The following is a 72,089-nucleotide window of genomic DNA, read 5'->3' as shown; positions in this document are numbered from 1 at the left end:
TAAGCCAATTTTAATTAGAATAAGCATGGACCTCTTTGGACAGTTAGCCTTTCTTTCCAAAATCCATTTCAATATGGTGTCATTTTGTTGTCATAATCAAAATGGCAAAGTGATGGAATAACCTACTTAAAATGTCTGTGGCGCTAAAGCAGATATGGCAAACATCCTCTAATGACACATGTAATAAGGGTATTACCTGGAGGACGTTGACAGTATGCTCCATGTTGTCATTGGGGCAGAATAATGATAGAGGTGACAACAGAGGTCTTCAAAGAGCCAGTTTCACCTCTCTATCCCACCAATGGACTGTAAAAGTATCATTTATTGGGGAAAAAAATTAAAAGAAAAAAAACAGCTCTATCAAAAATAGAAAATGTAGATATATCACATTGATTTTTTTTTTATTTCACAAGGCATGCTATCTCTGCACTTTCTGGCTGGTATTAGACATCTCCCGTTATCCTAAGAGAAGCCCTTGTCAGACTATATGAACATAAAAGAGAGAAAAACAATGAATACATAGTATAGGTGCATTTTCCTTAAAAATACACATTAACATTTTCCTAACAAATCCAGTCTAGGTTTATCTCTATAAATGAGATAATTATTCAAGTCAAAGAATGGAAGGAGAACTTAAAATAAAAAACTTAATTTCATACTCCAGGCATGATTATATAAAGATGAACATAAAGAAGTGATAATCCGTTTTTGTTTTTCTGGTGGCAAGTGACACATTGCAGAATTATATAGGACAATTAATGTATAATGATGTCACAAATTTGAACAAGTACCCTGTGTCGTACTTATCAGCCAATATTAACTGAATATATGCTGAAAAATTTTTATCAATAAATATCATTATCATAAGTTTTCTCTTTCTTTTTGTCTCTTACATTTCATACTCGAATAAATACATACATTTTTAAATGCATAAAATTGCATTGCTTTTAAAAAAAGGAAAGGTGTGCTTATATCAGTCAGTATTTCTATAAAGGCTTTTTTCTTTTTAATTTAATTTTGTAACAAAAAAGAAAGTGACTGTAAAAAGCAGAAAATTTATAACAGTTTTTTATATTTGTGTCATTGGTTTTAAACCAAACTAACTTTGATCAAAAGTTATTTCTTAGATCATGTACATTTTAATAACAATTCAGTTGTATAGCATTAAATGCCTGGGAAAAAGTTTACTTAGGAGTGTCATTCTCTCTGCTAGCATCAAAAACCATTCATAGGGAAGGAGCCCAACCAATTAGAAGGCAATAATATCCAATGAGAGTTACATACAAACTCAAGAGGCCTCATACATAAATATCTAAATAGTGAAAGGGTGGTCAGTGGCTAGGATATGTACCTAGCAAGAGACTCAAAGCCCTAAGACAACTCTGATAGAAGCTACTAAGGGGCAAAGAAGATAGGAAGGATTTAAATGCATTCAACAGAGTGCACTTGAATGGAAAGAAAAAAAAAGGCAAAAAGCAAGAGAGGAAAGGAAATGTAGTGGTGTAAGGGTCAGACATCATATAATTTATAAATTGTTAATACAGGTAAAAGTAATACTGTTTATAATTCTAGTCTAGTTAAATGTTTTTCTTTCATTATAATCTTCATGGAAAAGATAAGCAACCAGTAGTAGTAAAGTAATCCATTTTACATTTAAATTTCTTAATCTCAGGCTGAGTCAAAAAACTTTACTATCTATTATTAATTACCTATATCCACTTGGGACCCACTAAATAGGTGCACCTGGTACTAAAGAATTTCCTGAGTAGCCATTAACCATGTGGAAAGGAAAAAAAAAAAAAAGTATATGTCTATACTTATACGTATAGACATACATGTATATACAGGAGTGTGTAAATGTGTGTGTGTGTGTATATATATATATACATATATATATATATATATATGTGTATATATACATATATACATATATATATATATGTATATATATACACACACATATTTCTGTGCTTAGAACTTTAAAGCTAGAGACTGATGAATAACCCATCTCTACCCACTTTCACCATCTAGCAACAAAAGTAGACCTGTGTCATTTGTTAATTTGAAGAAGATGCTAAGTGTCTGTGAGAGGAAGCATACAAATATGTTGCTACCACATGAAGAAAGACCTATTTAATTGTCAATCAGGCACATTTGTGTTAGTACTAAATTCCTATTTAAATAATTAGTTAAAATGCATAGTCAAGTAGAGAGCAAATTACAAGTTTTTATGAGATTTAGAGAGATAGCTTCATACTTAATAGCTAGACTTGTAATTTTCATGAGAAGAGACTGGATAAATCAGTTTGTGTACTTTGGGCCCTACTGTGCTCAAGTAACGCAGTTTCTGAACCCAATTCACAATGCAGTCTCTGCAATACTTCTTTAGACAGGCAGTCATTTTAACTCTCTGTAATGAGTTTTGTTACTAATACAAATAGAACCATCATAAAACAAATAACCATATAACTGATTATTATGTATATATATTTGTGATATAAGTGAAAAATATCTATTTGATTCCATGACTAATCAATTCCATTCACCCTGGGGGAGTAGTTGTTTTAAGGTCACTCAAGAAATGCTTGAGGAAAGATAAAGTCACATTAAGCAAAAGAGAGACATTACCCCATCACTCAACACTAACAAATCATTTTTGGCTAAGGGATGCAGCAATCATGGGCAAAGCTTGTGGCCATGCAGGAAACGCATCCTGTTGGGCCACTGCTACAAAAAATGATACTTCTATTATGTAGTATTCCAGGCTGCTGGATAGGTCTCCAAAATCTTTCCCACCACAAAAGTGACAGTTCCTGAGAAAGCCATGCATTTCTGTTCTATAGCAGCTTTAGTCCTGGACAGGCAGGAAAATGATATTCTCTCTCCCTAAGGAGTCTGCTTAGCAGGAAGAAGCCAGAAGAAGAGAGCTGATTATTTCCATCCGTCTCCTTTCTCTTTTTCATCCTGTTTGTCTCTTTAGTAAATGCACTTGAGGAGACATTGATTTTTTTTTTTTTTTTTGTGAGTGTGGAATACAGTACAATAGCATTGTATCACCTGATACTATAATACCAAATTCACTTACATTGTATTTCTCGCCAAATAGACTCTTCCTTCCTCTGTTATCCCAATGCTGGATGTGTACATCTTTATAAGGATCTGTAATCTAAAGACAACAGGCCAGATTAGAATAATCTGAGGGTGATATTGAAGTGGATGCTGACAATATAAAATGGTTGATTCATAATAACAGGAATACTTGTTGAGTAATTCTTAGATCACTTGTTGATTGTAACCCATGGTCACAATTATATGTACAAGTAAAAGGAAGCTAACAGTCATACTTTTATCTTTCAAAAACTATTATGTGGCAAGAAATGACTGGTTATCAGTAGCAAAGAAATAGAAATCATTCAGAAGTTGAAAAGCTAATCCACATAAAAATAAAGATATAAGAGATGTATTTTATTAATTTATTATCTCTTATGTGAGGCCATAATATAAAAGAGGAGAAACCATGGAATTATATTATTTAAGAACAACAATGAAGTTGATTAAACGTCAATTTTTGTTCCATTTTAGGGACAAGAAAATGTAAATAACTTCTAAATATCAACAATATTTAACTAAAGAGATGATTTTCTAACCATAAAATTGATGATTTAAATGAATCAGTGCATCTCTCAAATATATCTTAATCATTAGAAGCCAGAAAATTTCACCACAATATTTTAAGTCTTCCAAAAGCAATCCCAACATCGGCCTGTATCATGTTTTTCTGAGTTTTCTTATTGGCAATACCTTCCCGGTGCTGTCATGTCATAAGGGAATGGTTGTTAACACTGATTCTAAAAATGAATGCAATATTCTTCGCTCCATATAGAATTTAGAATTTTTATATCAATCCTTACTTAATTCAAATAGAAAATACATTAACATTCATAAGCATTATGATATAGATATATTAACATAGACTCAGGTGTACATAGGTTTTCGAATCAAAGAGGCTGAGTTTGGAATGAAGAGCCAGCCTCCTCTTTACCAGCTCCATGTCTCTGAACTCACTATTTCACCAGCTCTAAGGCTCGCTTTCTAGTCTGTGTAGTGGGGATGATGCCTCTCAGGATAGTGGTAAGGGTCAATGAGATGCATGTCAGGAAAATTCATGGCACAGAAAGTGCTGAGTAAAAGGTAGAATAGGTTTGCATGAATGTAGCAAAATTATTGTGAAAAGTCATCTATTGATGTTAGAGCCTTGAAGAAGTAGATTTTGTTGAATAATTACTTTTCAGTAATTAGATAATGAACATTTATACAATTGGAAGATCCCTTCTAAGTTCTTGCTTATAGAACCTATTTACCCAATAAACAGGAAAATACTTTTTATAGATCAACCCAAATTTCTAAATTACAAGAAATCCTGAATTATCAAGAATCACAATGCATTTTAAAACTAATTTTTCTCATTCAGCTTCTTAAAAGGATAGTAAATTAAAATAATTGTGGAGAGGAAAGGAAAGATTAAAATGTATTTTCAAATCACTATTGGGTGCAGAATGGTGCCTGGGTTCATCAGCTATCTTTGGTGAAGATAAAGAATAATACAAGTAAAATATACAATACTCTTGTTTCTATAAAATTCCTGCAATGTATTGACAGGCTTTTAAAAAATCAAAACACTTTCTATCATAAAAGATTAAAAAATGAAACAGACTGAATACACTTAAAGAAGAGAAAGATTTTTGAGATTCAGATTCAGTATTATGTTTAACTATTCTAAATCTATTTGCTTCGGTATTCAGAAGCTTTTGTGATAGGATCAGAAACTGTGAAATGGAAATTGTAGTGATTTAATATTTGGAAAAATTATAATAAATGTAAAAAATAGTCAGGATATGTTTTCACAGTGCTTTCTGCAAAGAAAGAGAATTAAGAAGAAAAGCCAAGAAAGCTTCAGGGATTAGAGAAGATATTTTCTAAGTTTGAAAGCAGATGTTGTACCATATGTGCTTACCTGTTCTCTTTTTATTCACTTTGGCTGGATCATTACCAACCTGTCTTGTTTTTAATCCAGTAGAATCACTGACTGAATAACCAATTATTTCACCTCTTTATAATGCAGCTAACTATGACACAATGTTCCTGGAACAGATTATAGGCAAGAGAAGGAAAGGAATGAATTAGAAACTAACATAAACACAATAATGAGTTTTCAATTTCCTCATACTGTAAAACAATTTTGAAAACAAAAACACTTTGTGTTTTTTTGCACTTTTTCTATTTTATCTTGTATATATTAAGAGTGATATTTAATGCTTCACATGAAAGAGCACATATAAAATTGTCTTCTCATGTACATGTGTGATGCATTTTATAAGATTCATATAGATAAAAATGTTAAAAAATCCAATAAATTCTTGTTGAAAGTTTTAGAAATCAATAGATTTTTTCACTTTTTAGAAACTACTTGTGCTAAAGAATCATCTCAGGAAATAGTTATGTTACAGAATCTACCTGAAATAGACCTGAATCACTTTGCCAAGGGACAAATTGTTTCAAGGAAATATACATAAAAAAGACCGAATTGCAAGCAAAACATGCTGTAGCAAACACATGTGAAACAATTCGTTCAGATTTTTTAAATAAGCATTTTTGTTAAAATATTAAACATGTGTATTAACATATACAAGTAAGAAGCATACAGTTTAAAAAATGCACATGCAACCAAATCAACCAATAAAACATTACCTTCAGCCCATAGTCACCCTTGAGCTACTACTTTCCAGTTTCTACCTGCCCATACCCCAAAGAAAACCATCTTCTGCCACAGCAATTAATTTCATCTGCTTTTTGAATGTGACAGAAATGGAATCACAGATTGTATACTCTTGGTATCTAAGTTTTTTCACTGAACATTTTTTTTTAAGTTAAAGTTTTTCCATGATTCCTCCAAATGTCTCTGTTCATCTATATTTAAAGAAATTAGATTGAATACTTTTGGATCTTTAGTAGAGTTCTTTTTTTTAGACAATCTTTTTTTTTTTTTTTTTTTTTTTTACATTTATTTATTTTTGAGAGACAGAGCATGAGCAGGGGAGGGGCAGAGAGAGAGAGGGAGACACAGAATCCAAAGCAGGCTCTGAGCAGGTTCCAGGCTCGGAGCCATCAGCACAGAGCCAGACGTGGGGCTCAATCCCACGAACCATGAGATCATGACCTGAGTCGAAGTCGGACGCTCCACCGACTGAGCCACCCAGGCGCCCCCCCCCCCTTTTTTTTTTTTTTTTGAGAGTGAGAGAGATAGAGAGAGAAAGAGACAGAGCATGAGCAGGGGAGAGGCGCAGGGGAAGAGAGAGAGAGAATCTTAAGCAGGCTCCACACTCAGCACAGAGACCAACTTGGGGCTTAATTCCACAACATTAGGATCATGACCTGAGCCAAAATCAAGAGTTGGCCTCTCAACCAAATGAGCCACCCTGGTGCCCTTGGATCTTTAGTAGAATTTGTATATTCAGAAAGTATCTCTTTTAAAAAACCATTACCTCATGAAATGTAATAGCAATTTCAACTATTTTTTAACTTAAAATGAGTATAAATCTTTTACATATAAAATGAAGGCTAACGAAGTTAAAGATGCAAATATTTTTGAAATATTTTGAAAATGAGTACAATGTAAAAGCCACATAGGAGATGTTTGAAAACATGAAATGGACAAGCTGTTAAAATTAGTTGATGATAAAATCAAGGAGAGTAAAAAATGACAGATATTTCTCTAACCCAGTGCAAAGTTTCAAGTCCCACCCCAGAGCTATGGAATCTGGAAACTGAAAGTGGGCATCCAGTCTTTTAGGTGTTTCTAGTACATACTACACTTTAGGAAGCAATGCTTCTATTCTACAACTTTCAATTCACCAGATATTTTTGTTTCCATCTGTTTCTTCTTAGAATTATTTTTTAAAATTTATTTTTGAGAGAGAGAGAGAGGCAGAGAGAGAAAGAGAGAGAATCCCAAGCAGGTTCCACACTGCCAGCACAGAGACTGATGATGCAGGGCTAGATCTCACACACATTGAGATCATGACCTGACCAGAAATCAAGAGTCAGATGTTTAACCAACTGAGCCACCCAGGCACCCCTCTTAAAATTATTTCTAACCAACATTTCCAAAAATTGCAGTAGCAATATGTGACTATGGGCTCCTTACACTGACTCTGGGTTTCACTGCTTCTTTAGTTACACCTTCAGGCATCTTTGCCTTTAGTCTTTTCCTTCACTCATATAATAAATTATTATATCATATAATTATTATATCATATAATAAATAGGTATTTTTTCTGTGGTTACTGTAAGAATGTACCACAAATTTCATGGCTCAAAACAACCCAAATTCACTCTCTTAAATTTCTCGAAGTCATAAGTCCAAAATCAATGGGCTGAAGTCAAGGTATCAGCAGGGGCTGGTTTCTTCTGGGGGCTGTGAGGGAAGAATCCATTTCCTGACTGTTTCAGGTTCTAAAGGTAGCCTACATTCCTTGGCTCAAGGATTCTTTCTCTGATCATCTTAACTGGTTGCCTCCATCATTTCACATCTCCTATTATTGCTTTTGATAGTGCCGTGTCCCTTCTATAAGAACCTTTGTGATTTCAGTGAGCCATTGGATAATCCAGGATAATCTGTCTGCCTCAAACTCCTTAACTTAATCACATTGGTAAAGCCTCTTTTGCCATGCAACTATTTTGCCATGTAAGTATTCACAGGTCCTGGGAATTAGGACATGGACATCTTTGTGGGGGTCACTGTTTTATCACATTATGCAAGTGAGCTTATGTTCTAGAGAATAAGATGGACTTTGAGGGGGTAATGGAAAACTCTCTTTTCTCTTCAATCCATTATAAATTCTTGCAAAGCAAGGTTAATTTTCATGTAGCTAAATTTTAACTAATTAAATTACAATCTTGAGGAGAGGTAGAAAAGTTAATGCATTTGCTAATTCATTTTACTAATAGGTCTTTTGCAGTTACTAGGTACCAGACATTGTTCTTGAGGTGCTTAAAGTTGGGTGAGGAATACAGAGGGTGATTACAATGGGTGTGAAAAGTGCCATTAGAGAAAATATGGTGAAGGTACATAAAGCAGTATGTGGATTTCTATAACGCTCAGTTAGTGTGAGGCTGGGGGAGGTGAATGCTCGGCTGAAATCTGAAACATTCGTTCGTATGTGTTGTGGGATCATTCCAAGAATCTGGAACAATTTGTTGTAGGAGTCTTAATACCAGGAGTCAGGTGTGTTCTAAGAATATCAAGTACTTCTCTGAATGGAGGTTAGCAGATAGGGGAGGAAGTAGGGAAATGACACTAGAGAAATAAACAGCTGCCATCAAAAATGGCCCAGTAAAATAAATGAAGAAGTTTGAACTTTAAACTGAGGACTAAGATGAGAATTTAAGCATGGGGATGACAGAGTGACATCTGCATTATGAAATGTAACCTGGACTACTTTGTGAAGGGAAGATTGAAATGTGGCAGATCCAGATGTGGACAGAGACTGGGGATAATCTACATGAGAGATAAAGGAAGTTGGGAACTATCATGAGAATGAGGTAAAGAGGGTAAAACTGGTGGAAAAGAAATGCACATTACCAGCTAGGATCGCCAGCATTCTGTGTTGGATAAACTGTATGATGAAGAAGAAATGCCAAAGGGAAATTGTTGATTTCTTGAGTAAGTGGCTAACTGAATATATGATGATGTAATTAATCAATATACGAAGCAGAGTGGAGCACAACATTGGGGAGAGATGACAGCATAATATATGTTATTGCACAATTGTACTTGGACTCTTGTCCAACTAACAAACCTTCCAAATATTAGTCTTCCTTGGTCTCTCTGTTGGAAGTTTTTCATCTTCTGTACTTTCAGTACTTTTTCCTTTGTTCTTTCATTTTATTAATTCCTGCACTTTGAAATTTATATACAAATATACTAAAATATAAGTTTCTTCGGCATAGTATCTATATTTAGCTCATATTTGTAATTCCACAATCCCTAGCTTAGAATTTTATATCTAATAGGCAATGAATATTTGAAGATATAAGCTTATTGTCATGACCAAATGCTATATAAAGTCAAATAAATATATGTGAGAGAGGAATTAGACTTTGGCCCTGACCTTGTGTTGATTAACATCCAGTTCAAGAGGTTTGCTTCTACAATAGTCACAGACACTATTTTTGAACATTGGAAATGTCTGAAATTATTTTGAAACTTTGAGATAGTTTCATTTGCTACTGTAACATCATCTTCATTAGTGCTTTATGTTTCATATTTGAGGTATAATCTTAGCCTATATACATTTGCATTACTGTCAAACTACTTTACAATTTCAATTTGAATGAAGCATAATCAACACATTCCTTGTCTTTACACTTCATAGACTGCTTCATGTAGGGGAAGAATCATACACTCTGGAGAAAGACAGAGCTAGGTTTAAAGACTACTTTCCTACTTATTAACAGTATGACCTTGAATGAACTGTCTAATATCTCTGCAACTGCTTCTTCACATGCAAGATGGATATAATACTACATATTTCATAGGGTTCTTATAAGGATTGAAAATAAAATATATGAAATTCTATAACTGTATATCACAGATATCAATAAAATAATTTATTATAATAGGCTTATATTTTTTCAGTACTTGATTCCCTCCTTGAAAACAAACACACACACACACACACACACACACACACACACACACAAACTTCTCCCAGCTTTATCTGTGGAACACAGAAAAATTTTGTTATAAAAATACATTTAAGTCCATAAAACCTGAACTGGATTCTAATTTCTAATTTTCAGGCTATTCTTCCTTGAATATATAATCTAATAAAAATTGTTGCACTGATGCCTGTGCCATCTGATGGATAAAATCTTGGAAAAAGGAACAGTGTGTTGTTTAAATAAAACATCAGACTTAGGAGAAAAATAACAATACAGGAAGTCATTTTAAAAACCTATCAGGGTATAATTCTTGAAATTTTAGCTAACTTTGCTTCTTTCACTCAAACAGGTTATAATGTTCAAGGCTATAGTGTGATCTATTGCTGAGTTAGTAATGACAGTCAAGTTTGCCAACACAATCACTGCACTACATTATCTAAGTCATTGCTCTGTAAAGTGCTTTGGGATACCTTGAGTATGAAGGGCCATATATCAAGTATATTATATTTTATTCTATATGGTACCTGAGTTTTAGCAATGCATATTCAACAAGCTGAATAAAAAGACTTCTAGATGTACTTTATTAGTGTTTGTATGCATTCACCATAAGTATAGGCTCAACTCTCAACTTGAGCTAAAGAAAAGCAATTATGTTTGAGAGAGAAAGACAGACAGAGAGAAAAGAATCTATCCTAAAGGTAGAAACTCCAACTAAATATGCATCTCCCTAGCATCCCTGACCTCCAAATTTACCTTCCTCTCACCTGTCACTCAGAAACCTAAATTGGTTTCCTTTCCATGCAGGAGTGATATATCAGAGCAGCAAACACATCAGAATCATTTATCATTGTTTCACTCTCAGATCCTAACACTGTACTTCAGTGAAGGAATGAATGAATGAAGGAAGGAATGATTTCTGCTGCATTATATCCTTACTATATTTTTTTTCACTGATACTTTTTTAACTAGTATTATAAATTTTGGTAGATAGCTTTGCCACACATTAGGGATGTTTTCAGACCTTATCATGGTAAGACTTTTGCAAGGAGGAAATATCCCAGAAGATGCTATGTAGCATTTAGAATTCTCAACTTTTGCTGTATAGGGTTGTCTTTCAGGAAAAGTGACATTCATTGTACTATACATACACATTAAAATATATCCCTAACATGTAGAAATGTTAACTGTTTTGGGTAAGTTATTATCAATCAACACATATGAAGGGATTGTATAGCAGAATATATACAAACATACATACTTATATACACAGAAACATATAAACTTGCACTAAAATAAATTAGCACATGTGTCTTAGAAATTAAATAATATTCCTTTTATTCCATATTTTGATTTTGACACATTAGCTTTCTTTTACTTATGAGTGCAGGATCTGAAAAATTAGATTTTCCATTTATTTATGCATTCCAAAGATATCTCTTTAGTATCTACTGTGTGCTAGGCCCTATGAATATACAAGTATCATCAATGCTTAACCAATTGAATAGATGCCCAGAAACAAAGAAAAAACAAAAATGATAATAAACTCAGTTAAAGGATGAAATTTTTTTTCAGGTATTGGGTTATATGAATTATTCTAAGTATCAGCTTACGTAGGTGAAATAATAACATGTGGTTTCAGAGTAGAAATGGATTTTTTATTCTGAAAAAAATAAGTTTAAAATTGGTACTAATGTACTAAATAGTATGTACTAAAATGTCACTTATCTTCTGACCACTTTTGCCCATTGATCAGTGTCGATGATGTACTCAGAAGAAAGAACTTATACAACATTGTCATGGTCTTATTAAGTTTACTATTTAATTGCAGAAATGAGTTGTCTTGATCTTATCTAAATTGGCACTGCACTGAAGATTTAAAAGAATGGTATTTTCAATAACAGGTGCATTTTCATCCATTAAAGTAATGAATCTTGACCCTTACCTCTAATCATGCAGGAAAAGAATTCCAAATAATTTGTGTATCTAAATATGTATTATAAAGCATTAAATATTCTCTAGTAAAACATAAAGGAAAAATATTTAAGAACTTGGGACATGTAAAAAATATCAAAACAATGCACAGAGTGCTTATTCCAAAAGAAAAAATATATAAATTATGTTGTACTAAAATGAAGAATTTTTTGTTCATTAAAAGACGCCACTAAGAGAGTAAATACTCAAAGCACAGTCTGGGAGAGAATGTTTGCAACATTCATATCTTTTAATATTTTATTGGTAGATTTTAACTCCAACATCCCTCCTATTCTACTTATTATCATACTGTAAGTTCTTTTTTAAGTGAAGTGTATTTTAATTTTTAAGGTAAAAGTAGAACCACTGAAAAGCTATATTATTTTTTAAGTTAACATTTTTGCAGTAATATGTCTCCTAAATATATCTTACATAAATATTAATTTTTATAGCAGTTGCACAAATTTTATTTTATATATATTTTACAAATGAGTTATAGGTGTTTATTTCTCAGTTATATGCTTTATGAACACAAATCCATAGTCCCAGGAACCAGATGTCTCATTCCAGGATTTTTCTTTTTTAAGATACTTTATACAGATTTCCTGAGAATAAGCAGACAAAAAAGTTTTTGCCCTCCTCATCATTACCATTAATAGCATAATTTGAATCTCTTAGGTTGAAATTAAGCCTGTACTATAAATTAGGAAACTGGGCCTTCAATAATCAACAATGATAAATCAAATCAGACTCACTATATCCTTGTCAGTAATAAGTACATATCCATTGAGTTGTGAGTCCATATTGATTGTTCTAAAACATCTTGTTAACCATGAATATTTTTCTTGGAAGGAAATCTGTCTTTCTGGAACCTGCCTGCTGTGAGTGGTGTCAGATATAGACCAGTTGGTAGTGTGGCAATGATCCCCAAACTGAAAAATAATTGGGTATGTCTTGAAAATATATGGATTATTACTAATTAAAAAGTTACATCTTATAAAATATTAATATATTTTGCACAAAAATGTAAGTTGAAGAAGTATAAGGTAAAATACGAATAGAAATCCTGCCCATTGGGGCACATTTATCTCTATTTGAAGACCACTGACCTATGGCTTTGCAAAACAGTAGGTTACCCTAGTTTCTAGAACGTTACTAGAACAGTCTATGTGATTTAGGCTTATATTTGTATTCTTTTAAAAAAAAATTTAACGTTTATTTATTTTTGAGACAGAGCATGAATGGGGGGAGGGTCAGAGAGAGAGGGAGACACAGAATCGGAAGCAGGCTCCAGGCTCCGAGCTGTCAGCACAGAGCCCAACGGGGGGGCTCGAACTCATGAACCACAAGATCATGACCTGAGCCGAAGTCAGACACTTAACCGACTGAGCCACCCAGGCGCCCCTCTTTGTATTCTTTTTTAATTTTTAACGTTTATTCATTTATGAGAGATGGGAGAGAGACAGAGCATGTGTGGGAGAGGGGCAGAGAGAGAGAGAGGGAGACACAGAATCAGAAGCAGGCTTCAGGCTCTGAGCTGTCAGCACAGAGCCTGATGCAGGGCTCGAACTCACAAACCGTGAGATAATGACCTGAGCCGAAGTCAGACGCTTAACCGACTGAGCCACCCAGGCACCCCATTTAGGCTTATCTTTAAAGATACACTTCCTTCTTCACCCTATTTTTACCTGTCTCTTTTCTCTTCTATTCATATACATATACAAACATGTGATCTAAAATTTCTAGTGTGAATAGCTAGTTCAGGACAAGTCTACCTAGTTGAAATGCCCCAGATGAGAAATGGTTATAGCCAAGAATAAGCACTTTGGGAGAAATACATTGTATTAGCTCAGATCTAAATCATAGATTCATCTCAGTGATGGTTTTGATGAACAAATGCTGTATATTCACGTATTTTCACTGAATTGAAGTTGAGCCACAGGGAAATACATATATATATATGTATATATATGATATATGCATCAATTATAATTAATAATAAAACCTATTTTGGTGAGCTTTTTTTCATGTCTCTGGTACATTCCCATTGGGTTCTGTTTTAGGTTCAGTTAGAAATTGCACCAGGAAAAGTCAGACATCGATCTTGTGCTGCATTAATTGTAAGTTGAGCGGATGGCTGCACATCTTCAGTATCCTTTTTTTAATGTTGTCATGGGTGTCATCTCTGTTTCCAGCTTTTTGGTTTTATTGCAGTTTTATTTTCTGTAATTTTCTTGAAATGCGAAAGATATAGTTCTGCTGTGATAAATGAGATGGGGAACCCATAGCTCAGTCACTAGTTTGTTCATAGATTGACCATTGAATGTAAAGTATGTGATGCTAAGAACAATTTTGATGAGATCCATTGTTGAATGTGCAATGATTCATTCCTCTTTGTGAAGTTGCTACCTTTATGTCTTAGTTCTGCATCATTTTTCATGTTTCTCTTTTAATAAGTATCTGGAAGGACAAAAATCTCCCCAAAATATCACCTAGACTAAACTGAATACAATGAGTGATATCCACTAAACATAGCAACAATACATATATTATTATATTGATTAAATTTCTCAGTTTTTATAAAAATTTACAATATAGTTTTTATACAGAAACAATTCTGTGTTTAACTTGTCATAGTTTGCTAAGTCTTTTATGCCTATACTTAGAGAACTTATCTTTGATAAACAATACGAAGTATAAAACTCAGATATAATCTTATTTAATATGATTCAGTGCAAAAGGCACTATTTCTCTGAAATGAAATATACAGTACTTTATTTGAAAAATTAACTTTCCTCCAAAGACCAAAGTCACTGTTTCTATCCTCTAATTAACATACTCCAATAAATTTGACTTACTGATAGTCAAACCATATTCCACTGTCAGAAAGAAAAAAAACAGGCCTCCTGTAATCAGTTCATAAAAAGAAAAATAAGATATGTAAATGTTCATTTTACACACACACACACACACACACACACACACACACACACACAAATATTTTTTCATTGCTAAGGCCTTGAGGCAATTAGTAATGCCAATGTAAGTCAGAGGTAAATGAGAAAAAGAAATAAAACAGGGAAAATGCAAAAGGTATGTGGAGATGCACTTTAAAAAGCTGCACCAGGGAAAGTCATCAGAAAATTCAAGAAGTCTTTCTCAGTGGATAGGCAAAGAAGACACTGTCTATGACTATGTGGAAGAAAGGATCAATGATGATAAATTGGGAAAGTGTAGGTGATTCTTTGTTGAATTGATAATTGGTATGTTGAATGTTAACGAACAAAGTTTGATTTACCCAAGAAGTGAAACAAATAATCAACACAGAGATTATTTTATTTGAAAACATACAGACTTGCATTATTAAAATTTCAAAATGATCTTTATGAAAATATAAATTATGTGAAAATTTTTACAAACTAATTTTGTGGAGAACCAGTTAGCCTCCAATAAGTAAAATAATCTCTATGATGAATAGAGAAGCAAGAATGCCTGGAATATTTCCCTTTATTTTCCTATTGTCTTCTCACTAACTGCTTAGCTTATTAGCATGCAAGGTGTTCCAAGAGTTCAGAGAATTTCTCTAGGCATTGCTTCCTCTATATTTCTTGCTATGATCCTGTACTTCAATTTCTTTCTTCTTTTTCCTCATTGTTTCCTTTATTTTAAGCTTCTTTTTCTCCTTGAGCTATTCTTACTATAGCTGGAGATTTGATAACTTCCTTATGAATTTCTAAGAAATATCATTCAGGAGATATATCAGACTAGAGAGTATATGGACATGGTTTCTATGGCGTACAGATTGTCCATATCTGTAACTATTAAATACCATGGATCATAAGGAGGCTCAAATTATAACTGATCGCTGTAACTCAATTTCTTAGCCAGACTTTGTGGTGGGTTTAGATGCAAAATAAAAACCATTAAATTTTAATATAGTGTTTCTTAATCATGAAGCCCTGCAAATATATTCTCTGGCATTCTGTGGGTTCTAACCATTTTAAGAAATATTGATATAATGGAAATTATGTAAACAAAAATATTTACAAACACACATTTTCAAAAAAGAGTGTATCATTACAGTTCCCTCATGACATAATCCAAGTTTCTTTTGTTTTAGGTGTTTTACATATATAATCTTACCTTTTAAAACAATTGGGATATAATTGACATTTAATGCTGTGTAATTTTAGGATGTGCAATGTGTTCATTCGTTAGACTTATGTGCTGTAACATGATTACCACCATAGTTTTAGCTAAGACCCCCATCATGTCACACACTTATCATTTCTTTTTTGTGGTGAGAAGATTTAACATCTAGTCTTTTAGAACCTTTGAAGTATGAAATACAGTATTGTTGACTCTAATCACAGTGCTGTGCATTAGATCTCCAGAATGTATTTCTCTTCTAACTACAAATTTGTACCCTTTGACTAATATCTCCACATCTCCCCGTCTCCTCCACTCCCCAGTCCTTGGTAACGGGATTGTACTGTTTATATCTAGCAGTTTGGCTTTTTAAAAGTCCATAAGTGTATGATATCATACACTACTTGTCTTTCTGTGTCTGAATTATCTCACTTAGCATAATGTGCTCAAAGTCCATCTATGTTGTTGCAAATAGCAGGACTTCCTTTTTTCTCATGGCTGAATACTATTTCATTGTATATAAATACCATATCTTCTTTATTCATTAATCCATTAATGGGCATAGGCTGTTTCTGTTTGTTGGTTATAGTAAATAATGTTACACTAAACATGAGGGTGCAGGTATCTTTTCAGTATTCTATTGTCATTTCCTTTAGATATGGTACAAGTGGGACTGATAAAACATATGGTGATTCTATTTTTAATTTTTTGAGGAAGCTCCATACTGTTTTCCATAGTGGCTGCACCAGTTTGCATTCACACAAACAGTGCAAAAGGTTTTCCTTTTATCCACATTCTTACCAATATTTGTTATCTCTTGTCTTTTTGATGATATCCATTATCACAAGTGTGAGATGATATATATTCTTGTAGTTTTGATTTGCATTTCCCTAATAATTATGGATGTTGAGCATCTTTTCATGCACCTGTGGGCCATTTGGATGTCTTCTTCAGAAAAATGTCTCATTTGTTCCTGTGTTCTTTTTTAATTGGATTTTTTTTATTATTGAGTTGCATGAGTTCTTTAAATATTTTGGATATTAACCTGTATCCAATATATAGTTCATAAATATTTTCTCCCATTCTACATGTAGCTTTTCATTTTGTTGATTATTTCCTTTGCAGCACAGACACTTTTAAGTTTGATGTAGTCCCATGCATTGATTTTTGCTTTTGCTGTTTCTGACTTTGGTGTCATATCAAAAAAAAAAAAATGTTGCTAAGGACAATGTCAGAGTTTTGTCTCTACTTTTACTTCTAGAATTTTATGGTTACAGGTCTTATGTTTAAGTCTTTTAATTGATTTCAAGCTAATTTTTGTGAGTGCTATAAGATATGGGTCTAATTTCATTTTTTTGCATGTGTTTATCCAGTTTTTCCAACACCATTTATTAAAGAGTCTATTCTTCTTCACTTGGATCCCTTGTTAAATGTTAGTTGACCATAGATGACCATGAATGTTAGTTTACTTCTGGGCTCAATTCGATTGCATTGGTCTATGTTTCTGTTTTTATGCCAGTACCATACCATTTTGATTACTATCACTGTAATGTGGTTTGAAATCATAAAGTGTAATGCCCCTTGCTTTGTTTTTTCTTTCTCAAGGTTGCTTTGGATCTTTGGGTTCCTTGTGGCACTACATGTTTTAGGATTTTTCTTCTATTTCTGTGAAAAATACCATTGGAATTTTTATAGTGATTGCAATGAATCTGCATATCACTTTGGTTAGTATGGGCAGTTTAACAATATTAATTCTTCTAATCCATGAACATGGAATATCTTTCTATTTGTGTCTTACTTCCATTTCTTTCATAAATTTTGCAGTTTTCATTACACAGATATTTCATTTTCTTGGTTACCTTATTAGTATATATTTTTTTTTGATGCTATTGTAAATGAAACTTTTATTTTTCAAATATGTCACTAGTGTATAGAAATAAAACCTATTACTATATGCTGATTTGTATCCTTCAACTTTTCTGATACATTGGTTAGTTCTAACACTTTTTAATGGAGCTTTATGATTATATATATATATATTATATATAATATTTATATATATATATGCCTTTAAGATATATTTCCCATGTCATCTGAAAATAATGACTTTGCTTAAGATAATAATTTTCTTCTTCCTTTCTAATTTAGATGCCCGTTTTTATTATCTTGCCTAATTGTTCTATGCAGGATTTTCAGTGCTATGTTGAATAAGTGGTGAGAGTGAGCATTCTTGTTTTGCTTTTGTTCTTAGAGGGAAAGCTTTCCACCTTTCCCTTGAGTATGATGTTAGCTGTGGGTTTATTATGTGTGGCCTTATTATGTATTTAACTTTTATACCCAATTTGTTGAGAGTTTTTATCATGAAAGGGTGTTATATTTTGTCAAATGCTTTTTCTGCATCTACTGAGATAATCATATAATTTTTATTTTTCACACTATTATGTGTGAAATTATGTGTGCTATCTCACATAATTGATTCTTATAGGTTGAACCATCCTTGCATACCAGGAATAAATCCCACTTGAATATGATGTCAGACCTTTTAATGTGTTGTTGAATTTGGTTTGCTTGTATTTTATTAAGAAGGTTTGCATTTATATTCATCAGGGATATTGGTTTATAGTTTTCTTTCTTGTGGTGTCCTTATTTGGCTTTGATATCAAGGTAATGTCAGCCTCATAAAATGAGTTTCAGAGTGTTTCCTCTTCAATTTTTCGGAAGAGTTTGAGAAGGACTGGCATTAATTCTTCTTTAAATGATTAGTGGATCAATACTGAAACTATCTGGTACTAGACCTCTATGTGCTGGGAAGTTTTGATTACTGATTTAACCTCCTTATTCATTATTGGTCCACTCAAATTTTTCTATTTCTTCATAATTCCATTTTGGTACATTTTATGTTTCTAGAAATTTATCCCTTCATTCTAGATTTATGTTTTGCATATAATCATTAAATCTCTTTTGATTCTTTTATTTCTGTGGTAATTGTTGTAATGCCTCCTCTTTCATCTCTGATTTGAGTCTTCTCTCCTTTTTTCTTACTAAGCCTACATAAAGTTTTGTCAGTTTTGTTTATCTTTTCAAAAAAGCCTATCTCTTAGTTTCACTCATGTTTTCTATTGTTTTTCTGTTCTCCATTTCACTTATTTCCACTTTGATCTCTGTTATTTCCTTTCTTCTGCTAATTTGGGGTTTTGTTTGTTGTTTTCCAAGTTCCGGAGGTGTAAAGTTGGTTGTTTGAGACTTTGTTTTCTTAATATATATGTTTATCTCTTCAAACTTCCCTCTTAGAATTGCTTTTATAGCATCCTGTAGGTTTTGGTAGGTCGTGTTTCCATTTTCACTTGTTTTGAGATATTTTTAGATTCCCTTTGAAATATATTCATTTCCCTTTTACTTTCTTTTTTGATCCATTAATGTTCAGAGTGTGTTGTTTAATTTCCACATGGTTATTAGTTTTTTTATGTTTCCCGTTGTTATTGACTGCTAGTTTTGTTTAATACTGTGGTAGAAAATGATATTTGGTATAACTCAGTGTTTTTAAATTTACCAAGATGTGCTTTGTAGTCTATCATATGATCTGTTCCTGAGAATGTTTCATGTGCACTTGACCAAAAACGTGTAATCTGCTGCTGGGTGAAATGTTCTCTACATGTCTATTATGACCTTTTGGTATAAAGTATGGTTCTAGTCCAACATTTCTTTTTCCAACATTTCTTTTTATGTCTGAATTATTTCTCCATAGCTGAACATGAAATAGTAAAGTCCCCTACTATTGAGACTGGGTAGCTCAGTCTGTTAAGCATTTGACTCTTGATCGTGACTCAGGTCATGATCTCATAGTTCATGAGTTCAAGCCCTGTGTCGAGCTCCATGCTGACAGCACAGAGCCTTCTTGAGATTCTCTCTCTCCCTCTCTCTCTCTGCACCTACCCCTGCCGTCAAAACAAACAAACAAACAAACAAACAAACAAAACCAAAAATTTTAAATCCCCTATGACTATTATATTGTTGTCTTTCTATTTCTTCCTTCAAATCTGTTAAGATTTGCTTAAAAATTAGTTGCTCTATTGTGGAATGTGTTATATATATATATATATATATACATATATATATATATATATATATATATATATATATATATATAGTTATACCTTCTTGAGGTGACTACTTTATCACTATATAATGACCATTGTCCCTTATGATTTATAACTTAAAGTCCATTTGTCTGATGTAAGTTTAGCTACCCTCATTTCCTTTTGGTTTTTACTTGCACAGAATATCTCTTTCCATCCCTTCATTTCAAGCCTACGTGTGTCTTTAAAGCTGCAGTAAATCTCTTTTAGGCAGTATATAGTTGGGTCTTGTTTTTTGGTTTGTTTGTTTTGTTGTTTTGTTTTTTCAAACAGCTACTCTGTGCCTTTTAGTTGGAGAATTCAATCTATTTACATTTAGAGTAATTAATGATATGCAGTAATGATATGAAGAGACTTATTATGCCATCTTATTAATCACTTTCTGGTTGTTTTGTAGATCCAGTTTCCTTTTTTCATCTCTTGCTGTGTACCTTTGTGAATTGGTGATTTCTGTGATTGTTTGATCTAATTCTGTTATCTTTTGTGAATACACTAAGGGTTCTGCTTTATGGTTATCATGCGGCTCTCATCTGTGTGTGTACCTAAACTAGAATTTCCAGGTGCTCCTCAACCATGTGCAAGAGGGGCTTAAGCTAGTTCATAGTCTCCTGCCATTTCTACAGCCCATACCAAGGTATGCCTGCCTACTATCTGATGCACAGGTGGATAGGTGTCTCCCAGGTCCTTTGGCATATGGCGTGGGGTTCCACAACTCACACAGAGGCACTTTTGTTCTTTAATGGATGTCAAATTTTCGTTATTAAAAACAGGGGGTGCCTGAGTGGCTCAGTCAGTTGAGCATCTGACTCGTGACTTCAGCTCATGCTGTGATGCCACAGTTTCATGAGTTCGAGCCCCACATCAGGTTGTGCACACTGACTGCAGGAGCCTGCTTGGGATTCTCCCTCTCTTCTTGCTTCTCTCTGCCCCTCCCCCAGTCCTGCTCCTCCATCTCTCTCAAAAATAAATTAAAAAACTTAAAAAATAAGGACAAAAAGGAAGGATGTTTCATGCCACCATGGTGCTGACATCACTTCCATGATTCAAGTTTATTTCTTTTACTTTTTTTTAATGTTTATTAATTTTGAGAGAGAGATACAGACTGAGCATGAGTGGTAGAGGGGCAGAGAGAGAGGGAGACACAGAGTACAAGGCAGGCTCCAGGCTCAGAGCTGTCAGCACAGAGCCTGATGTGGGGCTCAAACTCACCAATTGCCAGATCATGACCTGAGCTGAAGTGGGACGCTTAACCAACTGAACCACCAAGGCGCATCTCCATGATTCAAGTCTCTTGATGAGAATGACTGGTAGGCTATGGGGAGCCTTGGTGGCTCAGCTGGTTAAGCAGCTGACTCTTGATTTCAGCTCAGGTTATGATCTCACAGTTTGTGAGTTTAAGCCCCAAGTAGGGCTCTGAACTTACAGCGTGGAGTCTGCTTCAGATCCTCTGTCTCCCTCTCTCTGCCCTTCCCCCACTTGTTCTCTCTCTTGCTCTCTCTCAAAAATAAATGAGTGTTAAAAAAGACATTCAGAATGAATAGTAGGCTGGAATTGTGGAACAACAATTCTCAACTTTGGTGCTTCGACACATTAGGATGTTAATAATAAGAGCTTGTAAAGGGCTAAGATAGCAGAAAATTTACAGGCTCCTGTATCTGTTTTTGACTCTGCGTCAATGCTTAGAGAGTTATGTGTTACTGATATGAAACCTTTACCTATGTCTTGGTTTATACATAGACAGACAGACAATGTACATCTTCCAAGGTTCCAAACAATCTAAGCAAGATTATCCTTCCAATGATCTGACACTCCCTGTTATGGACTGAGTTGTATTCCAATATCCATATGTTGAAGCCCTAAGCTCTAATGTGTCTGTATGTGGAGATAGGTCCTTAAGGAGGTTAATTAATGTTAAATGAGGTATTAAGGTTGGGTCTCTCATTCATTATAGAACTGATGTCCTTATATCAAGATCAAAAGACATCAAAAGTGTATGAAAAGACCATGTGAGGACACAGTGAGAAGGCAGTTAACTAAAAATTAAGGAGAGATCCTCACTAGTAACCAACTTTGCCAGTACCTTGATCTTGGTCTTCCAATCTCCAGATGTGGGAAACTAAATTCACTCGCTTTTGTTTATCTGGGACTGCCTTCATTTCTTCTTGATTTTTGAAGGAGTACCTTGCTGGATAAAGAATTTTTTGTAGAGCATCATTTTATTCCAGCACTTTGTTTTTGTTGTCCTACTGCCTCTGACTCATGTTGTTTATAATGAGAAGTCAGATCTTAATCTTGTTGGGTTCCTTTGTAAGTGATAAGTAATTTTTCTTTCAAGATTCTCTCCTTTTAATTGATTTCAATAGTTTTTAGGTTAACATTTATTTATTTTTGAAAGAGACAAAAAGAGAGAAAGAACAGGGGAGATGCATAGAGAGGGGTGACAGAGGATCTAAAGCAAGCCCTGTGCTGACAGCAGAAAGCCTCTGCTGAAGTCAAATGTTTACCTGACTGAGCCACCCAGACACTCCTAATTTCAACAGTTTGGTTAATATGTACCTAGTTCTTAGATTTGTACAATAATGTTTATAATCAACTTTGACACAATTTCTGCTATTTCTTCAAATTTTCTTTCTACTCTGTATTTCTTTAGAGATTTTCATTATGCAGAAATTAGTATGTTTGATAGGCCTATGAGTTCCGGTTAATTTTTCTTCATTCTTCTTTCTGTTCCTTATACTGAATAATTCCAATTGATATATCTTCAAGTTCACTGCTTCTTTTTCTCTAAGCTCAAGTCTGCTATTACACACCCTAGTTATTTTTTTTCTATTCAGTCATTGTTCTTTTTTACTTTTGACTTTATATATGAAGCTGTATAAAACAACAATTTTATATATTGTGTTCATATTCTCTTTGGGGTGAAGCATCAACCTATACTTGGTTTTAATTCTTTGGACATAGTTTCTTTAGGTCTTTGAACATATTTATAACAGCTGGATTAAGGTCTCTGTTTTGTGAGTGCAGCATCTGTGCTTCCTCTGGAAAGATATGCTTTTCTTCCTTTCTTTGTGTAAGTCATTATGTTCTGCTTATTTGTGTATATCATAACTATTTTTGAGAAGTGGGCATTTTAAATTACATAATGTGGGGGCGTCTAGGTGGCTCAATTGGCTGAGTGTCTAACTCTTGATTTTGACTCAAGTCATGATCTCACAGTTTGTGGGTTCGAGACCCACTCCAGGCTCTTTGCTGACGGCACAGAGCCTGCTTGGGACAAACAAACAAACATTGTACATGCAACAAACAAACAAACATTAAGAAATATATAATGTGGCAACTGTGAGAATCAGATTCCCCCCCCCCCACCTTAGGCTACTAAGGTTATTGTTGCTGTTTTTTATTGTTGTTGACATTGTTGCTATTTAGTGACTTTCCTAAAGTATTTCTCTAGGGTCTGTATTCTGTGTTGTGTTGCAGTCACTGAAGTCTTGTTTTTGTTAGCTTAATGGACAGCCAGAGGGTGGACAAGATATTCTTAAATGCCTTGAATCACTATATCTCCCATTCTTTACTGTTCAACTTTATGGGTGTGTTGGGGCATATCAATTTTTCAGAAGTTTACAAACACTGCCTTAGCTTTCACTTCCCTGTGCAGTCTCAAAGCAAAACAGAGGCAACATTTAAAATCTTCTTAAGACTTTTCTAGGCATATACACACTCTTGCACATAATTTTAGCCTTCTAGATTCCCAGAAGTATGTTGGAATTTTTTAAAGATCTCTATAGATAGATGATCTCCCATATTCTCTCAAGTTTTTTACTGTTACCTTGTTTGCTCCAACTTCTTTCAGTGTCTCAGGCAGCTGTGAAGTTAAACAATTACCATTGATTGTTTTAGACAAAACCCTGGTGATAGAATTATTACTGTTTGAACACTGAATCAGGCCAAATAAAGATAAATCCTATGAATGTCCTTTTTCTAGGGAGTTGCTTGATGGGTCCTATAGTGCTAATCTTTAGTGTCTAGTGCCTTGGGTTTACTACAAATCCTTCTGCCCTCTCTAGTGGCTGTTCAGAAGCTAGTTTGCACAACCGCCAAGGTTACAATGCTGCTGGTTTTGAAGGTCATAATGTTGCAGAAGAAAGGGTATAGGAATGGGGCAAGTTAAAATGCCACCAAGCTTGCTATACTTACCAATATTCAAGTACTTCCTCATAAATAATAGCTCCTCAAATTTGTTGAAGCCTTTTGGTTAATTGCAGAGTTCTGATAAAGTTGATTTTGACAATTTTCACAAGTGTTCTCTTTGCTTTTATAGTAGTGTGAACTTTTTAAGGTCCCTATTCCATTATTCTGGAAGTGTTTCTCCTCATTTATAAATTTCTTTATCCTCAATTTAGGAACATTAAGGGATATTGAAATTCACAAGAAATGTTAATAATTTGATAAATATTTTGTCTCAAGTGGTTATATTCCTATACTCCCAGTCATTGAAGCCCAAGTCATTCAAAGTCAATCCACTTTGCTTCACTTTACCTATCAATTTTTGTAATGTTTATTTAGTTTTGAGAGAGACAGAGACAGAATGCAAGTGGGTTAGGGGCAGACAGAGAGGGAGACACAGAATCCGAAGCAGGGTCCAGGCTCTGAGCTGTCAGCACAGAGCCCAACGTGGGGCTCAAACTCAGGAGCCATGAGATCATGACCTGAGCCGAAGTCGGACGCTCAACCAACTCAACCACCCGGGTGCCCCTTACCTATCATTTAAATACCTTGTGATAAATATCAATGTAGTTTTAACTGATCTTTCTATATTGAATTTGAATGTTATGTTCCCAGATATCAAACTTTTGTTTTAACTCATCACTCAAATCTTTTCCATTGTTATATATAATTGTGCTTCATATAAATACATCATTTTTAAGAATATTATTTTCAATTTTCTTAAGAGGGAATAAGACAGCAAATGGTTATTCACTTTCTCAAATTTCTATATATCTTACTGAGTGTTTTTATTATGCATATGACAATTACGATAGACAAATGAAATTTGTTGAAACTTTATGTTTAGCTTCATATCTTTGATTTTGACTGCATAGGTTAATTGCAATATATTAGTTCCATGCACATTGAGACCTCTGACAGCAATGCATATATACTGAAATTTATTTCCATGTCAACTCTATTTTTTAAGCATTCAAAATAATAGTAAAAGTAGTGAGTTTGGGTGGTAGGAAGAAAGAAGAAAATACATGTACTTCATATGTTGACTGTAAGGCAAATGTGGTGATGTGAGCTTTTTCAGAGATTACCTTGTAAACCTGACTATTCTTTTATGTACTTGTAGTCTATAGAATATAACAGCTTTTAAAATGATCTAACCTATACTGTATATAATTTTTAAAAATTTTTAATGTTTATTTATTTTTGAGAGAGAAAGGGAGAGACACACAGAGTGGAAGCCAGGGAAGAGCAGAGAGAGAGGGAGACACAGAACCCAAAGCAGGCTCCAGGCTCTGAGCTGTCAGCACAGAGCCCGACATGGGGCTCGAACTTACAAACTGTGAGATCATGACCTGAGCCAAAGTCAGAGTCTTAACCGACCAAGCCATCCAGGTGTCCCTATTCTATATAATTTTTTGAAATTTCTCTCTAAACCTTAGAGATCATGTATTTGTTTTCTCTTCCCTTGAAAACCTGTCATCTAGTATTTGTAGGCTTACAAATAATAGTATCTCTTAATGTGAACTATCCTGACACTTGAAATCTATTTTTGTATATAATGTTGACTAGATTGATAATTACTTTATGGCTTTTTAGATTCAAATTAATTATGTGTCAATATAATTATTGGAAGATAGTACTATAAAAATTGTGTTTAGCATTATCATTTATTAATCCATATCAGTTAACTCTTTACTGTTTATTATATTCATGTTTATTCAGTACTTTTTATTATTAATTCATCTTTTTAACAAGGTTAGTCTGTCATTTGAGATATGACTACTATGGTGCCATACTTTATACTCTTAAATGTATATGCCCAATGCAATTTATATTATTTGTTGCTGAGTTGAAAACATTGGATAATTTCCAACTTATTATTCTTCAGAGTTGATAGAATATATAGGAAAACTAATACATTTAATTTGAATAACATCAATATTTTTGAGAACTTGACCAGACTGAGGTATAACTTTAACTTAGTAATAGAAAAATGGCATTATGAGTCAGGTGCAAGAAACTGCTGCTCAGATTCACTCAGTGGTAATTGTTGATAAAACAGATGGTAATTTGAGATCTGCATGCATCCAAAGTTGCTGAATGAAAATATCCAAAGAGAATATTCTCATCTGCCAACTTAAACAGAAATAATGGGAGAAATGGCAGGCGTGAAGTGGTTCTCCAAATTGGATGCTACAGTCACATTCTGGCAAAAAGCATTAGATAGTGGAATTCCAAGAATACACACTGTAAACACACTGTTCAGGCAGCGTAGATTCTTGATCTGTCCATTTCATGTACACTGTTCAAAGGAACAGGTACACAAGATCCCCTAATAAATAACAAAAGAAATTTCTAGAGTATTAATGAATAAGCACAAAATGATTAAAAACATTACTGTTTTAAGTATGGTTTTGAAATCAATCAATCTGAGAGACAGAAATTCTCCCCCACGAAAACCAATAAAGTCATTTTCAAAGCAATAGAAGCAATGGAATTGAATTTTTTTAAATTAGAAATTGAATTAAAATAAATAGGAAAACCAACAATGCTTGAAATTTGAAAATCACACACACATGCACATGCATGCACACATGCCCATATAACTCTCACAAACATCAAAGTTTCTACACATTTTCTATGTATATGTACTCTGAAAGGCATTTTAATATTCAAGAAAAATATTTTGGTTTCAGAAAGTACAGCATTTAGATATAGAAATATTAACACACACACACAAAAAAATAAAATAGTTCATGTGCAAGGTTTGTTGAAAAACTACAGTAAATTCTTTTGTTGTTAATGTGGAATACTGTGTCTGCATACCTTCGAATATTTCCATTTGAATAAAAATATAGCCAAGGTCAAAGTTTTAAAAAAATATTCATAGACATATAAAACCCTCAGAATAACTGAGCTTGACTTGATTCTACCAGATGATCTAATCTTTCACTTTGGTAGAAGTAAGTCAATTACTTTCCTATAGGCCGGCTAAATTTAACAAAATATATGCAAGATTTACAAGAGCAAAAAAAGAAACCAAAAAACTCTGATGAATGAGGTCAAAGAACTAAATAGGGGCACCTACATGACTGAGTCAGTTAAGCATGTGTCTGGCTCAGGTTATGATCTTATGGTTCATGGGTTCAAGCCCTGCACCAAGTTCTATGCTGACAGCTCAGAGCCTGGAGCCTGCTTCGGATTCTGTGTCTCCCTCTCTCTCTGTCTGTCCCCTGCCCCCCAATACGTTCTCTCTCTCTCTCTCTCTCTCTCTCAAAAATAAGTACACATTAGGAATAAAAGCCATCTAAATCAGCAAGGAGGAAGTGAAACTTGCACTCTTCACAGACAACATGACACTCTATATGGAAAACCCAAAAGATTCCACCAAAAAATTGCTAGAATGATCTATGAATTCAACAAATTTGCAGGATATAAAATCAACGCACAAAAATCTGTTGCATCTATACACCAATAATGAAGTGACAGAAGGAAATATTAAGGAATTGATCCCTTTTATAATTGCATCAAAAACCATAAAATACCTAGGAATAAACCTAACCAAGGAGGTAAAAGATCTTTACACTGAAAATTATAGAAGCCTTATGAAATAAATTGAAAAAGACACAAAGAAATGGAAAAAGATTCCATGCTCATGGATTGGAAGAACAAATATTGTTAAAATGTGGATACTACCCAAAGCAATCTACACATTCAATGCAATCCCAATCAAAAGAGCACCAGCATTCTTTACAGAGCTAGAACAAACAATCCTACAATTTGTATGGAACCAGAAAAGACCCCAAGTAGCCAAAGTAATCTTGAAAAAGAAAACCAAATTTGGAGGCATCACAATCCCAGACTTCAAACTATGTTTCAAAGCTGTAATCATCAAGACAGTATGGTACTGGCATAAAAACAGACACTTGGATCAATAAAACAGTATAGAGAACCCAGAATTGGACCCACAAACATGTGGTCAACTAATTTTGACAAAGCAGAAAAGAATATCTGATGGAATAAAGGCAGTCTCTTCAGCAAATGGTGTTGGGAAATCTGGACAGTGATATGCAGAAAAGTGAACTTGGACCACGTTTTTACACCATACACAAAAATAAACTCAAAATGGATGAAAGACCTAAATGCAAGACAGGAAGCCATCAAAATCCTAGAGGGGAAAGCAGGCAAAAACCTTCTTGACCTCGGCTGCAGCAACTTCTTACTCAACACATCTCCAGAGGCAAGGGAAACAAAAGCAAAAATGAACTATTGGGACTTCATCAAAGTAAAATGCTTCTGCGCAGTGAAGGAAAAAAAATCAACAAAACTAAAAGGCAACCAATGGAGTGGGACAAGATATTTGTAAATGACATATCAGATAAAGGGTTAGTATCAAAAATCTATAAAGGACTTACCAAACTGAACACCCAATAAAACCAATAATCTGGTAAATAAATGGGCAAAAGACACAAATAGACATTTTTCCAAAGAAGACATCCAGATGGCTAATAGACACATGAAAAAATGCTCAAGATCACTCATCATCAGGGAAATACAAATAAAAACCACAATGAGATACCACCTGACACCTGTCAGAATGGTAACATTAACAACTCAGGCAACAACAGATGTTGGCAAGGATGTGGAGAAAGAGGATCTCTTTTGCATTGTTGGTGGCAATGCAAGCTGGTGCAGTCACTCTGGAAAACAGTATGGAGGTTCCTCAAAAAACTAAAAATAGAACTACCCTACGACCCAGCAATTGCACTACTAGGTGTATATCCAAGGGATTCAGGTGTGCTGTTTTGAAGGGGCGCATGCACTCCAATGTTCACAGTAGCACTACCAACAATAGCCAAAGTAGGGAAAGAGCCCAAATTTCCATGGACAGATTAATGGATAAAGAAGATGTGGTGTGTGTGTGTATATATATATATATATATATATATATATATATATATATATATATATATATATATATAATGGAGTATTACTCAGCAATCAAAAAGAATGATACCTTGCCATTTGCAACAACGTGGATGGAACTAGAGGGTATTATGCTAAGTGAATAAGTCAATCAGAGAAAGACAAATATCATATGACTTCACTCATATGAGAAATTTAAGATACAAAACAAATGAATATAAGGTAAGGGAAGCAAAAACAATATAAAAACAGGGAGAGGGACAAAACAAAAGAGACTTTTGAACACAGAGAAAAACTGAGGCTGAAGGGGCTTTGGGTGGGGTGATAGGCCAAGTGTTAAGGGGCATTAAGGAAGACACTTGCTGGGATGAGCACTGGGTATTATACATAGGGGATCAATCACTGGAATCTACTCTGAAATTATTTTTGCACTATATGCTAACCTACTTGGATGTAAATTAAAAATAAATAAATTAAATATTTAAAAAAATAAATAATAAATATTTTAAAAATTAAAGAAAAAGAACTAAATAAATGGAGAGAGATAATCCATGTTCCCAGATAGAAAAACTCAGTATTGTCAAGATGTCAGTACTCCCCAACCTGCCATATAGATTCAATACAATCCCAATCCAAATATTAACAAGTTATTTTATGGATATTAATAAACTGACTCTAAAGTTTACATCAAGAAACAAAAACTCAGAATAGCCAACATAATATTGAAAGAGAACAAAGTTGGATTACTGACAGTACCCAGGTTCAAGGCTTATTATGAAGCTACAGTAACTAAAAGAATAAATAAATAGATCAGTAAAGTAGAATAGGGATCTCATAAATAGATTGATATAAATATAGTCACTTGACCTTTGACAAACTAGCGAAGGCAATACAATGGAGCAAAGAGAGACATTTTAACAAATGGTGCTGGAATAATCAGAAATCCAAATGCCAAAAAAATTATTCCAAACACATATCATACGTTTTTCATAAAAGTTAACTGAAAAATGAATCACAAACTTAAATGTAAAATGCAAAACTATAAAGCTTCTAGAAGATAACATAGGAGACTATCTGGTTGACTCATGTATGGTGATGATTTTTTAAACACAACATCAAAGGCATGATCCTTGAATGAAAATAGGACTTAAAATTAAAAAAAAAGTCTGCTCTGTGAAAGACAATGTCAAGAGAATTAGCAAACAAATCAAAGACTGAAAGAAAACATTTGCCAAAGGCACATCTGATAGAGTACTGTTATTCAAAATATGCAAAGTACACTTTAAGCTCAGCAATAATGAAGCAAACAACCCAATGAAAAATGGGCCAAAGGTTTTTACAGACTCCCTGGCCAAATAAGATATGCAGATAGCAAATAAGCATATGAAAAGATGTTTTACATCATGTCTCATCAGGCAAATACAAATGAAAACAAAATAACAATGAAATGCCACAACATAACTATTGTCATGGCCAAAACTTGGGACATGACAACACTAAAAGCTAGCAAGGATGTGTAGTAAAAGGAATTCTCCCTCATTGTTAGTGAAAATGCAAGTGGGACAGTTACTTTGGAGGATAATTTAGTGGTTTATTATAACTAAATATGCTCTTTCCATACAATCCAGATAAGTAGGCTAGTACAAAGGATTTTTAGGGTAATGAAAATACTTTGTATGATACCAAAATGCTAGATACATGTCATTGCATATATGTGCAAACCCACAGAATGTACAACACCAAGAGTTAATCCTAATGTACAATATTCACTTTAGGTAATCATTATGTGTCAGTGTAGGTTCATCAATTGTACCAAATGTATCTCACTGGTGGGAATACTGATGATGAGCAAAGCCATGCACATTGGAGACAGACGGTATATGGGAAATCTCTGTAACTTTCTCTCCATTATTCTGTGAACCTCAGACTACTATAAAAATAGTCTTAATAAAAAAAGCTATTAACTGAAATAAAATATTTACAAGTCACATGTCTAAAAATCGATGTATATCCTTAGTATAAAGAGAACTCTAAAAAAACTTAACTGTGAAAAGGCAAATAATCCAATTAGAAAATAGGCAAAAGACATGAGCCAACATTTCACTAAAAAGGATATACAGATGACAAATATAGAGCCACCATGAAAATATAAACCATGATATGATACTACTAAATGTCCATTAGAATAGATAATTTTAGAAATTCTGACAGTACCAAATGCTGGTGAGAATTCAAAGTGATGTTATCATTCCTACATTACTGGTGTAAATGCAAAATGATACAGCCACTCTAGAAATTGATTTGGCAGTTTCTTATGAGATTAAATATACACATACGGTATGACTCAGCATCTCTCTCCTCTCAATCTACCCTAGAGAAATGAAACTTTATTTTTTTTAAATCCTGCACATAAGTGCTTATAAAAAATTCCATTCATAATTGCCCCAAGCTTAAATAGTCCAAATACCCTTTAGTGGGTGAATAAACAAACTGTCATAAATCCAGATAGCAGAATACTACTCAGAAAGAAAAAGTGACCATATTATGCATGCACACAACTTAGTTGAATTTCAAGGTCATTATGTTGAGTGAGAGAAACCAATCTTTAAATGGTTAAATGTTGTATGACTCAATTTATGTGATATTTTCAAGAAGACAAATATATAGGGATGGAGAGATTAGTGATTTCCTCGAACTGGGAGTGGCAGAGGGTCTATCTTTAAGAGGTAGCACGAAGAGTTTTGGGGGTGCTAAAACTGTTCTACGTCCTGATTATGAGGAGGGGGTATATAAACTTATACATGTAATAAAGTTCACAGGACTGAATTTGTAAGAAAAGGACAGTAAATTTTACTATATCAAAATATATATGCAAAGATCCTTCTAAGGGATCATAGAAGACATCTATTTTAAACCTTTCATTCCATATATGACCAAATTAAGATCTGATAGTAAAAATTAGCTGCATAAAAAAATATACAATCATGTACAACTGAGATTTCCTTTAACATTCTAGAAGAAGTATGAGGCTTCCTGATGCTGGATTAAATTATATTTTTCCTGAACTATATTACTTTAGGCAATAAAAAACAGTGGTCAAATCTCTATTAAATAATTCTTTTAAAATGTTTGTTGTAAATGGTATGTCCTCTGATGATCTTTAAGTCTGAAAATAAAATTCTCTTCGGTCATATTTTTCTTCCTCCTTGGCAACTCAACTATCCCCTAAAACATATTATCAGATTTTTCCAGTTTGATCATATTGATGAGCAGCAAACAAAGATGAGACTTTCAATGAAGTTCTGATTGATCATAAATGCTGGAACAATCTAGGGAAAGTAGAAGAATGAGACCATTGGAAATACCTCAACATCTCTAGAATTTGCCAAATGCTGAGCCAAAGACTCATGAGGGAAGAAATCATTTGCTTCCTGCTCATGATTTGAGTCATCTTCTGCTCACTCAGCCATTTCGAAGAAGGAATTGCAACAACTAGAGCCACAGTGCAGTTGGAAGTCACAGTTTATCTTTGGGTGGTTAAAAATCAATTGTAGTGAAAAAGAAACAAGGACAAATAGAAAGCACAGGACTGGTCAAATAGCAACAACAAATACCAATTTTAAAATGTTGTTGTCAAGTAAAGAAAAAAAAAAAACCACAAACTAGACACAGAAAAGGGACCAATAAAAAAGCATAAATAGATGTAGAGACAACAAAAAGAAGTAAATAATTAAAATATTTATTATAACTCAATACAAAAGACCCTGGCAGACCCCCAGGGAAGAGACAGGACAAAAAGATATTGTGCAGGTTCAGAAGAGCTTGAATTTAGGAAAACATCAGAATTTAAAAGACCGCAAAACTAAACCCCTTTATCAAGCTCTTTTAATAGCCTAAAAGTAAAAATCACTCTGCAAGCTAAATTAACCAGTTTAATTATACTACGATTGAGAGCAGCTTGGAGCTCTCATGTGATTGTCCAATAATATTCACACAAAGTGGAAAGTAAAAAAAAAATAACAATAGGTAGGAAATCTATTTTTCATTTGCAATTTTCAAAGTAGCACTTTATAGTTAACATGTTTCCCCAAAGATTAATCTACCTTCCTAGATAGATTAGTTTAAAGAGTTTAGTTTTTTAAAATATCAAAGGTAAGTTAGAATGTAAACTCATGAGCACAGGTATGTTTCTTCTGTTCATTGAAATATCCCACATATCCAAAACAGTGTCTGGCACATGATAGCTGTTTAAAAAACAGTTGAAGGTAATATATATTTGGTGAACAATAGATGTTCTAAGGATACATTGCTGAGTAATGATGAACACTAGATTAAATAATGCTTCTTTTTCTGGTAATGATGCAGCACTGAGTTCCGGTAATAAAAATGACCAATAGTAGATGAAATATTTTAAGAATTCTCAAAAGTATTTAGGGGCATCTCTAATAGTAAGAAATAGTAAGAAATTACTAAACCAACCTCTAGTTAAAGATAGAAACTTAGAAGAATAAGCAGAACACTGCAACCTCTTTTGCCTTGAAAACATTTGCAACGCATACTAAGATATTAAACTGAATGATGACCAGAGGTACAAAAGTCTGAAAACATCAAGGGAAAGGAATAGGAAACACTTCCTCCATTAAACTGGGACTCCAAAGGATTCTCATTTTAGGATGAATTAGAGGTAAACTCGTATTCACTCCTGTGATGGGCCTACAGAGCTTATTAAAGACACTGACTGGGGCGCCTGGGTGGCTCAGTCGGTTAGGCGTCCGACTTCGGCTCAGGTCACGATCTCGCGGTCCGTGAGTTCGAGCTCCCCTTCGGGCTCTGGGCTGACGGCTCAGAGCCTGGAGCCTGCTTCCGATTCTGTGTCTCCCTCTCTCTCTGCCCCTCCCCCGTTCATGCTCTGTCTCTCTCTGTCTCAAAAATAATAAAATAAACATTAAAAAAAAAAAAAGACACTGACTGACACACTAAAGAACTCCATTGAATCCCAAGCAAGGTGAAAGACATAGAGAGGGAGAGAGGGAGGGAGGGAAGAAGGATGAGAAGGAGGAAGAAAATAATAAACTTCTCACTCAGATACACCACAGAGAAACTGCAGGATAACAATGACAAACAGATGCACATATCAGCCAGAGAATAGGAAAAAATAATTTACTCGGAGTAACAGATGGACACTAACAAACTGACTATAGCAATGGAAAAAATAATACTATATTTTTATTAAATTAGGCTGAATATCAGGATCTCAGGAATTCAAGATGCACTTAATCTTACAAACCAATCAAAGAAAATCATCCCATTAACAAATCAAAGGATAAAAAACATTTAAATAAGTGTAGAGAAAAAAAAACATTTGGCAAAATATTTCTTGATTTTTTTGGTGGAACATGGATGCTTCTTTTATAACCAGACTTTATATATCTCAATAAGAATTTTGTTTCTCACAAAGTAATTGAAGTAAAAGCAAATCCTTATATACTGTTTGACATGCACCTGCTTTTTTAAGGTACTTTCAATATATTAGTTAATCCTCTCCCCAAATATGAGAGGAGTTACAGATAATTTAAGTATTTGCCATGCTTTACAGAGGAAAGTGGTAAAGCTTAGATGTGATATGTACTCATCCTACATAAGAGATCTAGGACTGTATTACTTAACTTGTCATCCTAATCAATAAATGTGAGATATTAGTACTGATTTCTAGAATTATTTTAGAGGCTTAAATAAAATAATATTAGTAAAGCATAACCACATTCTATAACCAACATAATCACTAAAAAAGTAAGCACTAGAGATAGAAGAATTATTGCCCCAATCTATTGTAACCTATTGGCTCCCTGATTCTCAACATTTGTCTTCCAGTTGAAATTAAGGTTAATATACCTAATATAATATATATACATGATACATAATTATAGAAATAGGTATCATTTTATGCTCAAATTGCTGAAAATCATAGGATCATAACAGTTGTGTTTAACTTTTAAAATAAATGTATGTGTATTTTTGTATTCTGCTCATATAATATATTATAGTGCTTCTTTGACATTCCTTGCTTTCTAGGATTAGCACTTTGAGAAAACCATCCCAGGGATATTTTGAAGATGGTGGATAAATAGGGGGACCATGATTTTCCTCATTCCTCAAACACATCTGTATTGAGGTCAGATCACTTGGAACTCCCAAGAAATCAGGCTATGGAGTAACAGAAAAATCGCCACAGGTGGAGGGAGACAGCTTGGTGGGACCAAAGTGTGTGTACGTGAACTGGGGGAGATAAAACGGCAGAGGCACAGAGGAGAGGGAACCCCTTCTGTGAGAAGACAAAAGGGAAAGACAAAGAGGCTGTGGAATTGTGGTATTGTTAGTACAAGAGAAAAACGTCTCTGGACCACAGACTAGGTAATGAGAAATAGGGAGAGTGCCAGTTTCCATTTTGCAGCTTCAGAGGCTGAAGATTGGAGTTTTCAAAAGTGCACGCGTCTTTTGGGACTAGAGCCAGCCTTGTGCATGCCCTGTGGGGAGAGAAGCCAGCCCCAGGGCACGGTAGCGATCTCAGAGGTGCCTTGGAAGAGAACACTTTCTTTCCTCGAGTGCTGTGGCAAGAGGGTTTATTGCCCTTCCCCGCCCCACCCCCCCCCAAAACAAAAGACACTGCAGGTGCCAGCCAAAGGCCCAATATCAGCAGGGCTAAGTGGTGCTAACCCAGAACAGCGTCCAGGCAGTGCAAAGCCCTTTAAGACATCGGGTGCTGAATCCCAACCAAACACTTAAGAGGCGAGGGAGACAGTGGAGCAGGACAAGCCAACTGTCCCTGCTACTCTGTGAGGGCTTCCTGAATGGCATGGTTTGAGACATCCACGGGGTCTGGGAGGAGAGGGAGGAGAGGGAGGAGATATTGGGGTGTCACCATTTTCCTCCCCATCACCAACTGGTGGGGCTTCAGAGAACAGCACAGGCCCCTAGGGACCTGCATTCACCAAACCCTCTGAGCCTGGCAACGTTTTATTTACTGGAGAGAGACTGGCAATGACGAAACCAGATGGCTTCTCCTCCAGACCAGCACAGCCACTGGTCCCAGGCATGAGTAGACCACGGTCTTGTGGTTTTGTCTGTTAGTCTGTCTCTTCTCTCCTCTCCTCTCTCTTTTCTTTTCTTTTCTTTTCTTTTCTTTTCTTTTCTTTTCTTTTCTTTTCTTTTCATTTTCTTTATATTCTTTCCTTTTTTTCCTTTGGAATCAGTCTTATAGTTTCTGATTTGATTTTTGGTCAATTCTTAGCAGATATATAATTTTTCTGTTTTGTTTGTTTAATCAGGCAATTTTACTCTATTCTTTTTATACCTTTTCTATATCTCCCTCTGGATTTCTATATCTCCCTCTTTCTTTCTCTGGATTAAGCCTTACAGTTTTTTGATTCTCTGTTTGGTCTTTTCACCACCTCTTTCCTTTTTTCCAGAGTAACGAACAAATCAAAGCACACCTGGTGGAAGGTCTAAACAATCCACCACAACAAGCAAGGAGGAGCTTTGCAATGGACTGACCAATCAGATAGAGCAGCCAAAATGCAACAGAGAGAACACAACACATTCCAAAAAAACACTTCCTGAAGTTCCAGGCCCTGGACAGTGTATGATCCCTTTTAAATATAGTAGTACCTGCAGGTGCAGGACTCATAACAAGCTATTAAAACACATAAAAGACATAAAACTAGCCAAAATGATGAAACAGAAGAATTCTCCTCAAAAGAAAATCCAGGAAGAAATGACAAGCCAGAGAATTCCTCAAGACAGATGTAAACAATATATCTGAACAAGAACTTAGAATAACATTCAAAAGACTAATAGCTGGACTTGAAAAAAAAAAACATAGAAAACAGCAGAAAATCTATCACTGCAAAGATCAAAGACTTAAGAAATAGTAACGATGAATTAAGAAATGCTACAAATGAGATGCAAAATAAACTAGACACAGTAACAATAAGATAGAGGAAGCAGAGGAGAGAATAGGTGAAATAGAGGATAAAATTATGGAAAATGATGAAGCTGAAAAAAGAGGGAAAGAAAGTTACTAGACCACAAGGGGAGAATTAAAGAGTTAAGTGATTCAATTAAACTAAATAATATCTGTATCATAGGAGTTCCAGAAGAAGAGTGAGAGAAAGGGGAGAAGGTTTACTTGAACAAATTGTAGCTGAGAATTTCCCTAATGTGGGGAAGGAAATAGGCATCCAAGTCCAAGAGACACAGAGATTTCCTGTCAAAATAAACAAAAACAGGTCAAGATTGTGACATGTCATAGTGAAACTGGCAAAATACAAAGATACAGAGAGAATTCTGAAAGCATCTAGGGAAAAATTGGCCTTAACTTACAAGGGTAGATACATGGGGGTAGTAGCATACCAGTCCACTAAAACTTGGCAGGCCAGAAGGGAGTGGCAGGAAATATTCAATGTGCTGAATAGGAAAAATATGCAACCAAGAATCCTTTGTCCAGCAAGACTGTCATTTCAGAACAGAAAGAGAGATAAAGGCTTTCCAAGATAAACAAAATCTAAAGGAGTTCATGACCACTAAACCATCCCTGCAGGACATCCTAAGGGGAACTCTGTGAGTGGAAAGCAGCAAAGACTACAAAGGCCCAGAGACATTACCACAAGCATGAAACCTACAGATAACACAATGACACTAAATCTATATCTTTCAAAAATCTCTCTGAATGTAAATGGACTAAATGCCCCAATTAAAAGACATAGGGTATCAAAGTGGATAAAAATAACAAGATCTATCTATATGCTGTCTACAAGAGTCTCATTTTAGACCTGAGGACACCGGCAGATTGAAAGTGAGGGGTGGAAAGCCACCTATATGCTACTGGATGTCAAAAGAAACCCAGAGTAGCCATTCTTATATCAGACAAACTAGATTTTAAAGCAAACAGTGTAACAAGAGATGAAGAAGGGCATTGTATCATAATTAAGGGGTCTATCAAGATAACTCTTATCTATCAAGAAGAGGTAACAATTATAAATGTTTATGCTCCCAATGTGAAAGAACCCAAATATATAAATCAATTAATCACAAACGTAAACAAATGTATAGATAATAATATCATGATTGTAGGGGACTCCACTTACAGCAATGGACAGATCATCTAGGTAGAAAATCAGTGAGGAAACAGTGCTCTGAATGACACATTGGACCAGATGGACTTATCAGATGTATTGAGAACTTTCCTCCTAAAGCAGTAGAATACACATTCTTCTAGAGTACACATGGAACATTGTCCAAAATAGATCACATACTGGGTCACAAAACAGCTCTCAATAGTATAAAAGGACTGAGATAATACTATGCATATTTTCAGATTATATCATTATGAAACTTGAAATCAACTACAGGACAAAATTTTGAAAGCCCCCAAATACATGGGGTTAAAGATCATCCTACTAAAAAATGAATGGGTCAACCAGAAAATTGAAGAAGAAATTAAAAAAAAAAAAAATATATATATATATATATATACATATACATATACATATATATGGAAGCAAATGAAAATGAAAACTTGATAGTCAAAACCCTTTGGGATGCAGCAGATGCAGTCCTAAGAGGAAAATATATCACAATTCAAGAAGCAAGAAAGGTCCCAAATACACAACCTAACCTTACACCTAAAGGAGCTAGGAAGGCAGCAGCAAAGAAAGCCCAAAGCCAGCCAAGGAAGATGAATAAAGATTACAGTGGAAATAAACAATATCAAATAAAAAAACACAATAGACCAGATCAATGAATCTAAAAGCTGGTTTTTTGAAAGAATACACAAGATTGATAAACCCCATAGCCAGATACATCAAAAAGAAAGGAGAGAGAACTCAAATAGATAAAATCATGAATAAAAGAGGAGAGACCACAACCAACACCACAGAAATACAGAAAATTACTACAGAATACTATGAAAAATAATATGCCAGAAAACTGGACAATCTAGAAGAAATGGAAAAATTCCTAGACACACACACTGCCAAAAACTCAAAAGGGAAGGAATAGACTATTTGAACAGACACATAACCAGCAAAGAAATTGAATTGGTTATCAAAAATCTCCCAAAAAATAAGAGTCCTGGGCTAGATAGAGTCCCAGGGGAATTCTACCAGATTTAAAGCAGAGTTAATACCTATTCTTCTCAAGCTGTTCCAAAAAATATAAATGGAAGGAAAGCTTCCAGACTCATTCTATGAAGCCAGCATTACCTTGATTCCAAAACCAGACAGAGACCTCACTAGAAAGGAGAATTATGGGACAATATCCCTGACAAATACGGATGCAAAAATTCTCAACAAGATACTAGCAAATCAAATTCAACAGTATATTAAAAGAATTATTCACTATGACCAAGTAGGATTCATTTCTGTGCTGCAGGGCTGGTTCAATATTCACAAATCAATCAATATGATACATCACATTAATAGAAGAAAGGATAAGAACCATATGATCCTGCCAATAGATGCAGAAAAAGGATTTGACAAAATACAGCATCCTTTCTTAATGAAGACCCTCAAGAAAGTCGAGATAGAAGGAACATACTTTAATATCATAAAAGCCATATACGAAAATCCCACAGCTAGTAACGTCCTCAGTGAGGAAAACCGAGAGCTTGCCCCCTGAGATCAGGAACACCACAGGGATCTCACTTTTACCTCTGTTGTTTAACATAGTGTTGGAAGTCATAGCTTCAACATTCAGACAACAAAATAATATGAATGGCATCCAAATTGGCAAAGAAGAAGTCAAGATTTCACTTTTCTCAGATGACATGATACTCTACATGGAAAATGCAGGGAATCTGTCCCTTTTACAATTGCATGAAAAACCATAAAATACCTAGGAATAAACCTAACCAAAGAGGTAAAAGATCTTTACACTGAAAACTGTAGAAAGCTTATGAAAGAAATTGAAGAAGACATAAAGAATTGGAAAAACGTTCCATGCTCATGGATTGGAAGAACAAATATTGTTAAAATGTTTATGCTACCCAAAGCAATCTACACATTCAATGCAATCCCAATCACAAGAGCAGCATTCTTTACAGAGTTAGAACAAGCAATCCTACAATTTGTATGGAACCACAAAAGACCCTGAGGAGCCAAAGTAATCCTGAAAAAGAAAACCAAAGCTGGAGGCATCACAATCCTGGACTTTAGCCTGTACTACAAAGCTGTCATCATCAAGAGAGTATGGTACTGGCACAAAATCAGACACATAGACCAATGGAATAGAATAGAGAACCCAGATATGGACCCACGAATATATGGCCAACTTATCTTTGACAAAGCAGGAAAGAATATCCAATTGAAAAAAGTCTCTCTAGCAAAGAGTGCTGGGAGAAATGGACAGCAATATGCAGAAGAATGAAACTGGACCACTTTCTTACACCATACTAAAAAATAAATTCAAAATGGATGGAAGACCTAAATGCGAGACAGGAAACCATCAAAATACTATGGTAGAAAACAGGCAACAACCTCTTTGATCTCGGCCATAGCAACTTCTTACTTGACAAGTCTCCAAAGGCCAGGGAAATAAAAGCAAAAATGAACTATTGGGACCTCATCAAGATAAAAAAAAATCTGCACAGCAAAGGAAACAATCAGCAAAACTAAAACACAACCAATGGAATTGGAGAAAATATTTGCAAATGACATATCAGATAAAGGGTTAGTATCAAAAATCTATAAAGAACTTAGCAAATTCAACACCCAAAAAACCAATAATCCAGTTACGAAATGGGCAGAAGACATGAATAGACACTTTTCCAAAAAGACATTCAGATGGCTAACAGATACATGAAGATGGTCGACACTGCTCATCATCAGGGAAATACAAATCAAACCCTCATTGAGCTATCATCTCAGTTCAGTCAGGATGGCTAAAATTTACTACTCAGGGAACAACAGATGCTAGCAAGGATGTGGAGAAAGGGGAACCCTCTTGCACTGTTGGTGGGAATGCAAACTGGTGTAGTCATTCTGGAAAACAGTGTGGAGGTTTCTCAAAAAAATTAAAAATAGAATTACCCTATGACCCAGCAATAGTGCTACTAGGAATTTATCCAAAGAATATAGGAGTCCTGATTCTAAGGGGCACATGTACCCCAACGTTTATAGCAGCTCTTTCAACAACAGCGAAATTATGGAAAGAGCCCACATGTCCATCAAGTGATGAATGGATTAAGAAGATATGGTGTGTGTACACACACACACACACACACACACACACACACACACACACACAACGGAATACTACTTGGTGATAAAAAAGAATGAAATCTTGCCATTTGCAACAACATGGATGGAACTGGAGAGTATTATGCTAAGAGAAATAAGTCAGTCAGAGAAAGACAGATACCACATGATTTCACTCATATGTGGAATTTGAGAAACTTAACAGATAATCACAGAAAATCACTTCTCTCGGAAGTGGAGCGCAACCTCCAGGACGCCGTGCAGGTGTGCCGCAACGTCCTCCTGGATCCCCAGCTGGTCCCCAGGGGCGGGGCCTCTGAGATGGCCATGGCCCAGGCTTTGACAGAAAAGTCCAAGGCCATGACCGTTGTGGAGTAGTGGCCGTAGAGGGCTGTGGCCCAGGCCCTAGAGGTCATTCCTTGTACCCTCATCCAGAACTGTGGGGCCAGCACCATTCGTCTGCTTACCTCCCTTTGGGCCAAGCACACCCAGGAGGGCTGTGAGACCTGGGGTGTGAACGGGGAGACCCGCACTCTGGTGGACATGAGGGAGCTGGGCATCTGGGAGCCCCTGGCTGTCAAGCTGCAGACCTACAAGACGGCAGTGGAGACGGCAGTTCTGCTACTTCGGATTGATGACATCGTCTCTGGGCACAAGAAGAAGGGTGACGACCAGAGCCGGCAGGGCGGGGCCCCCGATGGCGTCCAGGAGTGAGTGGTGGGCAAGGCGGCCTCAACGCACAGAGCCAGCACAGGCTCCCTCTTCCCTGAGCCAGACTGCCAGGGACACTGGATGTCTTTGTTTGGAGGGGATCAGGTTGAGGGGCGGCCCCGGCCCCTTTCTGTCCCAGCTCGGTTCGCAAAAGGCGCTGACACGTAATTCCTCTCTATTGTAAGCTTTCCACTTAGTTTGCTTCCGATGATTAAATCTAAGTCGTTTGAAAAAAAAAAAAAAAGGAAAAATAAGACAAAAACAGAGAGGGAGGCAAAACATGAGACTCTTAAACACAGAGAACAAACTGAGGGTTGATGTGGGGATGTGTGGGGAGGAATGGGTAATGGACATTAAGGAGGGCACTTGTTGGAATGAGCACCAGGTGTTATACATAATGATGAATCACTGGAATCTATTCCTGAAGCCAAGACTACACTGTATATTAGGTAACCTGAGAATAAATTTAAAAAAGAAAGAAAATACCCCAAAACTTAACTACTGTTGGCCTACTATGGACCAGAGCCTTACTGATAACATAAACTGTTAATTAATGTGCATTTTATATGCTATATGAATCATATAGTGTATTTTTACAATAAAGTATGCTAGAGAAAATAACATTATTAAGAACATCATAAGGAAGAGAAATACATTTACAGTACAGTACTGTACTATAACTAGACTGGCACAGTTTAATGTGGTGTTCAAGGATAAAATGTAATTAAAAAAGTGTGTTCATCACTAGGTCGTGGGAAAGTGTCAAACATAGTAATAATATCAGTTGAAAACGTGATAACCTAAAAAGGTTATATTTAAATATTATCGATAAGTTAGGTTCCTTAAATCCAGGAAAGTTAAAATAAAATAAATTCCAGTTTGGTATAAATAAAGTACTAGAAGTTAAAAAAAAATATGGAAAACCAAGATTGGGGCTTTAAGTGATGTTTTATAACTTTAGCAAGACAGAAAGAAAACAAAAGACTTTTCTGCTTTTTTTTTTTTTTTTTTTTTTTAGACCTCTTAGGCCAACATTTTTATGAACACAATTTAGGAGAGTTGAATTTCATCCATAACAGGTAAGTGGTAAGCAGGCTTCCAGAAATCTTTTACATTTTCCAGTCTTATGTTATTCAAAAATTATATAAACTGATGTTGTGTCTTCATATAGACTATGATACTAGTGGAAGGAAGAAGGTATAGGTACAAAATGTTTGGAATGTGGAAGACTAACCCAAGTTGAAACCATCCTTTAGTTTAAACTAAATGGATTCAAATTCCCTAAGCATTTTCACATTCCTTTAAAAAATGCCTAACTGCACTCTTTAAAGTAATGTTGCACCTGTTAACCTCACACTGAATACCATATGCATAAGCAGTCTCTCTCTTTAGGGTTCTCTTCTAAAATTGGTGATATTCCACCCTAGAGATTGAAAATGCTAGAGAAAAAAAAAACAAGAATAAGACATTTTCCTTATTTAAAATCAGATGTGCTTTTCAAAGAGAGTTTCTTTCTCATTATGCCTATGGCTATGCAATTAAATAAAATCTGGGGTATCATAAGGGGAAGAAAGCATACACATTACAGACACCAAAAATGTTTTAGGTATTTACTTAATCTCAGAGAAGAACAATTGTAGGCCTCAGTAATCTTCCTATAGAAAACTAGAGAAACAATCTTCCAGGCCTTGGCAATAGAATTAAACTCTGAGGATATAAGCAACACGTTTCAATATATAATCGAAAACTTTAGTGACATGCAGAAGGAATCCACTGTACAAAAAGACTGTACTGTTTATGTGAGAATCAGGAAACCAAATCTGACTAAGATAGTTTTACAAGCCTCTATAATCAATGAACCAAGACAATTCTTGCTCTGAAGCACCAGAGAACTTGAAATTATAATGCAATTAATATCAATAATTGATTTTACAACCAATGAGTTAAAGTTTATTATTGTGCATCCCTTGTGAATTGAACCAATTTTTAAGACCTTTAGGGCACAAAAGAAGCTGGAGCTATACTATAAGTTGTTTGCAATCTAGTATGAGGAAAAAAATTCACTTAAAAATTAGTCTTTTAAGTTCCAAATTTGGTAGTAGAGACAAGTAGAAAATAAGGTACTATATGATTAAGTTAACCAACTATACAGCAAGTGAATGAAGAAGATAATAGGGGAGAGAGAAAAAATAGGGCAGAGGCTATCAAAAACATAAGCAAAATTTTCCGTGATATATTATCTCAGAAACAGGGGTGCCTGGGTGGTTCAGTCTGTTAAGCATCCAACTCTGGATTTGGCTCAGTTTATAACCTCACAGTTGGTGAGTTCAAGCCCTGTGTCAGGTTCTGTGCTGGCAGTAAGGAGCCTGCTTGGGATTCTGTCTCTCTCTCCCTCTCTCCCTGCACCTCCCTGCTTGCTTGCTCGCTCTCTCTCTCTCTCTCTCTCTCTCTCAAAATAAATAAATAAACATTAAAAACAATAAAAATATATAATAAGGGAGAGCACCCCCATGTTTATAGCAGCACTATCAACAATAGCCAAAGTATGGAAAGAGCCCAAATGTCCATCGATGGATGAATGGATAAAGAAATGTGGTACATATATACAATGGAGTATTACTCGGCAATCAAAAAGAATGAAATCTTGCCATTGGCAGCTACATGGATAGAACTGGAGGGTATTATGCTAAGTGAAATTAGTCAGAGAAAGACAAAAATCATATGATTTCACTCATATGAGGACTTCAAGAGACAAAACAGATGAACATAGGGGAAGGGAAACAAAAATAATATAAAACCAATGTAAAAACAGGGAGGGGGACAAAACAAAAGAGACTCATAAATATGGAGAACAAACAGAGGATTGCTGGAGGGGTTGTAGGAGGGGGGATGGGCTAAATGGGTAAGGGGTATTAAGGAATCTACTGAAATCATTTCTTCACTATATACTAACTAACTTGGATGTAAATTTTAAAAAATAAAAAATAAAGTTAAATAAAAAATAAAAATAAAACAAATAAACAGTAAAAAATTATATATATATTATATTATATATATAATATATATATTAAGGGAGACAAAATATAGGGCAGATGCTATGAAAAAAATAAGCAAAATTTTCTGTGATATATTATCACAGAAGCAAAGAAATTTTCTTTCCTTTTAAAGCTAAGCCTTCATCATTACTATTTGATCCCATCCTTTTATACTGCCTCTATTATAACCTGCATCAATTTTTCTATATCATTATCATTAACATTATCATTATCATTAGTATAATATTATTCTTATTTAATGTCTGAAACTTAATACAATGATGAATGCCCTGGAGATAAATGTAAACTTCCAAAGAACATGAGGGGAAAAACTGAGATGTGGATTTGGAAGAAACTGACTATATAATAATGGAAACATCAATAAAGATTAATGATGAGAAATAAATAAAGATTATAAATTTTGATGAAATGTTAAATCAGTACTGGTCTTCAGTCAGCTGAGGTCCTGAAGGATACTCAGAGTTGTTCCAAATAAGGAAGTTGATGTAGAGTCAAGGTCAGAGGCAGTGTGGAATGAGGTTAGAGTTACCTGACAATAAATAGTTTCAATAAGAATATGAAGACATATTCCTATCCAAAATTAAAACTTTGAGGTCTCTAACTGCTATGTATTTTTGTGGAGTTACAATTTATCAATATGGGATAGATGTCCATGCTCCATTTAATGTTTTATGTTAAATTATAATTTAAAAATTTTTAATACAAACACACAGATGTTTCTTTCACCTCGATACATGTTGATCAAAATACTTTATTCACTATTATCTTGTGAATAGGCACTATGTACTTTTACCAACAACTTGTGAATATCCTTGATTTTCATCATAATTTGGGAATTTAGACCTTTTATATTATTAAGAAAATATATTTATTCTTACTTCTGGTCTACTTCTCTACCTTTTCTTGTCTTCTCTGTAGAGCTTTTTATTTTTTCTTCTTCATGTAATAGAGAGAGAAAAACTTAAAAAGCATTTTTAGGGGTGCCTGGGTGGCTCAGTCAGTTGAGCGTCTGACTTTGGCTCAGGTCATGATCTCACAGCTCTGAGTTTGAGCCCCGCATCGGGCTCTGTGCTGATGGCTTGGAGCCTGCTTCAGATTCTGTGTCTCCCTCTCTCTCTGCCCCTAACCTACTTGCTTTCTGTCTATCTCTCTCAAAAATAAAATAAAAACATTTAAAAAAATAAAAATAAAAAGCATTTTTATAGTACCTAAGAATTTCGTAAGACATATTAAAATTCACATTTTTTTCTAATTTTCAAAATCTAGAATCTCTTTTGGTGACCACTGAGGAAATTGACACGAATTCTTTTTTATCCCTTGTAAATAACAATGGACTTGGGATTAATTGTGGCAATAGTTACGTAGCATTAACCAAATGTCCTAACTTGCTAGGTGAATGTGTTTTTAAAACTATTTCTCAATTATCCTCCCTCTTCCAACATTGTGTATGGGAGTGTATTGTTTGTAGTTCACTCTAATATTTATTCCATGAATTACAGAATATCTATATGAAATCATGAAAGATAAAATGAAAGGAAATAATATCAGTTAAAGAGCTCAGAATCTGATCTGCAGATATTTAAGAAACATGAAGTTCTATTGGAAATAAAAGTTATTTTTAAAAATATGTTTGGGGCGCCTGGGTGGCTCAGTCAGTTAAGCGTCCGACTTCGGCTCAGGTCATGATCTCGCGGTCCCTGATTTGGAGCCCTGCGTAGTGCTCTGTGCTCACCGCTCAGAGCCTGGAGCCTGTTTCAGATTCTGTGTCTCCCTCTCTCTCTGACCCTCCCCCGTTCATGCTCTGTCTCTTTCTGTCTCAAAAATAAATAAACGTTAAAAATATTTTTTAAAATATGTCATAAAATCTTTTTTTTTCCCTTTCTTTACAATATGTTTTGGTTGATTTTTGCCACCCAGCAACAGAACCTCTCAACCTCTCTCCCACTTTTGGGGCAATTCCCATCTATAGAGGCAGAGCTCATAATCCATCACAGAAGCTAAAATTACATCCTTTGAAACTAAAGTATAGTTCTGAAATCTATCAATTATACAAAGTTGCTCTAGATTTTTATGTGAAGCAATAGGGATCATAAAAAAAATCATCCCATTGAGGGTCAGAGATATTGAAGAAGTAGCATTTATTTTCAGAGAAAACAAAGAGTGGTTGCAGATGTAACAGCAGTGTTCAATGAACGCTGCATTCAGTAGTGTCGGTTACATGGTTACACTTCAGAAGTGAAACTATAGGGTCTGTTCTTTGTAACAACAGTGCTAATGCGTTTCTTGGACAGTATGTTCAGTGCCTTTCAAAGCACAAGCTAAAACAATTAATGAACAAAGAAAAGTTAATCAACCTAACTAAAGAGAAGAAAGATTATACATATAGGAAATTATAATTATAATATAAAATTACAGGGTAATACAAAATAGAAGAAATTATTATATACTATAAAATATATAGAAATGATTTCAAGAATAAAACATATTGTTTCAATTTTCCCAATAATATAAATGAGTTACTTTATAACATTAAAAGATAGAGACCATCTGATTGGTTAAACTAAACAAAACAAATAACAAACAAGAAAATCTAGGTATAAATGTTTAAAATAGACTGGAAACAAGTATGTGAAATGTTGTCTTTTCCTTTGAAATTAATTTTATTAAGAAGGTATATGTATTATTTTTTATTCATTTTATCTCTCACCCTCTCATAAGCATTCATTTTTTTTTGCAAGAAATAGGGGATAACTTCTATTACACAACCACCTAGCAATATTATCATCTCAGCTTCAATATAATGAACCAGTTTGTATCCTGTAACATGAACATATGACAAGACACATGCAATGGAGATTTTGATACAGAACTCAAAAAGGATACAGACCTTTCATGATAATGAAAGTGTATTGCTGTGCCTGTCAGGTGAAAGACAATGGCTCTTTTACCTTTCCCGCTTTTTTTGCTATATAGAGGAAAAGCTCTTGACAGCTCAAGAGCTGTATATAGGTGTCAGAGGTGTTCGTTGTTATTTTTTCATTTTTTTGTTTCCTCTAGTTACATGGCCGTATCTGGCACAGCAACCAAAAAATTGAATTCAACCAACTAATTTAACTTGCAATAAGCCATTGGAAGTTTTTCAGATCCATCTGGACTTAGACTGAACAAACATATTCTTTTTTTTAAATTTTAATTCAACATACACATTATTTCAGGTTCTAAGACTCTGTAATAATTATCTCATTTAATCTTTACAATAGTTTTAGCAGGTAGATAGCATTTTTATTTGCATTTACAGATAAGGAAATGAAGTCATAAACAATGGAAAAAAATCTGTTTTAGAAAATGCACATAGTACATAGCAGACTTGTGATTTGATCTAGAATATCTGTCTACAGCAACTATACTCTTAACACCACATGATGCTTCTGTCATGAATATGTGCTAAAAATTTGTCTAAACCTGAATAATTTCATTAATCTCCTTAATTTCCTCATAAAGAATCTCTTGGATCTCAAGTTGACATTTCTTATTATAATATCTTATATTCCATTACTTAATAGAAATTAATGTGATACTTGCAGTTTCTAACTTTATCTCTTCCCACTATTTACACAGGAGCTGGTTAATAAGACATCAGGTCTTTTTAGGTTCCTTAAGCCATCTAAATATCCAATAGTTTTCCTTTCCAATATAGTGCCCTAATGTTTTCAAAACTATGCTATAATTGTCATATATAAATGACTTTTATTTCTGAATAAAAAATGTCATATTTGGAAAAACACAAAACCAAATTCTCAGTTTTATTTTATCTGACCCTGTAAAAGATAACAAATTATATTCTCCCAAATCTTTGAACATATATTGAGACAAGGATTTTGAACTTTTATTTATGTCTGCTATGTAACTAGAAGTCACAACCCTATCCCACAGTATTCTCTTTCTTTATTCCCATCATAGTGTTTAGTGCCAGTAGCTACTGGGTACTTTAAAGCTTTGCCTTCAATGGGCATTTTATTACTGTTGATCAAAGGCACTAATTCTATTACTGATTTTGCCTCTGACCACCTGGGCTGCTTGAATCCTTCTTTTTATATTACAAGCTACAATTTTATTGACAGATTCACATTTTTTGTTGCCTCAATCTGACACCAAATACTACATCAGGTTTTATACTTGTAACAGAATACACTCTAGCTAGTTTGAGAATAAATTTGTTGAAGGATATTCCACAAATCTCTGATACGGTCAGAGATTTAGGCTCTCCAGCTGGGCTAGCGAACACATTACTGCTATTCATGGATAAGGCAACTCATACCAATGCAACTTCTGTTCTCAAAGAGCCTGCACTGTCCCATTACCAAAAGTTTGAGACTTCTCAGTACCTTCTTTCTTACACTGCTCATTTATTAATTAAAATATCACTAGCTCAAGTGCTCAGAAATAGATCTCCACAAATACAGTTGACTGATCTTTGACAAAGAAGCAGAGGTAAAAAATTAAACAAACATATATTTTTCAACAAATTATGCTGGACCAACTACACATCCACACATAAAAATATTAATCTAGGTTAAGTCCTTATACTCACAGTGCCTGGGTGGCTCAGTCAGTTAAGCATCTGACTCTTGATTTTGACTCAAGTTGCGATCTCACAGTTCATGAGATAGAGCCCCACATCAGGCTCCTCACTGACACTGCAGAGCTTGCTTGGGATTCTCACTCTCCCTCCCTCTCTGCCCCTGCCCTGATGATGCTCTCCTTCTTTCTCTCAAAATAAACAAATAAACTTAAAGAAAAAAGTCCTTATACTCTTTAGAAAAATTAACTCAAAATGGATCACAGACCAAAATTTAAAACACCAAACTATAAAATTCTTAGAAGACAACAGAAGAGAAAACTTAGCTGACTTTGGTATGGCAACAACTTTTTAAATATAACACTGAAAGCACAACCCATGAAAGAAAGAACTGATAAACTGAACTTTATTAAAATTAAAAAATTCTGCTCTGCAAAAGACAGCAAATAAGAAAAATAAAACAAAAGATTCTTAAAATAGAAGAATTCTTTACTAGATAACATATTTAAAAGAATTCCAAAGAAGAATGTAGGTAGTACCTATTACTAGTAATACCTATTCTAAAACCATAACAATTAAAACATTCTTGTATCGGTTTCAAGGTAGACAAATAATTTAGCAGATTGAAATAAATAGTCCAGGAAAAGACGTATGTGTACATAGTTTACTTATAAGAAAGTAGCACCAAAAAAGAGTGAGGTAAATTGCATATCAGTATGGGAAAAAAATAAAGTTGACCTCAATCACATTACATATATATAGCCAATAAATTTCATCTGGATTAAAGAAACATAAGTAAAAAGTAAAGCAATATATCTTATAGAATATAACATAAATATGTTAAGGATATTGGAACAGATGATGATTTCTTTAATTAGGCAAAACACTATGAAAGAAAACACTATTTAAAATATATCAAAATTTTAAATATTTTTCTTTTCCTAGCAAAATTCATCTACAAGAGAACAAAAAGACAACCTACAGGGTTGGAGAAAAATATTGGCAACACATCACAGCCATAAAATTTTGTATTAAGAATTTATAAAAGAATTTCTGTGCCTTAACAAGAAAAATAGAGAAAGACAAATAGGAAAAAGGGAAAAACCTGATAAATATTTTACAAAATTGTATATCTAAATGACCAGGCATAGGAAAATGTGTTTAATTGCCTAGCAATCAGTTGTCTGTAAATTAAAACCACATTTGTTCAATACCATTATATATCCACTAGCAAGTGTTGTCATGATGTAGAGAAACTGGAGTTCTCATAAAATTGTCTATATAATTGTAAATTCACACACCTAATTTAATACTCTGGCATTGTCTACTAAATTTAAACCTATGCATATCCTAGGAGTCAGCAAATTCACTTGTAGCTGTACATTAATAGAGTTCATGAATGGGAACAGATATGTAGAGAATTTTAGCAGCATTAATCAAATACCCCAAAATTTAAAATAATCCAAGTATTTAGTAGCAATATAATGGATATATAAGTTTTGGTATATTCAGGAAGTGAAGTGATAAACAGTAATGGAAATGAGGGTATGCAATAATAAAAATGTATCACATATACACATTATTGACAAAAAATATTAAAATGGCCAGGCACAAATAATACTTATTTTATATTCCTTTTATAAGAAGAAAGAAAGAAAGAAAGAAAGAAAGAAAGAAAGAAAGAAAGAAAAATATACGTGAAAAATTTAAGCCAGTAGTTACCTTTGTGTAGAAGGGGAAGGGTGCTGATTCAGAAGGGTAATGAAGAGAAATTTTAGATTCCAGCAGTAGTTTTTGGTTTTATTTCCTTGACCTGGGGGAAGTTTCTTGAGTGTGCTGATTTGAACTCTGCCAACAATGTTGATTATTTTTTAAAGATCTTTAAGAAAATTATTCTCATCTTCAATATTTATGAGAGTAATGATGATGACACCTGCCATCCTAACTCAAACTGTCATACTCTCTTCATTTCCTTCAAAAATTAAGAAATTACAAAAAAAATTTACAATGTGGATTGATCATGTAGAATTTCTTTAAAATGGGTCCCTGTAAATAATGACCCCCATAGAAAAGTATTCCAGAGAGTATACTCACAGGATTTCAGAAATTAAATTTTCTGATGAAAGTTTCTTGGAGTCTGATTTTTAAAGAAAATTAGGTATTTACATTGAATTTATAGTAGACTTTTATTAAGCAAGTTGTACTCTCTAACAAAGAACAATATATTTGAAGTCATGATCTGATATGTTCAGTAATGGAGTCTTATTTGCAAAGAATATGTTTTGCCACAGAAAGGATTATAGTCTTATAATTCACATATATGAATATGTGAAGATTATGATTTCTATTTAGTATTATTTTTGATGAATCAAAGGAATGCTTTTCAGTTTTTTGGAGTTTTTTGTTCTCAAAGAAAAGATATGTAATTCCAAAAAAGTTTTATGTGTGATAGAAGGCTTCTGAATTTTTTCTCAATCACAATAAAAGCAGATTGCTAATATACTAGGGCCAAAGTAATGGTACTGTTTTCATGATTTTCATTATTATCTAAATTATTATTACATTATCATATTTATATGACTATTAGCTACAAAATGTTGATACATTAATAAAAAGATGAACATAAAAATTAAAAGATGATAAATCATAATTCATGTTGGTTTTTTATGTTGAGTAACTGAGCTTTGGTAAATACTACTTTTTGCTTTTAATTATATCTTAACAAGTAGTGATTACGATGTGTAACTCCTTTTGGAAAATAAATGACTTAAATTGACCTACTTTAATTTTATTCATTATCTCTAACTGTTATTAAAACCTATATTTGACATATGTGAATATTATTTGATCTTTTCAAACCACATTCATTCTCATTAAGAAAGCCCCAAGACATTTTCTTTCAGAATATTTGAAAAATATTCTGAGATTTTACTAGTTATGTGAAATGTGACAGCACTTTCAAGTTCTTTATTATGGTTTCCTTCTACAGCAAGAACCAATTATTCCACACATATTAGTGCCTGGTTTTGAACTCAATATTTAAGCAATTAGTATCTGTATCTATAAATTAATACATTTATATTCCTAATGTAGTTTTAATCATACAAAATGAATAGAAACTGTCTTTTGGGTGCATTAGTGTTAAAGGTAAAGACTGTTTATTTGATGTTAAAGCTCAATTAAACTACAGTTTGGGAAAAGTGAAGGTAAGTTTTTGACACTCTTCTGGCTGATTCTAATTTCTAGTTCTTTATGAAAGAGGACAACTAAAGAAACATTCACATTATATTTCAAAGGAAAAATGTCTATTTTAGACAAATTGTACTTGTTTTCATATTTTTATAGCAAGTAATTGCTGACAAAGATGTTCACATAATGACACCTGATCCACTAAAATTATTTGAACTGTAGTATAAGGCCTTTAACTTCAAATTAAATAATACACTCAGCTGTGAAAAATGTTTTTTAGCATTGACAAATATATTTATATCTATCAGTACAGACAGATTCATACACTTCTGATTATGCTCTGATTGATGTAAAGATTATCATTGTGAAATGAATTTGATAACTTTACAATATCAAGAAAGTACTTGTGCTATGCTTTCAGCTATTTATACTAGTTGAAAAGTAATGCTATTACATTTTAAATCCATGAAACATCATTGATTAAAATTAAAATTATTAACATTTTCTATCTGTTTGGCTTATATGTGTAATACAACTGCATTTCATAAATCCAAATTTATTATTCCCATATGCTGTTGATGACAAATTGGGTAGATCCACTTACAGTTTCACACTAAATGAAAGTAAATATGCTGATTATAGAAGCCTAATAGCCAGAGAAGATGAAGGGGCATTCTAGTGAGCATGCCACTGTCCAAACTTTCCCCAAAAGAATACACTGCTCACAGGATAGGACAGCATAGCTCAACTACAATGACCTGATGATGCTGTTCTGACCCAATGTGTGGGGCAACACTTCTCTTTGGGGAGGAGCAAATTCTTCCAGCCCATTCAATCTTCCAAGGGAAGTGAGTATGAAAATGCACAGATATATACTAGGAAGACTGAGCCTGCTGTGACACAGACCTGAAGCAAAACTTCACTGATAAAAACAAACCATTAATCATATAACTTCTATATACTCCTACTCTGACTAATAGACCACAGTGATGCTTTGGGTCTACAGAATCAACGATCAATAATCCTTGACAATTCCGATTATTTTCTCTTCTGTAGCCCGGTCAGGCTGCAGGTCCTTTAGGAATGCCTGGGAAGAAGATTAACAATATACATTTTTGGAAGAGTGGCAAGAACCTTACTCAAATGTACCTGTCCTCTCTTATATTAAAGGTCTGTGAACTGGAGCTCATAAATTCATTATGGCAACAATGATAAATGGTCTGCCCCTCTCAAAATGGGTGATCAAATCTTACTTAATATTCCTCTTCAGCATTCCAAACTTCTTAAATCTATTGATACCTTCCTTTATAACACACAAAGGAACTTTGGGCATTTCAACTTCATAGAGTATAGACTACTGCTGGTCCATATTTCAGTCAACTGATAAGCAAACTGTTAGAGACATTCTTAGCCCATCAAGCTAAAACACTGAATCCACGATCTCTGTTTTCAAAGGTTGATACCAATAAATCTTGCCTAATCCAATTTTATATATCCTTCTACTTTGATTCCATAATCATAAAATCCATTTTCACACATGTTCCCTAGTATTCTGCCAGCATAAATTGGTGCAAATATCTTGGTGTTTATTACACCTTCTCACAGGTTTCACTTTGAACTTCATTCTTTGGAGTCCACTGTGTCTTGAATCTGAATTTAGCTCTAAAATGGAGGTGAGTGAAGAAGAAATGGAAGAAAACTTGTTATTTTTTTTTAAGTAAAGTTCTATCTGTTCATATTCACACTCAATTGTTTATATATTATTTGTGGTTGCTTTTATACTATAGTAGCAGAGTTGAGTAGTTATGACAGAAATCACATGACCTACAAGCATAAAATATATATTACCTGTCCATTTAAGAACATGCAAAGTACTACGTGGCAACTGGGTGGCTCAGTCGGTTGAGTGTCCAGCCTAGGCTCAGGTCATGATCTCACAGTCTGTGGATTCGAGCCCTATATTGGGCTCTGTGCTGACAGCTCAGAACCTGGAGCCTGCTTCTGATCCTGTGTCTCCCTCTCTCTCTGCCCCTCCCCACTCTCACTTTGTCTCACTCTGTCTCTCAAAAATAAATAAATATTAAAAAATTAAAAAAAAATAATATGCAAAGTACTTGAGAGTTGTCACTCTAGTCCCTACAACGACTAAAATGTGTACAAAATGAAAATCAATAGTTTTATTGCACATACCAGAGAACAGAGGTTTCAAGGTAAAACACCATCATAAAATCAGGAAAGACAGGCACCTTCTGACAGACACAGACAGGATTTGCTTTTATGGAGCAGAAACTCCTAGGCCATAAGCTGATAGGAATACATAAAGGGAAATTATGAATAATTTATGGAAGCTGAGTGTAAACTATCTTGAGAGTGAGAAAATCTTTAAGAGAGAGACACAGTCTTTGGGGGGACTCACACTTTCTAGTACTTTGCTTTCATGAACCTTAACAGGTTCTCCTGGTGAAGATCATTCATAGTTCTGCCATGGGCAGAAGAACAAATATTGTGAACTACGACCAGAGTATTTTTCATAATGGAGGTTTAATCTCCAGGAAACAAGACATTGCCATAACTTCATCCTAGGTGGGAGTAAGGCATCACATCTACAGCAGCCATTTTTAACTTTTATGTCTCACCAAAAATGTATATTGGAGGGTAAGGGGTGGGGAGCAGGTGGCATATAGTTAACAGAGGTTAGGGATTCAAGAAAATAAATTTGGGAAAAACATCCAGTGAAAAGAGAAGAAAGCAAAACAGACAAAAGCTAGAGAAAGATGAGGTCATACTCCCAATAAAAAATGAGGGTTTGTTTGCTTGCTTGCTTGTTTGTTTATGAGAGAGAGAGTGGGGTAGGGACAGAAAGAGGGGGAGAGAGAGTATCTTAAGCAGGCTACATGCTCAGTGCAGACTTCAGTGCAGAACTCTATGTCATGACCCTGATAGCATGATGTGAGCCAAAGTCAAGAGTTGGATGCTTAACTAAGCCACCCAGGTGCCCCTAAGCAAGGAGTTTCAGTTATAAGATTATGGACTACTCTCCCTCCCTCCATATCTTAGTGAAACAAAAAGAGGATTCCAGAGTAATAATAACAGTAGATTAATATTGAAAGACTTGTTAGATAGACTCTGAAGAGACTTTATGGAAGCCCAAACCAACAAAGGTGACAAAAACAGGGAAAACAAAGGATGTATAAGTTTCTAGCACATATAGTTACAACATATATTAAACACAATAATGCCTATTTTAGCATAAATCCTCATATAACAACCCATATGCCTTAGTTCATATTTCCCCCCAAAATTTCTGGCTTTCAACAAAAATTACAAAGCATGTCCAAAGGCAACAAAAAACACAGTCCAAAAGAATAGCACAAGCATTACAACTAGACTCAGATAAGACACAAATGTTAAAACTAACATGTAGAATATTAAAAATAGATATAATTAAGTGTTAAGAGCTATAATGGAAAAAGTAGAGACCCTGCAAGAGCAGATAGGTAACATTTTCTTTTTCTTTAATGTTTATTTATTTATTTTGAGGGAAAGAGCATGACTGGAGAAGAGGCAGACAGAGAGAGAGAGAGAAAATCCCAAACAGGCTCTGTGCTCAGCATGGAGCCTGACACAGGGCTCAAACTCATGAAATCAGAGACCATGACCTGAGTTTATATCAAGAGTCAGACTCTCAACTGACTGAGCTAACCAAGCACCCCAAAAGTAACACTGAAATCAAAACACTGTAACTGAATTTAAGAATGTCTTTTCTAGATTCATTAGTACACTTGACAGGGAAAGGGAATGAATCATGGAGTTTGAAGATATGTCAGTAGAAACACTCTTAATTGAAATGCAAACAGAATAATTACACAAAAACAAAAACAGAAAAATCCAAGGTTCTGGAGACCATTTCAAATGGTGCAATATTACATAAGTGGAACACAAGAAGGGGAAGACAGGGAAGGAAGTGAAACATTTTTTTAAGTAATAATGGCAAAGAATTTTGCAAAATGAATGAAAGACATCAAACTACATATCAAAGAACTTTGAAACACTCCAAGCAGAATAAATGCCAAGAAATCTACACCTAGGCATATCATATTTAAACTGCAAAAGGCCAGAATCACAGAAAAAATAACTTACAAGAAGCCAGGAGAAAAACTAAACACATTATGTATGCAGACAACTATAAAACATTTGTAAAAACCAAACAAACTCTAAATATATATATTTTATGTTCATGAATCAAAACACTCAATATTGTTAAGGTGTCGATTCTTTCCAAGTTAATTTATAACTTCAATGCAATCCCAATCAACATCATAGCAAGCAACTTAGTACATACTGACAAACTGATTCTAAACGTGATATGGAAAGGCAATAGATACAAAATAGACAACACAATACTGAATAAGAAAAAAATAAAGTTGAAGAACTGATACTACACAACTTCAGGACTTACTATAAAAGCTACCGTACAGTAGGGACAGTATGACAACTATGAAATAGATGCACAGATCAGTAGACTAAAATAAAGACTCCACATAGACACTCACACATATACAGTCATATTGCTTGGTGAGACCTTCCCCCAGAGGGTCTGAGCATGTCAAAGCTGCAGTCCCTCAGAAGTGAGGTGTCAGAAAACACAGCCACATCTCAGATAAAACTCAGGAGTGAGGTGCTGCCAGCAAGGCAGCAAAGTCATTCAAAACAGAAGGAGAGATTAAAAGTTGCGCAGACAATCAAAATTAAAGGAATTCATGACCATTAACCAGCCCTGTAAGAAATTTTAAGGGGGACTCTCTGAGGCGAAAAAAGATGAAAAAAAAAAAAAAGACCTAAAGCAACAAAGACTAGAAAGGACTACAGAACACCACCAGAAACTCCAACTCTACAAGCAACATAGTGGCAATAAATTCACATCTTTCAGTGTTCACTCTAAACATCAATGGCCTAAAGGCTCCAATCAAAAGACAAAGGGTAACAGATGGATAAGAAAACAAGATCCATCTATATGATGATCTTACAAGAGACCCACTTTAGACCTAAAGACATCTTCAGATTGAATGTAAGGGGATGGAGAACCATCTATTATGCTAATGGTCAACAAAAGAAAGCCGAAGTAGCCACACTTACATCAGACAATCTAGACTTTAAAATAAAGACTGTAACTAGAGGTGAAGAAGGGCATTATATCATAATTAAGGGGTCTATCCACCAAGAATACCTAACAATTGTAAACTTTTATGCTCCAAATGTGGTGGCACTCAAATATATAAATCAAGTAATCACAAACATAAAGAAACTCATTGATAATATACCATAAAAGTAGGGGACTTCAACACCCCACTTACAACAATGGACAGATCATCTAAACAGAAAATCAATAAGGAAACAGTGGCTTTGAATGACACAGTGGACCAGAGGGACTTAACAGATATATTCAGAATATTTCACCCTAAAGCAGTGGAATATACATTCTTCTCCAGTGTACATGGAACCTTCTCCAGAATCAATCATATACTGGGACACAAATCAGCCCTCAACAAGTACAATGAGATTGAGATCATACCATGCATAGTTTCAGACCACAATGCAATGAAACTCAAAATAAACAAAAAAAATTTGAAAGGTAACAAGTACATGCAGACTAAAGAACATCCTACTAAAGAATGAATGGGCTAACCAAGAAGTTAAAGAGAAAACTTAAAAGTACAAGGAAGCGAATGAAAATGATAACACCACAGCCCCAAACCTCTGGGATGCAGCAAAGGCGGTCGTAAGAGGAAAGTATATAGCAATCCAGGCCTTCCTAAAGAAGGAAGAAATATCTCAGATACACAACCTAACCTTATGCCTTAAGGAGCTGGAAAAAGAACAGCAAATAAAACCCAAAACCAGCAGAAGACAGGAAATAATAAAGATTAGAGCAGAAATTAATGCTATCAAAACTAAAAAACAGTAGAACAGATCAATGAAACCAGAAGTTGGATCTTTGAAAGAATTAACAAAATTGATAAACCACTAGCCAGTTTGATCAAAAAGAAAAAGGAAAGGACCCAAATAAATAAAATCGAGAATGAAAAGGAGAGATCACAACACAGCAGAAATAAAAACAATAATGAGAATATTATGAGCTAATATAATATGCTAATAAAATGGGAAATCTGGAAGAAATGGGCAAATTCCTAGAAACATATACACTACCAAAACTGAAACAGGAAGAAATAGAAAATTTAAACAGACCCATAACCAGTAAAGAAATCGAATTACTAATCAAAAATCTCCCAAAAAACAAGAGTCCAGGGTCAGGTGGCTTGCCAGGGGAATTCTACAAAACATTTAAGGAAGAGTTAACACTTCTTCTCTTGAAGGTGTTCCAAAAAATAGAAATGGAAGGAAAACTTCCAAACTCTTTCTATGAAGCCAGCATTACCTTGATTCCAAAATCAGATAGAAACCCCCTAAAAGAGAACTATAGACCAATTTCCCTGGTAAACATGGATGCAAAAATCCTCGACAAGATATTAACCAACAGGATCCAACAATACATTAAAAAAATTATTCACCATGACCAACTGGGAGTTATACCTGGGATTCAGGGCTGGTTCAATATCCACAAAACAATCAATATGATTCATTACATCAATAAAGGAAATGAAAAGAACCATATGATCCTCTCAATAGATGCAGAGAACTCATTTGACAAAATACAGCATCCTTTCTTGACAAAAATCCTCAAGAAAGTAGGGATAGAAGGATCATACCTCGAGATCATAAAGCCACATATGAACAACCCAATGCTAATATCATCCTCAATGGGGAAAAACTGAGAACTTTCCCCTGTCAGAAACAAGACATGGATGTCCACTCTTGCCACTGTTATTCAACATAGTATTGGAAGTCTTAGCCTCTGCAATCAGACAACACAAAGAAATAAAAGGCATCCAAATCGGCCAGGAGGAGGTCAAACTTTCAGTCTTCGCAAATAACATGATACCCTACATGGGAAACCCAAAAGTTTCCACCTAAAAACCACTAGAACCAATCCATGAATTCAGCAAAGTTACAGAACATAAAATCAATGCACAGAAATCGGCTGCATTCCTATACACCAATAATGAAGCAACAGAAAGAGAAATCAAGGAATCAATCCCATTTACAATCGCACCAAAAACCATAAAATACCTAGAAATAAATCTAATCAAAGAGATGAAAAAATCTGTACACTGAAAACTATAGAAAGCTTATGAAAGAAATTGAATAAGATACACACAAAAAAAGGAAAAATATTCCATGCTCCTGGATAGGAAGAACAAATATTGTTAAAATTTCAATGCTACCCAAAGGAATCTAAATATTCAGTGCAATCCCTATCAAAGTAACACCATAATTCTTCACAGAGCTAGAACAAACAATCCTAAAATTTGTATGGAACCAGAAAAGACCCTGAATAGCCAAAACAATCTTGAAAAAGAAAACAAAAGCAGGAGGCATCACAATCCCAGACTTCAAGCTATACTACAAAGCTGTAATCATCAAGACAGCATGGTGCTGGCACAAGAACAGACACTCAGATCAATGGAACAAAATAGAGAATCCAGAAATGGACCCACAAACATATGGCCAACTATCTTTGACAAATCAGGAAAGAATATCCAATGGAATAAAGACAGCCTCTTCAGCAAGTGGTGCTGGGAAAACTGGACAGTGACATGCAGAAGAATGAACCTGGACCACTTTCTTACACCATACACAAAAATAAACTCAAAATGGATGAAAGACCTCAGTGTAAGATAGGAAGCCATCAAAATCCTCGAGGAGAAAGCAGGCAAAAACCTCTTTGACCTTGCCTGCAGCAAATTCTTACCCAACACGTCTCTGGAGGCAAGGGAAACAAAAGCAAAAATGAATTATTGGGACCTCATAAAATAAAAAGCTTCTGCACAAGGAAGGAAATAATCAGCCAAAATAAAAGGCAACAGACAGAATGGGAGAAGATATTTGCAAATGACATATCAGTTAAAGGGCTAGTGCCAAATATCTATAAAGGATTTATCAAACTCAACCCCCAAACAACAAATAATCCAGTGAAGAAATTGGCAAAAGACATGAATAGACACTTCTCCAAAGAAGACATCCAGATGGCCAACTGACACATGAAAAAATGCTCAATATCACTCATCATCAGGGAAATACAAATCAAAACCACCATACCCCTCACACCTGTAAGAATGGCTAACATTAACAACTCAGGCAACAACAGATGCTGGTGAGGATGCAGAGAAAGCGGCTCTCTTTTGAACTGCTGGTGGGAATGCAAACAGGTGCAGCCACTCTGGAAAACAGTATGGAAGTTCCTCAAAAATTAAAAATAGAACTACCCTGGCACTGTGTTGTGCCAGCAAAACACAGTATCTGTTTTTGTGTTACCCTACCCAGCAATTGCACTACTACCTATTTTTTCAATAGATACAGATATCCTGTTTTGAAGGGGCACATACACCCCAATGTTTATAGCAGCACTATCAGTAATAGCCAAAGTATGGAAAGAGCCCAAATGTTCATCGATGGACGAACAGATAAAGATGTGGTGTATATATACGATGGAGTATTACTCGGCAATCAAAAAGAATGAAATCTTGCCATTTGCAACTACGTGGATGGAACTAGAGGGCATTATTTTATGCGAAATTAGTCAGAGAAAGACAAAAATCATATGACTGCACTCATATGAGGACTTTAAGATACAAAACTGATGAACACAAGGGAAGGGAAGTAAAAATATAAAAACAGGGAGGGGTCAAAACATGAGACTCTTAAATATGGAGAACAAACAGAGGGTTATTGGAGGGATTGTGGGAGGGAGGATGGGCTAAATGGGTAAGGGGCATTAAGGAATCTACTCCTGAGATCACTGTTGTGCTATATGCTAACTTGGATGTAAATTAAAAAAAATAATAAATTAAATAAAAATACCAAAAAAAAAATACTGGAAAACTAAAAAAAAAAAAAAAATTCTACAGAACTTCTAGAAAAAAAAAACACAGACGAAAATTAATCCATGATGATTAGTTATGTTAAAGGGACAGAGGAGCCAAGTGTTAAGTGTTCCTAATGGCCAAAATCAGACTGATTTGAACAAAATCTAAATATGAGATTTAACCAAAATTAAATTTTAATGAATAAATTTATTAAATAAATAAATAATAAATTGATAAGCAAGATGTTGTGTTAATAAGATTTGATGGGAATGACTCTTTACCTCTGGTTGGCCTTCCTAACAAAATCTCTTAACCCTAATCTAGTCATGAGAAAAATACAAGGGAAGCAAAAAGAGGAGGTGAGGCTAGGTCCTAAGGAAGATCAGCAGTGCTTTTTGAGGCAATTAGTTCATGAGAAATCATTACAGTTTCTTTAGAGAAGTAGCAGTTAAACTCTTTATGCAGGTGTGAGATGACTACTTCTGTGCTCAAGGTTCCCAGCTTCATCAGAATCCACTTTTAGGTTGTCATCCCAATTTTCTGAACCTAATAGGTCCTTCCATGTGCCATATTCTTTGACCACTTTTCTTTCAGGACATTTTTAACCAATCAAGCCATTCACCACAGTCCAGGTATATATCCATACTTATGGTTACATCTCCCTCCAAATGAAATACATGACCAAAGGTACTACTTTGTGTACTATTGTCTTTGTCATGTAAAAGTGTAATGTGTTTTATCATCCCAATTGATGAAAATTTTAAATAATAAATTTGCTTCACCATTGCTTGAATATCAAGGGTCAATCCCAAAGAATCAGGAATATGTGTAACAGGGAATAATCTGAAAAGGAAAGTTGGCCAGCACATGGGAGTCAGTTATGGCATCTTCTACAGCTTTCTGACAAGCTGATTGGCTTGTCTCACAGGATACATTTAAAGAGACTCACAGGACATATTTAAATAGACTACAACTGCAATTCTAAATGAAATAAACTTGGAGGGGAGAACAATTTAGCTACTTGTTTTTGTTTTCAAATGGCCAAAGTTTGTCTCTGAAGAATCCACATCCTGCATTTCTTAGCTGTATTTGTGTGTGTTAAATGGCTCCTAGAGTGTCTTGTTCCTCCGTGGCAACAGGAAAGGCCCAGGAAAGGAGGCAAAAGTTCATGTTGGTCAGGGGTGAGATAAGGTACTGTCAGTTCAACCCATAAGCACCACAAAGGCACAAGAGCAGTTGTCTTTGCAGTGACAGCATTAGCAGCAGTTACTTTCTCTGTAACAGCTAAGCCTGTTCTGGTCAGAGACCAAGACAAGTATGCTTCTATTTTGTTGTCCATGAAGTGAATCTAGTATACCACAAACAAAAGTTTGGCATCCAACTTATAAGATGATAAAAATCACTCTCCCATTTGTCCTCATAGTTTTGTTGTTGTTGTTCTTGTTGTTTTGGCTTAATTGCAATAAATAGCAAAATCGTCCCCACAAATCTCAAGTCAGAAATTAAGTCTTCTCGACTTGCAAACCAAGTCTAATTAAACATCAATTCCCACTCTTTCTTCACTATTTCTGAAACAAATCCATTTTGTCGACTTTCACTGTCACTCCTTTACCTGCCATCTGTCATTACCAAGAGCTTCCTGATTCATATATCCACTTCTATATATAGGTTTTTATAATAATAGTACATGTTTGATTGATTGATTCATTGATTGATTGAAGGAAGACAATCACAGGATAATACTTAGGGTTTCAAGCCTCTAGACCTCAGAAGTGATTTTTGGCTTATGGATGTAATATTGTTTTATTTCTGAAGACATTAGTTTATGAGATGGGTAAAGGTAAATAGGAAGTGTGTATTTATAAGGTTAATGTATGCGAAACATTTCTAAAATGTTAAAGAGTTGATTTTCATTATCAGCCAAGACACAAGGCAACCAACAGTTTCTACTTTTTTAAAGGAATAGTTCAAATTTTTTCCCTTTAAAATATATAAAGAGCTTGACTTGGGCAATGTTCTTTGAAATAGTGTCTAATCCTAACGATCCAATCTGTGGAGGTCAGTTATGAATGTAATAGGAAATATAGAATATAGAAATAGCAATAGATGACAGTAAAAAAGGAACAAAGGTGAGAAAGATGAGTGACAAAATAATAGTAATGACAATGAAGCAACAACATTAAACATCATTTTGAAGTAAAGTCTCATCCAGACCCAAAGAGCAGCCTTACAGACAGACAAAACATCACAAACACAATTTGGTATGTGTAAATTTACCTAAACATATCTTTATTAAAGTGATAACTATTCCCAAATATTATAAATATTTATCTTAAAAATACATATTAACCATCAGAAAGAAGGAAATGTGTTTTATACAAACAATGTGAAGTAGAAAAGATACTTTTAGCTAGAATTTAATGCAGCACTAACCCAGCAAGCATAAAGCACAATTCAAGCCAAATTCAAAAACCACAGGGCTGTAAATTCAGTCACTAGGGGATTCATGTGGCATGCTTGTGAACCTCCAAATAGAAATCCTTTAGTATTCCATTAAGGGCTGCTATAAAATTCATATAGTGGTTCCTTAGATGGAGCAAAACTTTTTTCCCTTTTAAGTCTTCACTTTGCTTTTATCATTTCATGTTCATTTAAAAAAATTCTTTATTTTCTGACTAGAATTCACTGAGAATTTTATATAGTTGATCATTTTCATGACTTTCTCTCTGATATATCATTTTTCTTTTAAATAATCTCTTACTATTTAGTTAGCAGCAATGATACATTTACATTTTATATATCTCAGGACTTTTTTTTTTTTTTTTTTTTTTTGAGATTTTTTTTTTTTCTGCAGCCCCTAAACTCCATATAAATAACCTGCTATTTTGGTACATGAAAAAAAAAAAAAAAAACTCTTATGGCATTTCATAGTATTTTGAAAGTTTTCATAAAAGACACTAAGGTTTTCAGTATCATCAGTGTTTGCACAGAAAAAAATATCCTTTTAGCTAGCAAAAATAAGCTTTTGCATTTTATGTTGCATTGTACAACATTATTTAATATATAACTCTTTAGAACTAATTTTTGTTTGCTGAATTTATCAATGCAACAGTTAAAGATACTCTAAAATATGTGTGTTAAGGTGTATTTGGGAAAGAAGGACATAAGAAAGTTAGGTTACTTTCTGCCTCAGAACTCGTCAAAGTTACTTATTATAGAAACGTCAGAGAAATAAAAAACCGAAGAACATCACATTTTTCTCTTGCTTCCTCACCTTGTTGGTTCTATTCTCCAGGACAATTCTTGTTAAACCACCTACCTTGTCTACTATCACAAAACCCTCAAACATAAAAATAATGATGAGAACAATAAAAAGTACTGATCCTGACAACTGTCCAAAAGAAGTCCCACACATTTTGAAAACCTAATAACCACTAGAATTAAATTTTTAGTGCACAGTGAATAGTTATTATTATTTTTGGCCCCTTTCTAGCTGTTAGCTTTATTCTATTTTTATCTAAGTTACCTTGGCCTGGCCCACAAACAAAAAGTTGTATAAAATAATAAAAGATAAATGATTTTCAACTTCTCAATCAGTAAGCAGACTGCAATTGTCTAAAAATAAAATATGATTTTATACCTACAGTGCACATGTCATCTACCTGAAGCATTGTCAGTTGTCAACTTAGAACATGCGTTTTGTGTTTCATTATTTAAATTTGAAGTTTTTGACTCCTACTTGTACTTTTTGACACAAATTGCACTAAATGCCATGCCTTGTAACCATATAACATTCTTTTAGATTTTTTTTCATTTAAAAGTAACTGATTAGTCAAAACAAAACAAAACGAAACAGCCTGATTTTTATGGCATCTTGTAAAATGTGGTCATTTTAACACATTTAACTTTCCATCCAAATGTTTGCATTTTATTAAATTTTATTATAAAAATTCTACAATCTAATAAACCAAAACTAGTCACAAGTGTTCATAAGTATCTCACAGATCCATCTTTTCCCATCTGTGATAGGAATATGGGAAAGAGAGCCTCCCCATGAAACAGACAACGGATCCACAGAGAGATTAAGTCACTCCAGTTCAAATATATATACGCTTCACCCCATGTTGATAATGTTATATATCATGTCTTGATGAAATTTCTGACTTATTTTATTTTGTTATTTTAAGATAATTGTGGATCTACAAACATTTGTAAGATATAATACAGAGAAATGCCATGTAACCCTTTTCCCAATTTCCCCTAATGGTAATATCTTGCATACCTACAGTACAAAATCACAACTGGTACACTGACATTGATACAAGCAAGATACAGAACATTTCCATCGTTACAAGATTCCGTTATGTTGCCCTTTTATAGACATACTCACTTCTCTCACACCCTCGACCCCTCCCTAATCTCTGATAACTATCATCTTGTTCTCAATTAGTATACTTCTATCATTTCAAAAATGTAATATAAATGAAATCAAACAATATTCAACTTTCGAGATTTTTTTTTTTTTTTTTACTCAACATTAGACTCTGGCAATTTATCCAGATTTTTATGTATCTTTTCCTTGTTGATGAATAATATTCCCTGTGGTATAAATGTATCACAATTTATTTAACTATTCATCTGTTAAAGACATTTGAATTATTTTCGGTTTGGAGCTAGTATGAATAAAGATGTTATAAAATTCCATGTTCAGATGTCTGTGTGGATATGTCTTCATGATAAGTCTTAGAAGTGCAATTGCTGGATTGTGTCATAATTATATATGTAGTTTATTAAGAAACTACCAAACTGTTTTTTGCAGAGTATCCTGTACCATTTTACATTCCAATCAGCAAAATATAAGTGATCCAGTTTCTCTCTCTCCTCACAGCATCTGGAATCTTCACTATTTTTTAAATTTTAGCCACTCTAAAAGGTATGCAGTGATATCTCATTGTGATTTTAATTTGCATTTACCTAAAAGCTAATGTGCTGAATTTTTTGCACATGTTCATTTGCTATTCTTATACCCTCTTTAGTGATATGTTTCTTCATATCTTTTCTCAATTTAACTATTACATTTTGGGGATAACTGTTCAGTTTTGAAAGCTCTTTATATATTCTACATACTAGTCTTTGGCAAACATATGGTTTGCTATGTTTTCTCCCAGTCTGTAACTTGCATTTTCTTATCCTTAATAGAAACTTTTGCAGGATGAAAGTTTTTAATTTTGATGAAGTCCACCTTACCTGTTTTCCTTTCTGTGAATCATGCTTTGGTGTTAAGTCTAAAATTTCTTTGTCTGAATATCTGATTTTTTTTTCTCTAAAAGTTTGTAGCTTGGAGACCTGGGGAAGATGGCGGAGTAGGAGGACGCTGGGCTCACCGTGTCCTGCTGATCACTTAGATTCCACCTACACCTGCTTAAATAACCCAGAAAACCACCAGAAGACTAGCAGAATGGAGTCTCCGGAGCCAAGCGCCAACTAGAGGCCCACTGAAGAGGGCAGGAAGGCTGGAGAGGTGGTGCGCGCTACACTGACTGGCAGGAGGGAGCTGGGGCGGAGAGGCGGCCCGCCGGCCAAGCAGAGCCCCTGAGTCTGACTGGCAAAAGCGGAAGGGCCGGACGGAGTGTGTTCCGACAGCAAGCGGGACTTGACATCTGGAAGGTTATAAGCTAACAGCTCTGCTCGGAGACCGGGAGGGCTGGAGGACAACGGGAGGAGGAGTTATTGAGCCCCAGACGACAGAGTTCAGCTTGGCGGGGAACTAAGGCGCTCGCCAGCACCATCTCCCTCGCCCATCCCCTAGACGAAATCCCAAAGGGAACCATTCCTGCCAGGGAACTTGCTTGCAACGCGCAAACACCCAACACTGTGCTTCTGCGGATCCATCCCTCTGGCCGGTCTGACTCCCTCCCGGTGCCGCAGGGCCCCTCCCAAAGCGGATCTCTGAAGGAAAAGCGAGCTGAGCCTGCCCCTCCCGCCCCTGTGCACCTTGCCGATTCACCCCAGCCAATACGCCAGATCCCCAGCGCCACAAGCCTGGCACTGTGCAAGTAGCCCAGACAGGCCATGCCACCCCACAGTGAATCCCGCCCCTAGGAGAGGGGAAGAGAAGGCACACACCAGTCTGACTGTGGTCCCAGCAGTGGGCTGGGGGCAGACATCAGGTCTGACTGCGGCCCGCCCACCAACGTAAGTTATTCAAGACAGCACAGGGGAAGTGCCCCGCAGTCCCGCACCACTCCAGGGACTATCCAAAATGACGAAACGGAAGAATTCCCCTCAGAAAAACATCCAGGAAATAACAACAGCCAACGAACTGATCCAAAAGGATTTAAACAATATAACAGAAAGTGAATTTAGAATAATAGTCATAAAATTAATCGCTGGGCTTGAAAACAGTATAAAGGACAGCAGAGAATCCATTGCTACAGAGATCAAGGGACTAAGGAACAGCCAGGAGGAGCTAAAAAATGCTATTAATGAGCTCCAAAATAAAATGGAGATGACCACGGCTCGGATTGAAGAGGCAGAGGAGAGAATAGGTGAACTAGAAGATAAAATTATGAAAAGGAAGAAGCTGAGAAAAAGATAGATAAAAAAATCCAGGAGTATGAGGGGAAAATTAGAGAACTAAGTCATGCACTAAAGAGAAATAATCTATGCATAATTGGTATCCCAGAGGAGGAAGAGAGAGGGAAAGGTGCTCAAGGGGTACTTGAAGAAATTATAGCTGAGAACTTCCCTGAACTGGGGAAGGAAAAAGGCATTGAAATCCAAGAGGCACAGAGAACTCCCTTCAGACGTAACTTGAATCGATCTTCTGCACGACATATCATAGTGAAACTGGCAAAATACAAGGATAAAGAGAAAATTCTGAAAGCAGCTAGGGATAAACGTGCTCTAACATATAAAGGGAGACCTATAAGACTCGTGACCAATCTCTCTACTGAAACTTGGCAGGCCAGAAAGGAATGGCAGGAGATCTTCAATGTAATGAACAGAAAAAATATGCAGCCGAGAATCCTTTATCCAGCAAGTCTGTCATTTAGAATAGAAGGAGAGATAAAAGTCTTCCCAAACAAAAACTGAAGGAATTCGTCACCACTAAACCAGCCCTACAAGAGATCCTAAGGGGGATCCTGTGAGACAAAGTACCAGAGACATCGCTACAAGCATGAAACCTATGGACATCACAATGACTCTAAACCCATATCTTTCTATAATAACACTGAATGTCAATGGACTAAATGCGCCAACCAAAAGACATAGGGTATCACAATGGATACAAAAACAAGACCCATCTATTTGCTGTCTACAAGAGACTCATTTTAGACATGAGGACACCTTCAGATTGAGAGTGAGGGGATGGAGAACTATTTATCATGCCACTGGAAGTCAAAAGAAAGCTGGAGTAGCCATACTTACATCAGACAAACTAGACTTTAAATTAAAGGCTGTAACAAGAGATGAAGAAGGGCATTGTATAATAATCACAGGGTCTATCCATCATGAAGAACTAACAATTACAGATGTCTATGCGCCGAATACAGGAGCCCCCAAATATATAAAACAATTACTCACAAACATAAGCAACCTTATTGATAAGAATGTGGTAATTGCAGGGGACTTTAACACTCCACTTACAGAAATGGATAGATCATCTAGACACATGGCCAATAAAGAAACAAGGGCCCTGAATGATACATTGGATCAGATGGACTTGACAGATATATTTAGAACTCTGCATCCCAAAGCAACAGAATATACTTTCTTCTCGAGTGCACATGGAACATTCTCCAAGATAGATCACATACTGGGTCACAAAACAGTCCTTCATAAGTATACAAGAATTGACATCATACCATGCATACTTTCAGATCACAATGCTATGAAGCTTGAAATCAACCACAGGAAAAAGTCTGGAAAACCTCCAAAAGCATGGAGGTTAAATAACACCCTACTAAAGAATGAGTGGGTCAACCAGGCAATTAGAGAAGAAATTAAAAAATATATGGAAACAAACGAAAATGAAAATGCAACAATCCAAACACTTTGGAAGGCAGCAAAGGCAGTCTTGAGAGGAAAATACATTGCAATCCAGGCCTATCTCAAGAAACAAGAAAAATCCCAAATACAAAATCTAACAGCACACCTAATGGAAATAGAAGCAGAACAGCAAAGGCAGCCTAAACCCAACTGATGAAGAGAAATAATAAAGATCAGGGCAGAAATAAACAATATAGAATCTAGAAAAACTGTAGAGCAGATCAACAAAACCAAGAGTTGGTTTTTTGAAAAAATAAACAAAATTGACAAACCTCTAGCCAGGCTTCTCAAAAAGAAAAGGGAGATGACCCAAATAGATAAAATCATGAGTGAAAATGGAATTATTACAACCAATCCCCCAGAGATACAAGCAATTATCAGGGAATACTATGAAAAATTATATGCCAACAAACTGGACAACCTGGAAGAAATGGACAAATTCCTAAACACCCACACACTTCCAAAACTCAATCAGGAGGAAATAGAAAGCTTGAACAGACCCATAACCAGCGAAGAAATTGAATCAGTTATCAAAAATCTCCCAACAAATAAGAGTCCAGGACCAGATGGCTTCCCAGGGGAATTCTACCAGACGATTAAAGCAGAGATAATACCTATCCTTCTCAAGCTATTCCAAAAAATAGAAAGGGAAGGAAAACTTCCAGACTCATTCTATGAAGCCAGTATTACTTTGATTCCTAAACCAGACAGAGACCCAGTAAAAAAAGAGAACTACAGGCCAATATCCCTGATGAGTATGGATGCATAAATTCTCAACAAAATACTAGCAAATCGAATTCAACAGCTTATAAAAAGAATTATTCACCATGATCAAGTGGGATTCATTCCTGGGATGCAGGGCTGGTTCAACATTCGCAAATCAATCAACGTGATACATCACATTAATAAAAGAAAAGATAAGAACCATATGATCCTGTCAACCAATGCAGAAAAGGCATTTGACAAAATTCAGCAACGTTTCTTAATAAAAACCCTCGAGAAAGTCGGGATAGAAGGAACATACTTAAAGATCATAAAAGCCATTTATGAAAAGCCCACAGCTAACATCATCCTCAATGGGGAAAAACTGAGAGCTTTTTCCCTGAGATCAGGAACACAACAGGGATACCCAACTCACCGCTGTTGTTTAACATAGTGTTGGAAGTTCTAGCATCAGCAATAAGACAACAAAAGGAAATCAAAGGCATCAAAATTGGCAAAGATGAAGTCAAGCTTTCACTTTTTGCAGATGACATGATTTTATACATGGAAAATCCGAAAGACTCCACCAAAAGTCTGCTAGAACTGATACATGAATTCAGCAAAGTGGCAGGATACAAATTCAACGTACAGAAATCAGTTGCATTCTTATACACTAACAATGAAGCAACAGAAAGACAAATAAAGAAACTGATCCCATTCACAATTGCACCAAGAAGCATAAAATACCTAGGAATAAATCTAGCCAAAGATGTACAAGATCTGTATGCTGAAAACTATAGAAAGCTTATGAAGAAAATTGAAGAAAATATAAATAAATGGAAAAACATTCCATGCTCATGGATTGGAAGAATAAATATTGTCAAAATGTCAATACTACCCAAAGCAACCTACACATTCAATGCAATCCCAAACAAAATTGCACCAGCATTCTTCTCGAAAGTAGAACAAGCAATCCTAAAATTCATATGGAACCACAAAAGGCCCCGAATAGCCAAAGTAATTTTGAAGAAGACCAAAGCAGGAGGTATCACAATCCCAGACTTTAGCCTCTACTACAAAGCTGTAATCATCAAGACAGCATGGTATTGGCACAAAAACAGATACATCAACCAATGGAATAGAAAAGAAACCCCAGAACTAGACCCACAAACGTATGGCCGACTAATCTTTGACACAGCAGGAAAGAACATCCAATGGAAAAAAGACAGTCTCTTTAACAAATGGTGCTGGAAGAACTGGACAGCAACATGAAGACTGAAACTAGACCACTTTCTCACACCATTCACAAAAATAAACTCAAAATGGATAAAGGACCTGAATGTGAGACAGGAAACCATCAAAACCCCAGAGGAGAAAGCAAGAAAAGACCTCTCTGACCTCAGCCATAGCAATTTCTTACTTGACACATCCCCAAA

The sequence above is a fragment of the Panthera leo genome, chromosome B4 (assembly GCF_018350215.1).
Source record: "Panthera leo isolate Ple1 chromosome B4, P.leo_Ple1_pat1.1, whole genome shotgun sequence".
Taxonomy (NCBI): Eukaryota; Metazoa; Chordata; class Mammalia; order Carnivora; family Felidae; genus Panthera; species Panthera leo.
The sequence above is the reverse complement of the archived record's forward strand: the minus strand, read 5'-3'. Positions refer to the sequence as shown.